Source organism: Canis aureus, chromosome 12 (genome assembly GCF_053574225.1).
Source record: "Canis aureus isolate CA01 chromosome 12, VMU_Caureus_v.1.0, whole genome shotgun sequence".
In the NCBI taxonomy this organism is placed as follows: Eukaryota; Metazoa; Chordata; class Mammalia; order Carnivora; family Canidae; genus Canis; species Canis aureus.
Window position 1 is genome coordinate 60,674,444 of NC_135622.1, and position 72,089 is coordinate 60,746,532.

Below are 72,089 nucleotides of genomic sequence, written 5' to 3' on the forward strand. Positions count from 1 at the left end.
TCTCAATATTTTTGTAAGCCTAAAACTACTCTAAAAATATCTTTATAAAATAATGATGATAGTAGTCAATGAATATGAGAAAGAAGTAAATATGCAAATATTAAAGAAGAAATTATTAAAAAATACGTAATATTAAGTTCTCTCATTTGAGAAGTGAGGGGAGAGATCAGATCTGTAGAAATTGCTAATTCTGTGGTTCCGTCCAATAGTCTCCCATGTGTCTAGAATGAAATATGGTGGCATAGAGATTATTTACTAAAAATATTAACATAACTACACTTAACACGACAGAATGTTTTCATTTTTATTATTTTCTAAAAGATTTTATTTATCTATTTGAAAGACAGAGAGTGAGAAGGAGAGGGAAAGAGAATCTGAAGCAGACTCCGCACTGAGCACAGAGCCTGATGAGGGGCTTGATCCCACAACTGGGAGATCATGACCTGAGCCAAAACCAAGAGTTGGGCACTTAATGACTGAGCCATTAGGCACCTCCAGAATGCTTTTATTGGATTATTATGTGAAGGAGGAGGAAAAATGCTTAAGAATTGATCACTGTATCAAAAAAAGTAATATGCACAAAAAATGGAGAAAAATAAATTCGATTATCACCAGTTCCTTTCAATTATGAAATGCTTAGTATTTTGCCACCTATATTACTTTAGATGTCAACTCTTTAATACTGTATTTGTTTCTTCAACTACAACAACAATAGTGTTGGGTACCAATACAGACAGGTCTGAATCTGAGTCCAACTAGTTCAACATTACCTGTTTAATTTAATTCAATCATCTTTCACTGTTGTTACGCTCTGTTCTAGCTAGAACTCAAAGATAAGACATGTTATGCTCCTTGAACACAAGGAGCTTCTGCTGTTACAGGGAAAGCCAGACATGAAAACAATTTAAGCAAAGTACAAGGCTGTTTGGAAAAAACCTATTACACAGAGACACCAACTCTATAATGTAGAGGCAGTGAGGAAGGAGCTAGTAATTCAGAGAAATGGAGAGTCATGGAAAGTATTGGGAAGGGGCACATATTCTGGGATATTGATATAGAAATATTTTGGATGCATGGGCAACCATAAAAGGGCATGCCACATAGAGAGTCTGTAATTTATCTGAGAGGTGGATGGTACAATTCAAGAATTTTCTAGAGGAGTGTGCTCTCCTATAGTTTAGAGGACTACTCTAACATGAGTATAGGGAGAGAGAGAAAAGAATTTGGGTGAAATAAGCTAGTTGGACTTCCTCCTACAGTAAACAAGAGAAAAATATATATGCTCTCCAGAGGCATGTTCAGGCAGAAAATCAGAACATCTGAGGTAATTCTCTCTCTCGTCCCTCTCTTCTTTCTCCTCTCTCAAGAGTTGTGTTGCCTACATTTTGGATAAAGACTACTTATAAAGTATTGGCTTTACTAGGGAGGCCAATGAGCTGGTGATGTCAGTTTTGAAGGCCAAGTGGCGAGGTGTCAGTACTGTTAAAGCACATGAAATTAATTTCTCTTCTAACCCTCTTTCCAGTGATTTATCACACCATTGGTCCTTCTGTTGGCAATTGCAAAAGTGTCATTTTTACACAACCCCGTAGGACACTGGGCTCTATGCTTTAGAGGGCCACATCATTTCAGGGTACAGCTTGTCATTTTGAGCTCAGCCACTTTCTTACTTCATTTTCCTTTGGGAAATTGGGCTTTGTCCACATGGGAAATGAAACTGCCTCCCTCAGAGGGTGAAGATATGCCAGAGGAAAGTACTTCTGGCTATTGCATCCCAAATTCGTACGACATGCTCAAACTGCTACTCCCCAAATGTGTTAGGGAGTGACCCGAAAAGAACTATCCCTCTGAAGAGGTTAGGGTTTATATATTTGTTGAGAATTTGAGGCTTAAAAAAAAAAGATTTATTTATTTTAGAAAGCAGGGGGAGGGTGGTGGGAGTTGCAGAGGGAGAGAATCCTCAGCAGATTCTCCACTGAGCACTGATCTGGAGCTCCATCTCATGACCTAGAGAACATGACCTGAACCAGAACCAAGAGTAGGATGTTCAACTGACCGAACCACCCAGGCATCCCAGAAAATATGAGACTTTTTAATTTGCAATGAGTAAATGTAAAGTCTTTTAGGTCTCAGAAAAGCTGGTTTTAAAAGAAAAATGAGGGGATCCCTGGGTGGCTCAATGGTTTAGTGCCTGCCTTCTGCCCAGGGCGCGATCCTGGAGTCTCGGGATCGAGTTTTGCATCGGGCTCCCTGCAGGGAGCCTGCTTCTCCCTCTGCCTGTGTCTCTGCCTCTCTTGCTCTGTCTCTCATGAATAAATAAATAAAATCTTTTAAAAAATTGAAAAAATTAAAGAAAAATGAGACAAAGCCGCTTTACATTTACCAAGTGTGAGCAGAATCTCAGGAAGTCCTCAGAAGAAAGAAGCCACAGATAGAGGTAATGCAGAAACACTCAAAGTCCTGGCACATTCTCCACCCCCTCCTTTTCCAGCTTCAGCTCCTGCCACTCAGACCTTGGTATTTCGTGTTCCCATGGTTCCAACCTCTTGTCATCCCAAAGCACAGAGGCTACTTCCAGCTCCCATGGCTCTGGCCCTCGCTGTACCCTAAAAGTGCTTTTCCTACTAGTCCTGAGGCCATGCCATCTTTTCAGACCCATATCAGACAGAAAGTATACAGTCCTGGAAGCTTTCCCTGGCCTCCTGGAGCGAGTGAATGCTCTTCTTTTGTAGCATTTATCACATAGTATGGCACTTCATTGGCTGAAGTATCTGCTTATGACATGATGATCTTACAGAGTAGGGTAGTGAATCTTGTCCCTTAGCAAAGAGACTGGCATTTCTGGCACTTATTAGCTTCTCAGTAAAGTTTAATGAGTAAATTAATACAGCCAAAGAATATTCAATCCCGAGCATCCCATTTATTGGTTCTACGAATTTGTAAATACTCAGAGAATTTTTTTTTAAAGATTTTATTTACTTATTCATGAGAGACACAGAGGCAGAAACAGAAGCAGGCTCCCTGTGGGAAGCCTGATGCGGGACTCAATCCCAAGACCGCAGGACCATGACCTGAGCCAAAGGCAGATGCTCAACTACTGAGCCTCCCAGGTGCCCTACTCAGAGCATTCTTGAAACCCACTGTCTTCAGAGAGAACAGAAATACCTTCATATATTATTATTTTGAATATTAAGTTAATTGTTCTTCTTAAGAATACTTTCTAAATTTTGCTTATGATTGTGCAATAACATTTTTAATGTTCTTCTTTCTCAGCTGGATTTAATCTTTATAAAAAACTGATAGAGCCTAATGATTTTCATTTTAAGCAGATTTCCACACAAAATACATGAGAACATTACAATAGGGCTGAAGGTCAGTTTGTACCCTTGGAAATATTAATCATATATTCTTCATGAAGAAGCATTTTCTTAGAGTGGTAAATGGTTCTTGAAAGCAGAAAGATCAAGGAAGTGTCAGGGTCAACCAGAATTAGGTGGCTTTGCCCCATGTCAGTAGATGAATCCTGAGGTCTGCTAGTCTTCTAAAAACTGGGAGCTCTGTTCCTGCATTTAAAAACCTGCACTTTTTGGGATCCCTGGGTGGCGCAGCGGTTTGGCGCCTGCCTTTGGCCCAGGGCGTGATCCTGGAGACCCGGGATCGAATCCCACATCAGGCTCCCAGTGCATGGAGCCTGCTTCTCTCTCTGCCTCTCTCTCTCTCTCTCTCTCTCTGTGACTATCATAAATAAATAAAAATTAAAAAAAAATAAAAACCTGCACTTTTTGAAAACAATCAATGGAGGAAAAGAAACAAAATGATCAAAAAGGATTCTGGAAATAGCCAGAATGTCATACAAAAGCACATAATTCTTTTGCAATCATATTCTGAGGCAACAGAGTAAACGATTTAGAGCCTCTTACCTCTCCGAAAGGTCTTATGATAAAGTGAATTTCCTATTCGTATAGAGGCAACAATTCAAATAGTTTGGGAGATACGTGTACCTTACAATAATTTAAGTAATCATGTCACAAAGAGAAATCTGAAAAATATCTCTGAGCTAAATTCAGTGAGAGAGTTCTCAAGGGTAAGGAGGTATGCTTTATTTGCTGAATGTTGATAATATAGACTTACAGTAGATAATGAAAGGGTTTTATTTAGAACAGTGTAGAGTTGATATCACACATTTATCAAGGGAAATACACTTGAAAATTATTCCTATGTTTACCTCAAACTATTTATTAGATTAAAAAATAGTCATTACTAAAAGCTTCAGATACATAGAATTTTTCAACGTGAAATTTCCCAATATAAGAAAATATATGTATTAGGTTTCTAATTACCACCTCAGAGCACTATTTGACCAATCTAAAAAGACAATCTCTACTCTACAGAGACTCTAGCAATTGAGTATTTGGATGCTGGAAGCAGAAGAGAATTCCAGTATGAAAAATGAAGCATGGAAAATGTACTGTCTCTTGAGCCTCAGAGCTAGAGTCTATGATCGGGTGTGAGTCTCAGATCTAAATTGCCATGACAACCTCATTTCTTATGCATTATCTTGAAGTAACTGGGATTCAAACTTAATGGGATTTATAGGTTGAAAGCATCACCTCACATTAACCCAGAAATAAATTGCTAGGTAGTGTGGAAAGAACTTTGCTGTTCAATATTGAATGCTTATGGTGTCTAAGGCCCTCCATATGTACAGGTATGGCAGTCTCCCCTCTGCCCCAGAAGCCTGTGTTTCACCCGAAAGGGTGTCTCAGAATAAACTCAGTTTTTGCCATGGGTCAAGTTGGCATGGGACATGCATATGTGTATGCCCAACAATGGCTACCATTTACTAACCACTTCTGAGCACTTTACAGACTTTCTCTTTGCCTTCCTTGCAACCTTCCAAGAACTTGCAGTTGATATTATTGAGTCCCAGAATTTAAGCAACTTACCAATACCACACAGGCTCAAAGCTAACTCTTGTGAGCTTTATTACATCATGTTACCTCATCTGCATGGTAGGACATCCGCCTCTGTGGATATGCAAAGTGACTCCAGGTTTGCTGCATGTCCAAAATCTCTCTGCTGTATTCCTTTTCAATGAAACATTTGGGCTGTGTATGGCTGCTCTTATTGGGCTCTTTTTCCTTGACTTTTTGAAAACTAACCAAAGCTTTGAGAGTCTCTGGGTTTCACCTTCCTCAGATCCATCTTGTTACATTTTGTTCTGTACCTAAGCTCCAGGCTTCGCTCCCATTTCCTAACCCAAATCACCTTCTGGTACACCAGGGCACGGTGCTGTTGACTTCTCCAGGGGTTTGGAGATGCTTGGCAGGAATGGAAGAGGCCCCTTCTCACTGCCCCATTTCAAGCATGGATGCAGACCATCTTGCACAACAGAGCTGAGAAGCTACAATGGTGAACAAAGCAGTACTTAGTAGCTGGTGTAATAGAATTTTTAGAAAGCCCTGAAAATCTGTTGACCATGTTGTTTCATTGGAGATCCCCAATGACTGGCTTCCTCCTTGACCAGCTGGCCTTTTGCTTGGATTCCTTGCTCCTTGGAATAAAGCTCCCACCCCTAGCTTTGCTTCTTTCTCAATTCCAGGTCCCTATACTCCTCTTTTAGATCTACCAGGGAAGAAAGAAAAATTGTTTAAGACCAAAGTAAAATCTCTGTAGTGATGTGTCTCCCTGCTTCTGCCCCTCGGGAGAAAGTGCTCTGCAAGATAATTACTCAGGGTGATCCCTCTCTCTCTCCTCTTTTTTTAATTTCCTTCTACAAATGGCTCAGTTACTTAAGATCTTTATATAACCAAAGACCATTAAAGTATTTTTCCAAATGAAAGAGCAGTCCTCCCACTAATGTAAATTATGTTGTCACTCCTCAAATGCAGACAGTGAAGTTTAAAAAATAGGGAGGTTTAATATAATGTTCTCACAGTTTTATAACATATATATCTACCTATGAAAAGCGTGTTAACACCTCACAGCATAGGCTCAAGAAAACCATCACCAGCTTAAGGGAAGGTTTTGAAAAAGTTGCAGTTATATCTACCACATGTAGCAAATGATGTGGGTCCCAGTCTGGCTATCCCTGGTACCCTGTAACTGGTCTACCGAAACAAAGCTATAGTCCCAATTTATGTGCAAGGCATCTGACATTTACTGGGGCAAATGCAGCTTCTAGAACCAGGTTCTCCTGACTCTAGTCTAGCTGTACGAAGTTCGCAGCTGGGATCAAGGAAATTCCAGACATCAAAGAAGATGGGTGTGCTGGCAATCTTGATGGTCTTCTGCTTCCCAATGTGTCAGTGGGTAGGTAGGTCCATACTGAACCATGCAGGGACCCCGAGTGTTGGAGGTAAACAATCAGTACCGTAGAGATCTTCAAACTGTTTATAAGATTATTATCCTAGGAGCAGCCTAGCATAAGCGGTTCCTGGTGGAGGATCAAGACCTAGGTCCTGCTGAAGAGGCCGTGAGCAGCTCCAAAGGAGAAGAAACTGGGCTGTTTCTCACTTTAGGAAAGTCAATGAACATGGTATAGTGGTGAGGGCAGGGGTGAGAATTGAGACTGAGAGAGCCAAGGTCATGACCAGAAAGCTGCAAGAAACAGACAAACTCAGCATTTCTGAGGCTATGAATGAAACCTTATTTTGGTGTAAAGATAGGGGGAATAGGGAAGACGAAATCGACTACACACCAGGGACATAAACCTGATGAAGATTCAAGACCCACCACTCTGATTTTCTGCAGCCATGTAGGGAGGAAGATTTCCTAGGGCCTTGATCTGGTGCTTAGCATCCTGACCCACTTCTCAGGGCTCCTTTAGAAAGCTCTCTCAATGGGTCTTTTCTGCCTTGCTTATGAACTGCTAATTGTTGGCAAGCATCTCATTCAAACTCCATGAGGGTGCATTCGATTTGTGCTTGGATCACTGTAGGCATCATTGGACCATAGGTGGTTGCCAGTTCTCTGGATTGATGGCCTCTGGGTCACACACCTAACCTGTTGTCATGGCTATGGCTCTGCTGGAGGGTCAGGTGATGGAGAGCATTGTGTGTCTGCAGCCTTTCCAAAGGGGGCCGTGCACGTGGCCAATCTGAGATGGCTTTCCAGGAAAGAGCAACCTAACAGTTCTGTGCCTGGCTTGCCTTGTCAGGCCCATGCAACAAGCAAGGTGAGCTCAAAGAACAGACGTCCATTTGTCAGGCAGGCTCAAAGCAGGAAAGACAAACTCATGGAAAGGGTTAGTGGGGTCATTCAGAAGCAGGTTTCAGCACACCCTAGAGGATGGGGATTCACTGTCCTGGGCATGCCTGAATGTACCAAGCCACATGGGGCCCCGAACATGGAGCATTTTTACCACTCCATGCCCTGTATATTATCTTTTTCCTCTTTAGTAATGTGTGTGGATGGATGGGAGCCAGATATCAACCTGCCTCGGTCCTTATTTATGATAGAAATGAACTTGTGCTCTGGATGTGCCCAGACCCTGCTGGCATCTTTGAGCACTGCCAGCTGGCTTCACCACAATGCTCAATCCAGAGTCTAGAATGACATTGGCAAATGTGGGAGGGAAGGGAGCTGCTACCAATTTGTGTGCATATGAAAATCATTATCTTAGAACAAGCTTTCACTGGGCTGCATGCTCTGGAAACAATCATTTGCTAAAGGAAATGTCACAAATACCCTGCCTGCAATTCCCTTGCATTCTGAAGCATTTCAAGAGACAGTGGGGTTGATGCCTGAGAACCAGAGGAAGAGGCCTTCACCATTTGAGTCAAGCATTTGATACTTTCAAAATGTGGCTATTGAACCAGGTAAGCTGAGTGCCACGGTCCCTATGATAAACATCCACTGAGGTCCTACCTGTGTTAGCAGATTGTTTTTACAAGGCTCACCTGGATAGCTTTTGGTATTTGGATTAAGGACATGTTTGGCGTATCCTCTCTCAGTCCTTCACACAAGCAAATAAGCACAGTCCCTATAAAGTATATGCCACATTGTTTTATCCATTCAGATTCAATGGAATATTATTCAGCCAAGAAAAAGAAAGGACTCTTGCTATTTGAGACAACATAGATGAAACTGGAGGATATTATACTAAATGAAATGATCCAAAGACAAATATTATATGGGTATCACATAGTTGTGGAATTAAAAAAAATAAACTCATAGAAACAGGGTAGAGTGATGGCTACTAGGGGATGTGGGTGGTGTGGGAAATGAGCAGAAGTTAGTCAAAGGGAACAAACTTTCAGGAACACATAAGGTCTGAGGATTTAAAATAGTTAATGATACTGTGTTATACACTGGAAATATGCTAAGAGAGTAGATCTTAAGCGTTTTTATCCTGCAAAAATAAGGTAGCTATGTGAGGTGATGGATGTGTTAATTAGCTTGATGGTGATAATCCTTTCACAATATATACATATATCAAAGAATCGTGTCATACCCTTTAAATATATACAATGCTATTTGTCAGTTATACCTCAATAAAGCGAAGGGGGGAAGAAAAGGAAGAGGCATAGCCTGAGAGCTAAATCATATTTAGTTTGCCTATGTTGAAAAATTTATTTAACAAACATGAATTTTTAATTCCCTGTTTTATAATGAAGAAGAAGAACTAATATTTTTGACTTATTGGTGTCCTGCTGTGGCTCTTGACCTTCACATAAGCCTTCTCTTCTAATCTACTTGAGATCTACGTAAGCTCTGTTTTACAGATGGGGGCACAGAGAGTGAGACCCCTCTACTCTTGAACAGTGGAGTCACATCGGATCTATTTTGTTCATTCTACTAGTGAGCAACATTTCCCTGTAAAGAGGGTAGAGTAGTCTGGAAGCAGCAATTTCTGAAGGAGGTATTAGCAAAATAGTCTCTAGATGACTTAACAAAGCAGCTTTATTTCTTACACATGCTGAGGAACTCCTCATTGATCACATTATCCACTGCGCCCACCATCTGTCTTCCTTTGGTAAAGGAGCCTGCAACGGCACCTGGCTGCTAGACTCTCAGCCACCTCCCCGGCTTCTCGCATCGCCAGGGCTGTGTGACTGAGTGACCAGTGACATGAGAGTCATGGTGGTGTGGGAAACCTCTGAATTGGCTCTTAGAGGACATAGGTGTGTCTCCACATCACCCTGGCCATCCTCGCCGGTCGGAAGTCAATGCCGATATACGGAGTGAGAGCAGATATCTGGGGAAGAGAGTTGGAAGCAGTCTGGTAAGGATCACGATGGGAAGGGGGAAGCATACACTTCTCTGGGTGCCAACGTCACCGCCATCCTGGCCTCTCAGTATCTGCGGAGACTCTGAGTGTGGGAGAGGTGAACTTCGACCCACTTCAGTGGAGGTATCCAGGCCTCTTTGCTCTGGTGACCTAACTCAGGGGTCATCGGATAACCGTCTGTGGGCCTAATCTGGCTCATGCCGTCCGTGTAAGTAAGCAGAATTTCGCCAGAGCACAGCCAGGCTCATTGGTTCACGGGAGCTACTCTACTGTCACAAGGGCACAGCTGAGAAGCCAAGAGCGGGACTGTAGGGCCGCAAAGCCTAAAATAGATACGATCTTTGTTCACGGAAAAGCTTGTGTCTCTCTGTCCAGCACAAAAACCTAAAGGTAGTATTGATAGTGGCCTGAAATGAGTGGAAGGCGTCCTCGTTCGGGATGTCTGTGGACCTGAGTTCTAGGCTTAACCCTACTTCCACGTAGGTGGACACCTTGGGCACATCTGTTCATCTCTCTGAGGAGGTTCCCACTTGCACAGAATGAGAGCACTGATGGACTGTTCTCTGCCACGCACACGGTCCCCCGATGCAACCTGACTCACTCATCTCATGATGCTGGTGCCAGCGCCAGGGGCCCTGCATCCTCCCACGTGGGCCGGTATGGCCGGCGCCCTCCCTGCCTCCTGCTTCCCCTTCATTACTAGCTCTTAGGGTGATGTCTACAGATGTACTGATACACCTTGAATGCCCAGTTCCATGGATTCCATGGAGCAGGACCAAAGGTAATTTTCTTTTCTTTTCTTTTTCTTTCTTTTGTTTTGTTTTTGTTTTTGTTTTAAAGCTAACAACCCTTTAGAGGATGCTGCTGGCATTTAAGCAGTAGTTTATTCTGGCTCGCCATTTATCAGCAGGTGCCAGACACAGTACAAACTACCGATTCACTGAACAAAACAGATGATCATTAAGCACCTTAAGCACCGTGCAGATACTCTCTGAAGTTTTGTACCAGGGAGGTTTACTGTCTTTAGGGGGTGATGTTGAAGATCATAGCCAGCAATTATATTTAAGAAAATCAGTAAAAAAAAAAAAAAAAAAAAAAAAAAAAAAATATATATATATATATATATATATATATATATATATATATATATGCTCATACAATCCCTCTTAGAGCAAGGGTGCTTGACTCAGAAATAATGTTCAGGCACAGTTTCTACTAGATCATTGAGGAGATTTGAACAGCCAGTCCATATAGTAATGGACTATGGAAATTTGCCATTTTAAGAAGAAGAAAAAAAAGAAATCAGAAAATTCAATTGCTCTTTATTTTTCTTCTCTGAGGTTCAGCACACGAGGTCAGGGAAACCTGAGCAGCCACAGAACTGATGCCTTATGGCCCGAATGGTGGTGCCCTCCTCACTTGGCATCTGCAGCCCTGCTGGGCATAGGCTCTCACGGGCTTTGATCACACGCATCTTACCGGTGGCTGGGGAGATATGACTTCGACCAAAAGCCTGTCTCCCAGCCCGTGAGAAGTTTCTGCTGGAGGATCTGAGAGTTCTCTTGAGCTGAAAAGGGGAAATAAACACTTGACACTCTCCATCAGTCATCGACTAGTCAGGAAGACAGAACCGATGCTCGTTATTTCCATGGACAGAATTTATTTTTTTTTAGATTTTATTTATTTATTTGAGAGAGAGAGAGAGATAGTGAGAGAGAGCATGAGCAAGGGGTAAAGGGAGAAGCAGGCTCCCCACTGAGGAGGGAGCCCCACATGGGGCTCAATCCCAGGACCCTGAGATCATGACCTGAGCCAAAGCAGATGCTTAACTGACTGAGCCACATAGGAATCATCACGGACAGAATTTTAATAGAAGGCACTGGTTGACCAGATATGGGAAGACCAAAAGACACAAGGAGCCCCTTCGGCAGCCCTGGGGTACTGAGGACACACTGCTGAAGCCCTCCGAAGAGCCTCTGGCCAGCACTGAAGTGCATTCAGGCTGCCTCCTAATGTGCTGGGAAGAGTGAGAAGTGAAACCAACTCTTACTGCTGGGAAAAAGAACCATTGCTGAGGGCATGTGAAGTGAGTCCCTCCTCTTCCTCCCACCTTCGTCTCCTGCCCCTGTTTGCAGAGCCTCCAGGGAGCAGCTGGCAAAGCAACCAGGACGTTTCCAAGGCTGTACCTGGCATCAAGGTATAGGGTGGGTTTGGACCCTAGAGATAAGAGCTTAAGAGCTAATACATGCCCTTTTGAGGCCCCTTGAAATGTCCCTGGCAGTTACTGTCAGCATTAGGTCATGCTTTGTTTGTTCTGTATCACAACACTCCCGAGTGGATACAGATTCTAAGGGTGAGTTACCAAGAAGCAATGACATTACAATCCAGGGCAGGGGTGTCACCAGCCCTATATCCGAGGTTCAATCATGTTCCAAGACACAGACTTTTCATACTTGCTGTGTGCTGGGCACTTGCTAGGTACTAGAGAGAAAGTGGATGGCATAGGACACAGATCTTTTCCTTAAGAGTTTTTCATTCCAATGAAGAGAGAGGCAGAGGGAAGGAATGAAGTAGGCTCAGTTGTCGCGACTTCTTGTACCTACAAGACCAAGGAAGACTGGGATCCTTTCCCTCTTCCTGCTCTTTCCATCCAGGAGGTGTTGATGGGGAGAGTTGCCTAAGTTCCCTAAGGCTTACTGTTCTCATCTGTAAAAATGGAAATATTAACAGTGTCTCCTTCCATATTGTATGGATGAGATAAGATAATCCAAGGAAAGGAGTTAGTATAACACTGGACACTGTGAGCACCCAATCAATTATGGGTTGTTTGCACCCCTTCACTCCCCTCTATTCTGAGGTCATTCATGCCAAAGCCCATCAGACTTCCTAGGAGTTCCCCCTCCCTCTCCTCCATGTCTACTTGGTCATCAAGTGCATAACTTTTCACCTAAACTTCCTTGGCTTCTTCTTTGTTCCAATGGCAATGTCTCAATGACATCTTCATCATCATCAGTGGCGATTGGGACCATCCGAGCCCCATCCTTCCCCATCCAGGCTTTTTTCTGCCACCACACCTATGCTGACAATCGAAACATGAACGCTTCCTCACCATACTCTGAGACATCAGGATAGATGAAATGTCACACTTTGTTATTCAGTAAACTTGTCCACAATCTGGTCACTGCCTACTTTTCTGGATAGAAAACCTGTTACTTTTGTCCACACACCCAGTAAATACATGACATCCTTTGACCCTGATGGCACCAGGTCTTATTTGACAACTCAGTGTGCAAAGCCTTCTGTGGACCCTCACAAGGCAGAGTTAGTGCCTTCCTCTCTATTATTTTAGGCCTCGTGAAACATTTTCTGAGTTCTAAATAGAAAAGAGAGTCTCTGTATCTGTCACCATTTGGACTGTGAATTTCTTAGGAGTGGAGAAAAGGCTTATTTGCTCTTCTTCAGTGTCTACCATGTGCTTGGAACCCATTAGATGCTCCATGAACGCTGAATGGAAAAATGAGTAAATAAACTCTATCTCAAATATAATTAAAATTCATTCAGCACCAGCAGAGCAACACACTTAGCCAGCATGTAACTTTATGCTGAGACACACATTGACCACAGTCCTTGTTTCATGCTTCTCTTATAGAAATACCTTTACAGTCACCTGCCTTTCAGAAACTATGCCATGTATGTAAGCATTTCAAACCGATACTGATTTTATTCCTGTATTCTTGATCATTGAACAATAGACTACATGTGTCCACAGCACAGCTGGCAGGATCTCCAGCCTCTGTTGTAGGTGTCCTATTATGAAGGACTCATGGTCCTTGGCTCACCCTCTTCAAGGACTTCCACCTGCCCGAAACCAAACCACAGATTCATAATCTCTTCTATCTCTGACCTCTTTTAAGATTCTGGTCTTACCTCTTTGAAAAGCTGAAAAGAAAAATAGGTGGAATGAAGGATGAAATTCTAGAGATGACAAATAGCCTGTCCATGAAAATTTCATTGCCAGGAAAAATGTCCAAAGTGCTGCCCTCCGTCCTTCCCGGAGGACAGAGAAGGTAACCAGGTAGCATATGATAGGTACTGTTTTGACAAGTGATAGAAAAGATCAGGTTTTCTAACAACAATTCTGCAGAGCAGATTCTCATGTATCCTCTAAAAAGTGTTACAAGGGAATATTCTTTGGTGAAGCCTCAATAGCCTCAAGTTCACTTTCAGTGACGTGGTAGTGAAAATGCAGTCTAATCTTTAAAACTGCCCCAGGGATTCGGCAACTAAAGAACAATGGTGACTATATTCCAAGAGCTCTGTGGTGCAGGGGGCAGACCTTGGTGGTCACCATGATTAATGTGTCTAGCATGCTTCTGGGAACTCATTGGATCCTCTGTAATCCTTTTAATTTGATAAAGGCTTTTATTGAATCCCTTCCTAAAGTTGCAATGAGCTCCTCAGTTCACGGGTTGTCATCTTGTCATCTAAATGACGTCCACAGACACTCAGACTCTGGTGACTTTTCATTATAACTCACTAAAATCACCTGTTGGAGCCCAGCCATTTGTAGTGTGTTTCTAACACTGAGCCAATGCTCTCTCCAAGCACAGAGCTTCCTATTACTAAGAGCTTTTAGTTAAGGGATCAGGATGGCAGAAAGCTCCGGAGACCTTTTGGAGTCCACTGTTCACATTATCCATCATTCTCAGAAAGATGATTGTCACTGACAGGTGCATCAGAGGAATGAGAATTATACCTCGTCAATGTCACTTGTCTGGACCAGTCATCAGATGTAGCCGCTTGTTTTGAAGGATAATTACAATCGAGCATTTAGCTTGTATAGACAAGTAAATGGCGCTGCTGCAAAAACGATTATCCACTTTTGAGGACATTAGTAGTCAAAGACAAATACAGCAAATCCTCTTTCATCTGGCAGTCACTCATGTGGCTGTCTTAACTGTCTGGAACACTCAGGAGAACCTTGAGACAAGCTGAATTACCTTGTGAGGACATGAGCTATCTGAATCCACGTTAGTGCTTATAAACCTTACCCATAAAGGAATCTATCAGGCCAATGCTTTACCTATTTACCCTTACATTAAATGCTAGATTCTAACTAAGTTGTTCATTACGTTCTCAGTTTAGCTATCATAAGAAGAGATGGAGGGTAGAAGCAAGTGCGTTAGCAAAACTAGGATAGATAGTCTATAATGTGATTTTTAAGAGAGAAGATGCAAACTCTCCTAAGCATATGGCAAAAGGTTGCAAAGATGCGCGTCCATTTAAAGGGAAAGTGGTTGTGCACATCTTAGAGAGCTTTGGAACAATGCTGTGTTATTGTATAGTTCAACATACAGAATTACCTTCATCAATCGTGAGAAGGCTGAAACTGTGAGCAATGATAGTCTAATTTACAGAAGGAGCATATCCATGTTACAAAGTTTTCCGCAGACAATGTTTGAATTGTGAGAATAAATTTGGCCATTTAAAGAGACATCTGTTATTTGTAAATTTATATTTCAGAGTATTTCTGTATTTGAAAATACTGAATAAATGAGGCAGTCTACTAATAAGGTATATGAATTAATTCTCTTGACCCACGTATCTTGACCCGTCGATGATGTCATTTGTGAAATTCTAATCTTTTGTAGGAAGATATAGAAGTAACTGTACCTAGGCCCAACCTTTGAAATATAATTAAGGATTGATTCTGCAGTATTTTTGGATACCTTGGATTTGTGAAAAAAAATCACATACAATATTTCTATATTGTTCTAGAACTGCAGAATCTCGCACCCAATTTCTCATGAAGTAGCAGATAAAAACAGAAGAATGAGTTTGTAGAGAAGGGGCATAAGTGCTGTTGAGCACGTTAGGTGGGGGCAGAGGGTAAGGGGTTGAGGGCGTGCACCTTGGGCTCAGACTACCTCCTGCAGAGCCCTGGCTTTCCCACTCACTAGGCGAGGCCTGAGCAGCTTGCCTATGTGCCCTTCACCTGAGTCTCCACATCTATAAACTCAGGTAGTGCTAATAGTACGTCCTTTCTTGGGCTAGTGTGAATATAAATGAACCAGTATGTGTATAGCACTCACCCTGGGGCTGACACATAGTGATAACACTCAATAACCCTTAGGTCTTGGGATGCCTGGGTGGCTCAGGGGGTTACATCTCTGACTTCAGCTCAGGTCATGATCTCAGGGTCGTGAGATGGAGCCCTGTGTCAGGCGCCATGCTCAGCAGGGGAGTCTGCTTGATGACTCTCTCCCTCTATCCATCCCCTCACTCATACTTATCTTTCTCATAAATAAATAAATAAATAAATAAATAAATAAATAAATAAATAAATAATACATACATAATACATACATACAATCTTTTTAAAAAAATAAATAGCCATTAGTTCTTGAATTCTTAAAATAACCCACTTAGGTAGGTATGGTTCCCTAGTTGACAGATGAAGGCACGGACACTCAAAGAAATTCAAGAAATTCCCTAGGGTCACAATATTAGGGTTGGATCTTTATAAAGAGAGGTTAAAAGGAGTCTGCATTATACACATTTCTATATAACTATATTTCTATACAATTAATCTGGAGGACAGTTATCACATCTCTGCAAAAGCTTATTTTAAGGATTTGTCTTACCCCAAGAGAAAGAGAGGGCCTAAAATCAAAGAACATGTAGAGAAGGTATACATGGTATATTTTCATGAATGTTATCCAGAATCCATACAGAGGCTTGAACCATTTCTTATCCTCTGTCTACTAACCAGACTTTCATATCTTTGCAGTTACATATAGCGAGACTCACTGAGAAACCACCTGATATTTATTTTTGAAGTCACAGTGTATTGACTTAACTAAATGTGTTTTAAAAGCCCCCAAATGATGACATTGCTTGTCAATCCACACTGTTAGCAGACAGCTGTTAGGTCTAATCTCTTCTTGGATCTGACTGCTTTCTGGACCCGGGGTTACAAATTCAACTGATTTCAGGGCAGAACTGGTAAGCTGGTAACCTAAATATGGTTCAGTAGCAAGGTGTAATAGGGATGGGTGGGGCCTGTTGCTAAGTACAGAGCCCTGCCCTGTGCAGGTCAAACCCCTACTGGTTTGGGCAGACTTGACCTTCAGGTGGTCACTTTTTAACCCAAGTCTAGGGAGCAACCTATAATCCCCCCTTGCCTATTATGGGATGCCTCTTCTGCTCCCAGCCCTGAAGAAGAAAAAAGAAAAGTGGGTGTTGCCTCGCCCTTCTTCCACTTAGCAAAGGATTCAGGCCCAGCAATCATTTATTTACATCTCCAAGGCACGAGGCCCTGAATTTGATCCAGAGAGGATTGCAAAGCTGAATTCAACAACAGCAACAGAAACAGGACAGCAAAACTGTCTCTATCCTGGAACAGGTTGGTTCTGCTTTCAGATGGGCCTCCAGGGCCCTGGGCAGCACGTGTTGAGTCTTGTCACACTGGCAAACAGAGGTGAGCAAATTCATGCAGGATGTACATGCGTTTTGAAGCAAGAGCACTTAGTATCTGGAGTGACCCTACTTTAGGCTCTGAGAGCTGGAGAGGGTTGCTGTAACTCAGGGATGTGGGATGCTTGAGAGGAGGTCGGAGCTGAGATTTCTGTTGCATGGAGAGTCACAACATGCTTCCTAAGTGTCTTCTCCTCCTGGCTCACTTCAGTGCCAAGTCCTCCTCATCATCGTAGGAGCCAGCTCAGTCCTCACTCATAACATGGAGGTTGCTCACCCCAAGCACTGGATTTTAGACTTGTGTGGGGGATTGTGTTGTGATGTTCTGGGCCAACCCCTGCCCCTGCTGGGGCATGTCAGTACCTGCAGGGCCCATCCACACCCATAAGTAGTGCGGTGAAGGTCAGAGCTCCATTTCCAATCTCAGAGTTCTTTTCCTTTTGCAGTCTTCCTTATCTGAATTACTCACTGTGTTTCTGTACGTGCTGCATTTTGCTATGTAAATGTTTTAATTAAAAAATTATTTTTCATAAGTAAACTGTAAGCTCACTGGGTAGTTAGGCTTCTGCTGTGCCTCTTCACCCAAGTACTTGCTTAATGGGTGCTCCCAAGTCAGTGTTGGAACTGGAGGTGATTTTGAATCCTCAGTGACCCGAGAGCAGTAATTCAAGGAAAAGTGACCTCCAAATCAATATGTGCACATGAAATATTAAGATTATTTCAATGTCCTTATCTGTAAATTAAAATGAAATAATGACCCAGAGGATATTAGGAGGCTTAAATATGGTGATATATGTAAATATACTCTGTAAATTATAGCTCATTGATGAGCGTAAGTAGGTATGATAAGGTGATGATATTTTAAAATGAATGACAGTTTTGAGCATCTCTTGGGTTCTTTATTATCTAACGTGGAGACGAGTATGCTAGGGCCACACAGCAGATAATATTATAAAAGTCTTTAAAAACAAAAGGAAGACCTCTTCTCTGAATTAATAATCTTCTAACAAAAATTTAGTAGGAGAAAACTATAAAGATCAATGTCTTATGGTGCTTCTGTGACATCCATTGCTCTATGCCACCTAAACTGTGCACTCTCACAGATGTACCTGCATTTGCATTGACACATCAAACATTCTGCTTTATGGGGCCAAATACATCATCTGACCTTGGATTTTATGACTCAAGACAATAAAATTCTATCATGGTAAATTTTTACTTTTAAAGTATCATAAATATTAGAAATCATAAGACTGGAAAAATTTGGTTGTAAATGAAATGCTTCTTTCTTTCTTGTCTCTCTAAATTAAAAAAAGTCATTAATGGCCTAATATTAGAGACATGGTAATATGTTATTAGCTTTATTCTTTTATCTGTAAAAAAATTGTGAAACAATTTTTCATCCCAGGTGAAGTGAAAGAGACTTCAAATTAGTGAAGATGGTGCTGATAATGAAGGCTCATCAGAGGCAACCTGTCATGCTTTCAACACCAGCAAAGCCTGGGTGCAAGAGGACTTTGAAGGAGCTGGCTCATACACACATAGGCGTTAGAGCCAGAAGTCTGTCCCCTGCCAGCATATGCACCCAACGTGATGCTTGACCACAAGTGTGGATACTAATGGGCAACACACTGAACCTCATTTTCAAATTTGTGGAAGGAAGTATTCACTGGCTCCCCAATTCAAGTGAGAACAAAGCCTTCTCTTCTTTAACATAAATAGTATAAGACAGAAATAGCTATTGGTTTCAAAACAGGGATGTTTGGGTGTAATGTAGTTATTGTAGCATGGGAACATGGAGTCGCCATGTTAAAGATTGTCTTGGTTGCTTTTATTGGCATCAAGATGGAGAAAAAAGGACTAAGCTTCCTAAAATCCCCTACCTGTAGGAATCCTCTGGTCATTTGCCACTCTGCAGATTCTGATTCGTAGACCTGGGTGGGTCTGGCTTTCTAACAAGCTCCCAGTTGATGCAGGAGCTGCTGGCCTGAGGTCCATTTTGGGAGAAGCAAGGACCGAAGCCTTGCTTTCCAGGATTTAGACTTGTCTTGTTTACATTTAGTGAGTGTGGCCCATGTCTCACACACCCCAGTCTTCCCTAGGACGGGTACTCTTCAGGATAACATATACCTGGTGTCATCCTTGTATTTAATGATTATGAAAGCGTGAATTATCCTTAAAGTAATTATGCTAATGCATTTAAATGGTATGCTTCTATGGTTAGGGAACTCTAATTTGGTATTTCCCATGCTTTGTTGATCATCAGAATCACCTGGGAGCCTTAAAAATCTGATGGGAATCCTCCCCAGCAAAGGAGGGTGGTAGGAGGGAAGGAGAAACTTTTTAATTAAGCCCTGCAGGTGGTTCCGATGTCTACACTCTAGAAGTTTATAAATATTTGCAGTAGGTAATTGATGAAACAAAATCATTTTTTTTTCACTTTCAGTATATGTGAAAGTACAACAAACTGCATCTTCAATGTAAGAACCTTGGGAATGTTGTTTTGTCATAAATTATGAGAGATCCAGTCAAAATACAGAAGGTATAAATATATCAGTGACGGCACCAAAATCCCAGTTTAAAAAAAATGCCCCGGGGATCCCTGGGTGGCTCAGTGGTTGAGCATCTGCCTTTGGCCCAGGGCGTGATCCTGGAGACCTGGGATCGAATCCCACGTCGGGCTCCCGGTGCATGGAGGCTGCTTCTCCCTCTGCCTGTGTCTCTGCCTCTCTCTCTCTCTCTCTCTGTGACTATCATAAATAAATAAAATTAAAAAAAAAATGCCCCATTAAAGTTGACTTATGGCCTGGAAAGGGGCAGGGGGAGTTGGAATGGCAGAGAAAATCATCCCACCCATGTTCCTCCATGTATGAGAGTCCATGCATCTCTGCCTCACTGAAGAGGCTCTTTTGGCCTCCAGACCTCAGGTCAAGGTGGCCGCCATCTTCCCAAGGGAGGAAATAAATCTCCACAGAGAATTATTATGATGTTTTTTCCCACAGAGAATTAACCAACAGCCAATCTACCAAATAGGCACAGTCTATAAACAGAAACTTTGTGCAATTCTCAGTTATGATGAGGTTCAGGAAAATGAAATCAACTGGCAAATTTATTTCTGGCTCCTACATTAATATTCTTAATAAATGCTCATGATTCCTTATTTCTCTCTTTTTGCAGCCCAGGACAGGGAAACAACACTGTTTTAGATTCAGTCCTATTACTTCTGAAGCGTGTGGACTGGTTCAGCCAGACATTTTAATTCATTTAAAGTCTCAGGGTCTTTACAGTTGGTTTTTCTGTGAAAATCAGGTTGCTGGAATTTGAAAACTGAGAAATGACAGATTATCATGATTTCCAGTTTCCTGGGGCCGCTGGCCTTCGGACTCTTGTCTTCACACTTGCACTTCGTGCTTCAGCCGGTGGTTCCTTCTCTATACATGGCTCACCTTCTTTCACCTGCACACAGGGTGGAATTCACACTGATTTGGAGGATTTTTTTTTTTTTTTTACACCTGACTCTTGCTATTCTGTTATTCCCAGCGACTCCTCCCCACCGCTCCCTCCTCTGCCCAAATGAATTTTTCTTGCTCCTGCTTCTGACACATACTGCCTATATTTTGGCCACTTCCTCATGCCTTATTTTTACATCTATTTTGCCTCATCCTCATAGTTATGAGCAACTTGACATCAGGAAGGAGATTTTAGTTACCCTCACAGTCCCTGGTACCGGTGGACACTCAGTGCAAGCCCATCAGTTTGAATCAATCTTCAAATCTGTCCAGAGAGCCTGTTAGTTAGGGTGGGAAGTGGGTGGGGGCGTGGGGGGGTGCTGCTTTCCATTCTCCCTGTTACACACACGGCATGAGTTTTCAGCCAGATGTTGAAAATCATCCTAATCTCATTTGTAAAAGATGTGTGTAAACTTCAAAATTAAAAAAAATAATAATAATAAATTAAGAAATGACAGTGCTACTTTTTGAAACGTCAGGTTTTATTTAGTTTAGAATTCGTGCTTCTCCATTGTAAATGGATCTCAGACATGAACGTAAGGTAAACTCTTTACGAAAAGGAATGATCGAATTCAATGATGCTTTGGGGGCTTAACACACTCTTACCTTTGCTGTTTTAAATTTTAGTCCTTTAAGAATAACTTTTCATGCCTAGGAGAAAGCATCTTGCAGTATTTGCGGTATTCTTTTGAGGCACAATGTGCTAATTCTCTGGGCTAATTTTTCAAAAAACAAAACTTCAAGCTTCCAGAGGATGTGTTAATATGTTGAAAGAATCTCAGAAGGGAATTTTGAAGGTTTGTTTATACTTAAAATGCAGACTTCAGAAAAAACACTCATTTATTGGCCTATTTAATAAGCAGCATTGTCCTGGCATTATTTTTTTTTCATTTATTTTTTGTTTTGTTAACAGTCCATTTGAGGTTTGGTATTGTTTTTGTGGAGTGTTTCTAATGTGAGTATAGCATGACGCTTCTACGGAAGAAAGAAGTCTGTGAATTCACAGCCAGGAAGCTCAGATGGTTGTAGCCCAAACCATGTAGGATCCACACAATCCAGGCACCTGTCTCTCACTGCGGAATAGTGGGATTTGAAATTTAGGAACACAATAAAAAGATTAGATAAGAGAAGCTGAACTCACCTTACAGAATAACAAGCTCCAGGCACCTGTTGTATATTCCGATTTGGTGGTTTTGGGTACAAAAGAGGGTAACTTCTCTCAGCCTCGCATTAAATGACTCCATCTGGAATCTGCAAACATAGAGCCCACCTTTCTTCTGACTTCCCTCCTCCTTGGGAAAAGGAAAAGTTCTCATTCAATGCAGAAATTCAGGCATGGGTACTAATGCCCCAAAGAGAAAATTGAAAGCCAAGAAGACAGCTGAGAACCCTGCAATCTGATCCTCCCGCCAGAGGCTTGGCTTCAGTCTCACTCTCCACTTCAGGCAAGCTGAGCAGCAGGTGTCCCATCCTGTCCTGCAGGAAGGGCGACAGCAGCCCAGGGCCACACCACCTGGGACTCAGGTGGGCAGGAAGCTGTGCCTGGGGCAGGCTGGGAGATGGAGTCCAGTGCCCATCCTTCTGCTCTTGTTTTCTTGGGGAGGAGCATGTCCCTCCTACAGTCAGTCTCAACCCCCACTGGGCTGCTCTTGGATCTTACCCCCAGAAGCCCATTGTCTTCGGCTTTGCCGCCCTGGACAGCAGCGTGAAGAAGGGCTGGCTGTGGGCCTTGTCACTGGCCCTGTGCCGTGTCTGGAACCAGCTCCCCCACCCAATCTGGTGACCCCAGGGGCCCACGCAGGCTCAGCCTAGGGTGAGTTCACCCCCGGTGTCCTTCATTGTTTGCTGACTTTATTTGAGCAAGTTTATGTGAAATGCTCTAATAATTCCTGAATTTAGAGGAAAGGATTAGGATCTCTAGCTTCTTCATCTCAGGAAATTCTTTGCCCTTCTTGCAATTTTTAAACGTTATCCCCAGAAGCTCTCTGGCATTTGATTAAAGAGAGAGAGAGAACGAGAGAGAGAGAGAGAGAGAGAGAGAGAGAGAATACTGGAAGATAGGTGGAACTAGTAGCTTCCTATAGAGTCCAATCCTGGGACTTTTTAGCAGGAGAGAATGATCCACCTGCCTCAGGGGGGTGGGCGTGAAGATGGGTGTTCCGCTTTAAAAAATTCTGCTTCATGGATGTATTTTGTGTCTATTGGTATAGATGAAAACACACACATGCATAGTAGAAAGCAATTAGAAGGAAGTTTACTTAACCTTATAAAAAAAATGACAACAAACAAAATCCCCTTTGGGTTTAAGTTCACCAGGCACCTTTAGTTAGAATAATTACGCATGAATACGTTTCAGCATTACACGTATATCCAGCAACACCCTGTAGATTCTGTACATAGAAATTCCTGACAAAATGCCAGCCCACAAGATGCGTCTCTGCTTAGTCGTTATCCTCTGGTGAGCAACTTTCTCTCCCAGCTCAGCTTAACCACTTGTCTGCTTCCACAAATACCTGCTCTTCGTTTGGGACTCGGGGGTCTTCCTATGAGAAGGGGTAAATTTCGTGCCTTCCCATCGGGGCTTGAAAGGGACTTCCTAACTGAGGAGTGACTAAAAATTAGATTTCTAGGTTAGCAGGAAACCCCAAACTCTCTACTTAGTACTGCTGCCTGTTCTCCCTGAATATGCAATTCATGGCATTTCTGCTCCACTGTTTTGTGCGCAGTGACTTGGGCTCCACGAGGACCAAATATCACGTTATGCTAAACTGAAGCCGAAGCCAGACCGAAGTGTAAATATATAGTGACCTTTAGAAGGAGATAGTAAAAAAAGTAATAAAAAAAGAAATATCATGGTTTTAAAATAAACTACATATATGTGTACACATGTATTTTTATTTTTTTAAAGAGTATTTGTAAGGAAGCGACCTCACCCGGCCAGGAAATTTTGGACAGGCTGTCTCTCAAGTTCCTTGTGGCATGGTGGTTCTTCAAAAAGAAAATCTCCAGATCTTGTTTTAGTCTCATAGTAGGTTTTTTCGGTTTTCATTGACCATAGGCATGTGCCTTTTGCTAATCATTAGTTTCATTTTTCTTGAGTAAATTTAAGCCTTTTTCACGTCCAGTTTTTTGTAGATATGAACTGACCTGACTTCGGTACAGCCTCCAGAGCGCCCAGGTGGATGGAAGGGAAGTCCTGGGTGACAGCTGCTGGTAGAGACCAGGGTGGCTTTCTGTCTGCCTTCCAGCTTATGACTCCCTCCCCTCAGTATCCCAACCCCCAACTTCAAAGACAATGGCTTAGAATAACTAGTCAACAGGACAAACTCCACATCCCATGGAAACAAACCAACCTTCACCGGGACTCAGCAGTTCTGGGCGCTCACAATCTGCTAACTGGGTTTTGCTGCAGGGGTCATGTGAATTATTTCTAGTGTTTTTAACTGACCAAGCTTTGTTTTATGGACTAGCATGTGGTCTATACTGGACGGGACTCCCCGTGCACTCAGGGGGAGTCTGTACTCTGCTGACATTCGGTGGAATCATTTACAGACGTCTGCTGGGTGGAACTAAATTAGAGGGTTGATGAAGCTTTTTATGACCTTGTGGATCTTCTCTCCTATTGTTCTATCCATTAGTGAAAGTGAGAAGCTGACGTCTCCAGCTGTTTTCTTTGAATTGTCTATTTATCCCTTCATTTCTGTCCATTTGTTCTCTATGCATTTTGGTGCTCTGATGTTAGATGGTATGATTATAACTGTCATATACCTCTGATGTATTGGCCCTTCTATCATTATACAATATTCACCTTTATTTCTAAAAACAATTTTTTGGTTTGTTTTAAAAATGCTGTCTGATAATAGTATAACTAGTCTAGCTTTTTCATGGTTTCTGTCTGCCTGATGTATCTTTCTTGATCCTTTTGCTTCCAACCTGTTGGTATCTTTGAATTGAACGTGTGTCTTTCATAGACAGTGTATGTATGGATCTTGCTTTCTTAAAAATTGTATCTGCAGATTTCTGCCTTGGCTTGGCCTGTCTAATCTGTTCATATTTAATGTTATTATTGACATAGCTGTATTTATGTCTGAAAGATTACGTTCGGTTTTCCACACATCATGACTTGTTTCTCTTTCTCCTCTACTTTTTTTTTTTTTTTTTGCATCAAGAGCATATTTTAAAATGCGGCAGTTTAATTTCTGTAATTTTTTTCACTGTATGTTTGAGTCTTTTCCCTAGGTTCTTACCGCAGACAAATTAACTTTTCAGACACACCTTCAGATATATATGACACCAATTCCAAGAACTCTAGAAACATCGCACCTGTATGCTTCTATTCTACTTCCCCTCTTGGAGTGACGTCCTTTGTTATAAATGTGTCCCATCTAAAGATATTACAAACTCAATACTACATTGCTCTAAGTTTTACTCTATGCAGTCTTTTTTTTTTTTTTTTAATAAACTGAGAAAGGAAAAGAGAGTGGGTGTACACTTGCGGCTTTTGTTATATTAACCTCATGATTTTTTTCCTGGATCCCTTCCTTTGTTCTGTGGATCCGACTTACCAACTGAGATCATTTCTTTAATCCAGTAGAATTCTATTCCCATCCATATCCTTTGTGTCATTATTGGAAAATATATTTCTGTGTTTTAGGCCAAACAGTACGTTATATTCTATGTTTTATATAACTGCTTTTTATATCAGTAAGAGAAGAAGGCAGAAGCAATATGCATTTATGCTTTTTTAAAATAATCATATCATTACCTTTTTAAGTACTCTTTGTTCTATCAGGTGGGTTCAAATTAATGTCTGGGATCCTTTTTTTTTTTTTCTGCCTGAAGAACTGCTATTATTATTTCTTTTGGAAGAAGCTCTGTTAGGGACAAATTTCCTGTTTTTGGTGATCTCAGAGTGTCTTTATTGCACCTCCATTTTTATAAGGTAGTTTTACTGGATATGGAATTCTTGATTGATATGTTTATTGTTGAACACTTGGAAGGTGTTGCCCTACTGCATTCTAGCCTCCACTGCCTCTGATAAATCGGCTGTTATCTTATTTGGGTTCACTTGTAAGTGATAAGTCATTTTTTCTTTGGTCATTTGAACATTTCTCCTTGTTTTTGGCTTTCAGAATTTTTACTCTGATTTGCCTTGTGGGTCTCATTGCATTTATTCTACTTGGAGCTTGTGTAGCTTGCTGTGTGGTTAGTGAATGTTTTCAGTAAATTTGGAAAGTTTTCTGTCATTATTTCTTTGAATATTTTTCTGCTCCTTCACTCCTCCGCTTCTGGGAAATACATTGCATGTTTGGTGCATTTAATTTCCCACATTTTTCTGAGGATGCTTGTTTTTCTTCATTCTTTTTTCATTCTGTTATTTGGACTGCATGATATCAAATGATCCTTTTTTCAGTTTTTCTAATGCTTTCTCCTGCCAGCTCAAATCCTCTACTCTTAGAGGGCTCAACAGAGCCCTCTAAGATTTTATTTTTTTAATATAGTTTCTGTATTATTCAATTCCAGAATTCTCATTTGGTTCTTTCAAAAAATAATTTGATACTCTTTATGATGTGGTGTTGTCTTTCTACCTACCATTACATCTTTAGTTTAGTGTTATTGTAGTTTTTTGAACATATTTATGATGGCTACTTTAAAATCTTTCTTAAATCATATATTTGGCCATCCTCACAGGTGGTTTGTTTTTCTTAATTTTCAATTTTCTGGTGCATAGGAAATATTTTTCTTTTTCTCTTTCATATCTTATGAGTTGTGTTGGAAACTGGATGTTTGAGACAGTATCTTATACCAACTCTGGGTACTGGTCCTCTCTTCCAGAGCTTATTATTGTTATTTGTCTTTTTGTCTTGCTTATTCTTTTAATCATTAGCTGTATTATTTTAAGGAAATTTATTTCCCTCCTATAGTGTGAAGAATCTGATAGTGGTCCTCAGGAGTATGGGTTTGGGTATGCCCACAGTCACCCTAGGAGGACAGTGGTGTGGGCAGGGCTCTCTTTGACTATCTCATTTCCTGGCCATACCAAGCTACTAAGCTTCACTAATCTCTGGCTGAATGCTCTGTTGTTTTCAACAAAGTCCTGAGGCATATGCTCCACAAAACAACTCAGTTAGATGTGGACTCCTTTTAAGGGATAGTTACCAAAGTCCCAAGGAGTAATCCTCTGAGCTGTCTCTTATCCTGTTCTTTCCACAAGACTAGCCATCCTATGGGGTTTAGCTTCTATGTGATGTATCTATTGGTCTCCCCTTAATGGTCTTTCATTACCATCTCCATTGTTTTTGGGAGCACTCACACTAGAATTTTCCACACTCTCTCAGTTCTTTTGGGAAAAGATTTAGAGTTCTTTGTTCTATGGCTGTGTGCCCCATCTTCCTCAAGATGAGGTCTCTAAGCCTGGGCTCTGGAGCTGTGTGTGTGGAAGGCAGTGGCAAGATTCTCTTTCAGTGATCCACTCTGGAAGCTGAGCACTTGGTGTAGATAGATCTTCTTGGCTTGCTTCCATCATCATGTCATCACTCTGTGAGCCAGGGTAAGCCTGATCAGGCCTCCAGGGTTCTCAGTGGCACCACACCTGAGGAGGAGTGTAAGTCCAACATTGGGGGCTGGAAGGAAAAATAGAGTTGGTATCTCTTAGCTTCACTTGCTTGGAAGGTAGTCTCAGCAGTCAGTGGTGGAGGCAGGATGAGAAATGCTTGTGTCCTGCCCCTCTTGGGATAACAGCCCTGTGTTCTTGGTTGCAATGGTCTGAGGGAAGTTTTTAATCCCACTGAGCTGTGCAGGTGGAGGGATGGGGCAGGGTATTGATTCACAGACTCCTGCTGTTCTTCCTAAGTTTTAGTACATTTTTCTAACAAATATTTCTTCATTTGATATATGCCTTTAGAACCATTGCCAGACATTGTTATTATTGTTAATAAATAATTTTCACCAGTTTCCTTGGAGAGGGGACCAATGACCTCCTCCACTGTTGTTCTCAAAGTAGAGTGCTCTAAAAACTTTTACGATTATTTTTCTTGCTTAGGAGTTACCCAGTTTTTGGAATATGTTAAACTAACTGTACTTCAGTTTCCACATTTGTTATACAAATTAAAATAAGATCACACATGAGAAATCATAAACTATAAAATAAGATGCACATTAGTCCAATTTTACTCCTTATAGGCAATAGCAAACTAAGTATTATTTTCCAAGCTAATGCAATCATTGGACTTGTTATTACCCTAGAAAAAAAATCTAGGATTGGAGACCTCTCAGCAGGGTCAGAGACAGTTGGTGGCATCTGCCTGGCAGTAGTATTTGGCTTCTCTGTCTTGGTGCTGCCTGACTCTGTTTGCAAGTTAGACTTTACTCAATTCTGTCCATATTTCATCTTGTTCAGTCAAAGGAAACGAAAAGAGGTAGGACACTTCTACCTGGGGTTTGCTATGATGCAATGAGAAATTACTCAAATCAGGGGGCTGAAAGCTATTAGCTGAAGGGATGAGGGAATGTGACAAAAGCAGGGAAGGAATGTATTTTGTTTTGCAGTATCAGCAGTTCCCACCAAAGAGACACCCAGCTAGATGTTTCACCTAATAGCCCCTCATTAAGTGTTTGGTCTGATAGCTCCTTATTTGAGCCAGTTTGAGTAGGTTTGGAGCCAAGGACCTGTGCAGAAGTACCCCCGAGTTGTCCAAAAGTTACCTTTAGCTCATTACAGTGCTAAGATCTCCCACTATGGACAAGGTTTCCCTCTATTTTTTGAACCTGTGATGCATGCACTATCATGTTGACATGGTGGGAATGCAGGCCTAAGTCATAGAATATGTATGAGTTCCTTAATGTATATGTGAGCTCCCTGCCCTCTAATATATGAATAAAATCTTCCTGTACTAACCCCACAGGGAGATCATGCTTTGAGAGCAATCTCCCTTACTTGTTGCAAGTAATAAAAATTATTTGCTCAAACCAAAAGGACTTGGGCTGATCTATTGGCCAACTCACCACAAGTGGCAAGCCCTTTGCATTTGGTGACCCTGGGACCTACTCTGAATGGAAATTGGGGTGGAGAAATGGGAAAATGTGTGAGGTTGACAGAACATTAATTGTTTTGTTCCAGTTTCTTTCCTTAATCTGAAAACTGCTTTTACACTTCCTACTATTTGAACATCTATTATTTTCCAGGAGCTCTGCTAACTTTAGGAGGGAGTAACGATGTCTTTAAGATTTGATTCTTGCTTTCCTACCATTAGCAACTAGATGGGAAGGCAGACAGCACACAACAGAGTTTTGGACAGAGGAAAAGAAGAAGCACCAGAGTTTAGGAAATCACAGCTTAGCTGGGGCCCCCACAAACTGTGGTTGGAGACCAGTTGGCGATTGCAAGGTGGATTGAGGTAGGCTGTGTAGGACTTCAGTAATTACACTAAAGAGTCTGAATTTTTTCCCTGGAAAATAGGTTGTCATCACAGGTTTTTAAGCAATTGAGGAGCATCATGTCCTCCTTATATCCCAGATAAAATGTGTGGATGATGGAACAACAGGGGAATGTGAGGAGTTGAGGGATCACAAATAAGAATATTTTTCCCCAATTCTTTGTCATTAATTACTTGATGGCTCCTTGCACCTCTTTGGGGCATAATTTCCCAAACTTTAATAAGAAAGTATTAAAGCAGATAATTCTCAATGTCATTTCCATTAACAAAAAAATCTGTAATAGTTCTATTACTTTTTTTGGCCTCTCAGAATCTCTCATTGATGTGTTATAATAGCCCTCTGCATTGTAACATTGATGTTAAACATATTCATCCCAGCTGTTAGATTTTTAGAATACCGTGTTCACTGATACTGCCAAACACAGTTTCTTATGTCTAAGAGGTATTTGATATACTCAGGATGTTGGCATTATATGGTAAATATTTAAATGTAATCCTTTTTTTTTTAAGTTGCTCTGTCATATGTTAGCCATTATCATAATTCATTAAGCCCCATGGAGGGGCTAGATATGCCAGTAGCAAGACAATAGTTGGGATTTACAATCTGTTGGAATTGCAGATTAGAGGCAGATCAGGGAATGGAAATGAGGATCTGGATCACACGAATGTGGCATCTGAGACCATGATTGAGAACTGAGCATAGAGGCTTATCAGAGGCTGGCAGCACTGTTGTCCTACAAATACTGACGTCTTTAAGGAAAGGGATCAGTAATCATGAAGAAACCAGAAATGGTTTTCCAAGCAAAGGTTTGTTACGAGATTGGCAGTTTGAGAAGAGCGAGGGATTTTAAAACAGACAAAATGAATAGCAACCTTAATCACAACAAGATGTATAGCTTGGGGAGGTCACTTAACATGCTGAGCTTGGTGCCCTCGAATGCAAATGGGCATGACATATTATCAAGTAATTATGAAAGTGAATGTTGTGAATAAAGAATGGTTACCAAAGATAAATTTATGATTATTTTAATACCTGTGGTGAATCTATGTTTCAGACTTTATAGGATAATCTTCATTTCCAATACTCTATAATCCTCCTAACCTAATTCATACTTGTCATGCAATAAATCTCAATTTTCTGTTTGAACAATATGGCATGTGTGATAGGTTAATAAAGTGTTGGACGTAGAGTGAATGAAATGGATGGAAGCACAAAGTCAGGATAAAGACCTTGAATAATGGCCTTTAGAAAATCAAATAACATTAAAATCAGGATGCAAAATTGGGGCACATTGTTAAAAATACCCAATGATAAGGGAAAAGGTAAAGAGTATTGGACAAGTCTCTCTAATATGGTAAATTGTTTCATACACACACACATACACACACTTTGCATTCATAAAAAGAAATAAATCAGATGAAATAAGAAATACAAAGTCAGAACATGCAAATCAAAATGTCTAGAACATTGCAAGAGTCCCATGAGGATGTGAGGCTTATCTTCTCTCTGCTCCAGGTCTTCTACAGCTAGGATAATTTCAGTGTCAGTTGAATGATCCATCCAACAGCATGGCCTCTTAGGGGACAGTATGAATCACATTTTCTTATCCCTTTTTATGCCTTATTTAAAAATTATTATTAAAAAGTGGACATCGTCAATGATATATTTGAGCAATGCTGGATACTGATTCCTGTTCTCCTGACTCCCTACCCTACCAGGCTGGATGTTGTTTGCTTGTGTATTTGTCTAGTGACCTCTGTAGACTATTTCAGTGAAGTCTATTTCCCATATAGTGTAAAGTGTCCAGTGTCACTCTACTTTGGGTTCTGCGTTGGGACATGCATTTGATGACAGTGGTTTCTGCAGGACTTTCTTTAACCGTGTCTTTTCCAATTCTTTCTGTTAAGCTGTCTGCCACTTTGGGTATCACACCCAGTTCTTTGGTGCCACTAATTGCTGACTGGTTACTGTTTTTAACAATATCCTTGGGCCTAAATGTCTCTGCATTCTAATCTGATTAAAACTGAACTGAACATCTCTGAAGAGCTATTTTTGAGGCTGGTACTTGGAGTTTGTTCACAAGAGTGCTGTCTCCTTGTCTTCTTCTCCCTGGTAAACTAGCTGACCTATGGTTTAGCTTTTTTCTCTTGTGGGGTTATGAACATCTTATTGCTTACAACCAATATCTTCATTATTTTTGAGAAAGTCTTTAGGCTTGAATCTCTTCACACACTGAATAGAGACAATTTCTTTGGAGAGAACTTTGAATCTTATTATGTTTGTCTGCTTTGCCTCTAAGCAAAATCTCTAAGTAACTACTGCAGAGTTGGGGACTGGAACAGTGGCCTGCTTCTCTCTTGGAATGACACCCGAACTTTATGAGCAGGTGTCTGGATGGAGGCAGTAGTCTCTGATCTTACTGACTTCCCTCTCAGATGTGGGACCTTTACAGGCCTGAAGCAATGGCATTTGAGATCACATCTTTTTGCACCTGGGGTAGAGCCCCTGTCCAAAGGGGTAAGGTGGAGAAAGGGAGTCCCCAACCTCCTTGTTCCATTCACGTGGAATTCAGTCATAATAACATGGAGTTGAGTGGGGGTGGAGGGAATAGAAATGCTGATCATGAGTCCCTCCTAGGGACATACTGTATCCTTTGATTGGGAGCCATGGAAAAGAGGGCATCCCATACTCACCCACAGTGGAACTTCCATCATGTCACACTGCTGGCCTGGGGGAAGGCCATACTTTTTGCAAGCAGAATTATTTTGTTTTGCTTTTCAATCAATTATGTATATCTTTTCCTTTATTTGGAGTATATAATTCATTTATATTAATTGCAACTTCTGATATGGTTGAATTTAAATCTAACACCTTGCTATTTGCTTTCTATTTGTTTCATTTCTATTCTTTCTATGTTCCTCTTCTGTAATTTTATTTTGGATTCATCAGGTTTTAAATTATTATTAATCAATGTGTCTCTTCTATTAGCTTTATTATAATAACTTGTTAATATAATTATTTCAATGAGTGTTGTCTAAATTACAAAATGCATCCAGTTTACCTTACCTTGGTGTTATATTCCTATTACTCTCAAACACTTTTCTTTTGCATGTGCTATAAGTTCCATAAACCTCAGTTATCATTGTTGCTTAAAATAATGGATAATCTTTTATAGTTATCTTATATAGTTATAGTTATGTTTACTTATATAGTTCTTATATATATATATATAACCTATATATCTTATATAGTTATAGTTAGGTTTAATCTCTCTAGACTTGTATATTGTTTTTTACATTACATGGTCCCATATGTAATCATTTTTATTAATCCTAAAAACTTCCTTCAAAATTTATTTTTGCTTAGGTTTGCTGGCATCAAATATTTCAGCTTTTGTTTGTCTGAAACTTTAAAGTTTTTATATTGAAATATTTGTAGATTCACATGCAGTTTTAAGACATAACATAGAGAGATCCATGAACATTTCATCAATTTCCCTAAATGGTGTGTCTAACAAAATGTAAGTGTAATATCACATCAGGATGTTGATGTTGATATGGTCAAGATATGAAAGATTTACAGCATCACAATGAGAAAGTGCTTATTTTGCCTTTAATTTTGAAATTAATCTGGCTTATTGTAGAATTCTGGGTTGACACCATCCCCACTCCTTCTCTCCTCACTTAAAATATCTCATTCCAATGTCTCCATACTTTCATAATTTCTTTTATAAAATTATCTCTAATTGTTTATGTCTTCTTTTTTTTAAAGATTTTATTTATTTATTCATGATAGACATAGAGAGAGAGAGAGAGGCATAGACACAGGCAGAGGGAGAAGCAGGCTCTATGCCGGGAGCCCGACGCCGGACTGGATGCCTGGACTCGAGGACCGCACCCTGGGCCAAAGGCAGGTGCCAAACTGCTGAGCTACCCAGAGATCCCCTTTATGTCTTCTTTTTGTGGATGTTTTAAAGATTTTATTTTTGTGCAGATCTTTGGTCTTAGCACTTTGGCTGTGATGACATCTATCATCTATCTATCTATCTATCTATCTATCTACCTATCTATCTAATCTATCTATCATCTATCTATCATCTATCATCACCTAGCTAATCTACTGATATGTAAATATATCTCCAGATGTATGTTGATGTCTTTCAAAGGAATTAGAAAATACTTGGTCATAAATTTTGCAAATACTGGTTGCTTTTGTCCCATTTTCTCTCTCTTTTCATTCTAGAACTCTATTTTTATATACATTAGTCACTTCAGCTCTGTCTCACATATTGTGATTTTTTTCTGTTTTCCTATTTCTTTTCCCTGTATACTTTAGTGTAAACATTCTCTATTGATCTGTCTTCAAGTTTACTAATGTCATATTCATCCCTATGCAATCCATTGTTAAATCTAACATGCTCTTAATTTCAGAAATCACATTTTGTAGATCTAGAATGTTAATTGAATTATTTTTCATAGTTTCATACTCTCTATTAAAATATTACATCCTTCAATATTTTTGTCCATATTTTCCTCTATTATGTTTAAGATTTTTTTCTAAAGTGCTTGTATGCTAATTCCAATTATGGGATCATACCTTTGTACATGTCTATTGATATAATCTTTTATCAGCCACTTTTCCTTTTTTCTTAATATGGCTGTTATTTTTCATTATATATTGGACATTAGCATGAGGTGTTGTAGAGTCTGAACTATGTTATTTTGTTCTAAAAGTATATAAAGTTTTTTAATGGCTGGCAATTAACTGTGGCAGAATACTTTGACCTAACTACTTTGGGGTGATCTTCATTTGGGTCTGTCTTAGAGTAGGTATATCTGAATGAATCCCTTTATCTTAGAACACGTTCTTAATCTTGGCATGTGGTGATTATTGCCTGGATGTTGCCTTTTTTCTAGTGACAATTAAATATCTCTGTTGTTTGGAAAGGCTGAGGTTTGTCTGGGTCACACTCCCAATTCTCTCCAAAGAGAAGATTTTATGATCTTAAAATCCCTCTTCAGTACTCAACATCCCAAGAGCTGCTCCCATGTAGGCCTTCTGGAATCTTGGTCTGCATAAATGAGGTGTAGAAGATATCCAAAGACTAGAGGGGTATTTTATGTGGACCTTTTTTAGGATATTGCCTTGTGACTTTTTTCTCTCTTTTATTCTAACCCCTAAATCTCATACATTATTACTTACAAACTTGAATCTCTGTTTCCATTGTCAGATTGCTGCTCTCTGTTTGAACTCTCTTTTCCTACAGAATTGTTTTGGAAATTGCTCCATGGAGAAAAAAGATACAAAATGGGGCTTGTCTCACTTAATTCCCCTCTCTCAAGAACTATAGCCCAATATTAGTAACTATCCAATGGTTACAAACAGTTGTTTGATACAGCTTGTTTAAATATTTTTTACTGTTTATAGTGGGCACAAATCTGATACCAGCTACTTTGTCAAACCTCTATGGCTGGTGTTTAAAGCCATAGGATTGTAGCAAATTCCTAACAGAGTTAGGTGGAACAGAATAAAAGAATATTTAGGACCAAGCCTTGGGGTATTGCCATTTTAAAGGGTTCCAAAATAAGAGAAGGACTCATCAAAGATACTAAGAAGGAATGTCATGGGGATGCCAGGAAAACAAAGACAGTGAGATGTTCTGAGAAGCAAGTGAGGAAAACATATCAGGGGGAGGATGTGATCCACTATTTCAAATGTTGCTTTTAGGTCAATAAAATGTGAGAATTAAGAATGAACCATTTGATTAAGCAACTGAACTCACATCATTAAAAAATAGCCTTTGGTTTCCAGATTATAAGCAGTAGATTCCAATCCTTTTTTTCAATGAGACTATTTTTTATTTCTTGTCCAATTTCTAGTTCAAAGTGTAAGAAATAGCTATGTGTTTAAAGGTGTCCATAGATGATTAAATAAATGGCTTTGAGATGCAGGGTAATAAGAAGCAAATGGAGAATTCAGTTCCCTATTCTCTATTTTTGGAAATTACCAAGGACATTTTTTCTCTCCCCTTTTCTTAGCATTTATATGGAGCCTGAAAGTAGAGCTGCAGTGAGCATGTGTGATCTATTTTTAGGAGACAGGATCCATGAACACTGTTTTTGTTTTACCTTGTTGGGTTCACTGATTTTTCTTCAGCATCTAGAACAGTGGTTGGTCCATAAAAACATTCAATAATGTTAATCAAAATTTAGTATTATAGGGGCTCTTGGGTGGCTCAGTCAGTTAAGGGTCTGACTCTTGGTTTTGACTCAGGTCATGATCTCATGGATTGTGGTACTGCACCCCATGTGAGGCTCTGTGCTCAGTGGGGAGAGTCTGCTTGAAGATTCTTTCCCTCTGCTCCTCCCCTCATAAAATAAATAAGTAAATCTTTGGAAAAAATCTGTTATTATGGTCTGGTTCTATTACTATTCAGCTGTTTTCCAGGTAAATCAGTTACACTGTTGGATCCACCAAATGATTCAGTAGTGATCTATCTTTATCGTTCTCTCAAGACCGCAAGTCATATAATTCTTGAGACTCAAATAGGAATTAGATCTTTACCACAAAGAGAGTAGGAAAGCATAAGTGGAAAAAGAAATGGGAATCATGTTTTCTGTCAATACTGTGAGCCATTTATCTTCTTCTCTTCCAAAAGTTGAATCATTCTAAATGAGACAATTGCTTATTGCTAACTCTGCTAAACTAGTGAACAAAAATATCCGCCATAATTATGTTCATAGTTCCATCTTTGGCATTCAAGTTAATCTGAAAAACACTCCTTTTCCTGAAAGATTATGTAACCAGGACTTAGATTCAACAATGGCTCTCTGTCAGGCTTTGTTCCATTTAATTTTTGGTTAAGAGTGTTACTTGACACCTGTGAACATCTTGTTTTGCCCTGTGTCTTCAAGAGGGAGGCTTTACAGAGTCTAACATTTGTCCGATGAAGTTGTTATCAGAGAAAATTATTTTTGAGTCCTGTTCATAACTCCATAGCTCAGTTCTCAAGTGTTATTGTTAATATTCTGCTTTCTATTTCCACAGACAAGAATTTAAGCAATCTGTCTTCAAACTGAGAAAATCACCTATGAATATAACCAATATGGCAAAAAATCAACAACAATTTCTTTGTTCATTTATTTAGCAATGATTTATTGAGTCTTTGCTGCACAAAAGTCCATGTGCTAGTAACTGGGGATCCAAGTGGTGAGCAAAATCTAGATTTGACCAGTATTCTAATGAGGCTTAGAGTCCAGTGAGAAAAAATGGGCATTAATAAAAATATTACATCAGAAATAAATCTTTTGGGAAGTATAGAGAATCTTCTATTGAGTTTTCACAGAAGATTTTAAGTTCCATCTGTATCTCCTGTAATACTGTAGGATGATTTCAAATTACCACTTTTTGTGGCTGGTTGCTATCTCTTGGTTGCTAAATTGCAGAATATATTAAATTGCATATGGTAATATATGTAATGTGTATACAAATGCCTGGCATTTAGTAGGTGAGCAGCAGACGTCAGTTTTATTCCTAGGCTTGTTTACTTTGCCGCAAGGGAAAAAGAAGTCTGATGTGCTGTCTGAGATACTGCATATCTCTGGCTGTCTCTAAAATTCTGGTTTATGTCCAGCTTTTAAACTTAGACTATGCTAGCTCTGTATGAAAAAGGCCACTGTGTAGTTTATGTTACTCCTAGAGTTGGAAGTGCCCAATTGCTCCATTTTAATGAACTGAGACAAAGATCTTCTTTTCTCATGATTAAAAAAGAGTCCTTGTAACAATGATTCTCAAACTAGAATTATTCCTGAAGGCCAGTACACATAGTGTGTATGGATTCAGGAAGTCTTTACAACAACTTACAATTCTATATTGATATTATATATCGAAATATATATATAGTTCCACTTATATAGCTTTTTGTTCTGGATCAACAAGGTAACCTGCATTTGTAACCATGATCATATTGATGCCAATGGACCATCTCAATTACACAGCTTTAACTTTTAATGCATTTTTCCACCCAGGATTTATTGCCTTGTGTCTTTCCCATCTCCCTCTTGAAACTCTTTTCCTCTTTTCCTGTGCTTTGCTAACTATATAAAGTTGGATATATTAACAGAAGAGTTAATTACTGCAAGAGATAGATTTTTTCTCTGAAATCTAGATTTATTTATTTTTTTGTGTGAGAATATTTACTGCTTTTTTTGAGATTATTGCAGGTATATGTGTATGCATGTATTCTTGAGCACACATTTAATGTGTGGGTGTTATTAAAAATGCTTGTTTATTGGAGGAGTGTGGCTGTCTTGCTTTTATTTTACACTGTGCTGAAAAAAAACATGACTTGGGGACAAAACTATGGAATCTATGTAAATACTGAACAGCCTAGTCTTTGAGCTATAAACTAGTGAGATTGTACAGCAAGCAGTATGTTGGTACATTTTCTCTTAAATATATTGGTTGATTTTCCCACTCTGGCTTATCAAGGGTGGATGTTAATCTTGAAGCTACTCTTGCACAGAGGATAGGATGAGGATAGGAGAGGAAATGCAGGATGAGAGGAAGAACTTCCTCTTTTGGGCTGCTGGATGGTTAGGTAGGACTCTACGCCATGGAGATGTGTGAAGATATTCCTAAGAATGGGGGATCATCTTTGTTCAGTTGTTTGGCTAGAACCTAGAAGCCAATGAAAAGGCGACATCATAGGCTTAGGCTATAGGAGGAGGCACAACTACTGCCATGATTAATATATCCCTTCACTCCAGAAAGTTATGTTATGTCTTCAGTGGCCAAACTCCTTTCTACCTTTACTCTGGCAATCATTGATCTGCTTTTGTTACTATATATTAATTTTGGTTTTCTTGGAATTTCACATATTTGAAGTCATACAAGATGAACTATTATGTATATATTTTTCTTTTGCTTAGTGTGATGTTTCTGATATTTAACCATGTTGTTGTGGACATATTAGTAATGTACACCTTTTTATTACTAAGTAGCATTTTATTATATGAATAGACAGCAGTTCATCTATCTGTTCAACCATTGGAGAATGAGTTATTTCTAATTTTTTGTAATATGAATAAAGCTGGTATGATTATTCATATATAAGTCCTGTGTGGATGTGTTTTTATTTTTCTTCGGGTTGTTAGATCATAAAGGAAGTATTTATGAAATTTTATATGAAATTGTCGAACTATTTTCCAAAGTGGTTCTACCGTTTTGCAATCCTATCAGCAGTGTAAAAAAATCCCAGTTGCTCTACACCCTTACAATTTCATGGCATTTTCAACTTCTACTTTCTTTTTATAAAGTTAATTTCAGTCATTCTAGTGGTTACATGGGGATATTTAAAATTTGCATTTCCCTGGAACATTTCCAACAGTTAGTCAGGTCATGATCATTTCAGGATGAAGAAAGGGTTACTGCCATGCTTTACAATCATAGGATGATGAAACACGTGATGTGTGGAATACATAACATAATGATTTTTCTCTGAAAAGGTCATGTCAGAAACAATATGCTGTGGAACAGAGCCTTCACTGTTCATGCCTTTCCCAACTGTTTTCCTTACCCTCATATGCAGAGTTGAAAAGGAACTGGACCACTTCTGTCAAGGGACAGTGATTGTGTATATTGTAAGGCCACTCTCCCTAGCCATGGGATTTTGGCACCAGAATTAGAGACGTTGCTATTCCTTGTGGTTGTTCCTGTCACTCTAGAGTCGTACTGTGAGATTTTTTTGTGACTGTGGTTTCTAGGGGGCTGAAATGGTAGAGATGCAAGGTGTATAATAGTTGCACTCCTCATTAAGCAATGACTTAATAGCACAGAGAGTTGAATGCATTTCCAGCTTCTTCAAAAGAGTATATATATTTCTTGCCAGCATGTTGGGGAGAAGATTCTCAGGGAATTATTAAACATTGCACCCAGTGCTTGGATGTTTATTACTGTTATTTTGTAGGACATTAGTTTAAACAAAAAACAGATTTTGTCACCTCACTGTGGCTTTTTTTTTTTTTAATTTTTATTTATTTATGATAGTCACACAGAGAGAGAGAGAGAGGGGCAGAGACACAGGCAGAGGGAGAAGCAGGCTCCATGCCGGGAGCCCGACGTGGGATTCGATCCCGGGTCTCCAGGATCACGCCCTGGGCCAAAGGCAGGCGCCAAACCGCTGCGCCACCCAGGGATCCCTCACTGTGGCTTTAGTTGGAGTAAATATGTGTCCACTCTGGGCTCATCAAATCTTTTTTTTTTTCCTTTCTTTTTTTTAAGTTCAAAGTTGTAGGAACTAAATTCTTAGAAATCTATGTTTGTTATAGCATTGCAAGTCTGATTTGGTTTAATGTACTCTAAAAAATATGTTGAAAATAAGAATCCTTAATAACGATTACTCCAATGGGATTTTACATGCAGTTTAGATAGGACTCAGATTTTGCTGTACCTGTTACTCTAATCTATATTCATGTGATCAGAAGCTTACCCCTCAATAGGTTTATATAATCACCAGCTGTGGGGTATTGAGAGATGGTTCCATGTGAGCGGCATCACTTGCAGGCAGACTCTTCCCTATCCTAATGAAATCTCGCTGTGGAGAAATGAGCTGGCTATCTCTGAAATAGGATCCCCATTCTGCTGCACTGTGCTCACATTTCTGCAGCTGGCTCGGTCAAGGCTAGCAACCTGGGGAACTAGGTAACAGTAGACAGAGATTAGAATGGGGAGGAGGTGGCGGGGTACTGAATGAATAGATAGAGGTATGAAAAGGCATCTGAGCTATCCACCTTGTTTGGAATAAATCCTTTGGCCTAAAGATACTTGGGGCAACAGGCAGGATGGTCCAGACCAGAATGGCAACAAGAACCAGGAAACCAGGCAGATTTACAGGATAGGGTCAAGAGATTCAAGGCTCTGTTCCCCTCCATTCCCACTTCACAAGGCCCAGGTCCTACACAGCCTTAGAGCCCTAGACCCTGCTCTGCAAAGGAAATGGGTAAGCTATGGTGCCAGAGACTTCAGATATCACACAGCCCATCACTTCTTAGCTTTGGGATTTAACTTCTTGAAGCTTGCCTTCTTTATTTTTTATTTATTTATTTTTTATTTTTTATTTTTTTTTTTTGCTTGCTTGCCTTCTTTATTAAAAACAGATTATAATCACCAGTTGTCATGAGGATGAAAAAAGAATAAATGTAAAATTGCTTCTTTTTAAACTATGGAACAATAACCAGATATGAGTTATTGTAGAGAGATACAGGTTAAATGCATATTCACAGATATCACATCCACCTACTTATCTTACAAAGAGAGGGGAATTCTAGAAATAAAATCTTTTGCCCAACATGCTTCTTCCATGAAGCAGTGCTCCCCACATGTCTTTTGACCTGTTCCTTGTGATTCTGGGTCCTCTTAGTAACTCAATTTTTGTAGCTAAGTAATTTACCCACTCCCACACACTTTTATGTATCACTGATTTACTGGTGATGCCAAACTCTTCCTCCCACCCTGTCCTCCCTCTCTCTCTTCCTAGTTGTTAGCAGACAATTTGGCAGGCATGGGTGATGGAGGACTAGGGTCAGGAAGTCACACCCACCAAGGGTATGAACTGCCTGGGTCATCCTGTTTCTGCGGCCCCTCCTGGGGCCCACGAGGGTTATCCCTATAACTCTAGGGGCTCTGATTTTTAGAGTCTCTACCTGTGTTGCTCTTGTGGGCACTATGAGTTGGCACCCACACTTTTGAACAGGGATTCTCAAATTAAGGAGTTTTGACCTTCTGGAACCTGTAGATGCACACTTGAGAAACACCAGCTTTCATGGGAGTTAAAATGTATATCTTTTCATTTTAGTGATAACTCTAATGAAAGTTTTGCAAGTAAAAAAGATAAAAGTTCCTTCTTGTGATGGTAATTTCTCATGGGGAGACACTTGCCTGTAATAGGGCTTGGTTTCATACAACCATGAATTTAAAGGCAACATATGGACTCCTGGGGTTAAGGAATATATTTTCTGAGGTCTGAGGTAAATCCTCCCTTTTAAAAGAAATATTTCCTTTATTCAAAGAAATCACTGTGACACATCTGGGATAATCCACTTAAGAATTTAGGAATAACAAAAAATATCTTGACTTATTATTATAATAATAATATATATTTTTTTATTTTACAGTGTGGTCCAAGTCTCTCTTCCCCAGAGCATCAATCACAAATTTTAACTCACCCTTGTGAAATCTCAGAACACCTTCTCTTCCTCTAAGGGCTTCAAATTCCTTTGTAAACTGTAAAGCGCCTCATAACTATTTGCCACAGGCATAGCAAACCAGCTATTGCAGTCATGAACCTACATTGAAAGTTGGAATTCTTATTTAATTGCAGTGGGGTAAATCTTGTTTTTTTTTTTTTAAGATTTTATTTATTTACTTGTGAGAGACATGGAGAGAGAGAGAGAGAGAGAGAGAGAGAGAGAAATGCAGGATGGGGCAGAGGAAGAAGCAGGCTCCATGCAGGGAGCCCGATGTGGGACTTGATCCCAGGTCTCCAGGATCAGGCCCTGGGCTGAAGGCGGTGCTAAACCACTGAGCCAACCGGGCTGCCCGTAAGTCTTAATTCATCAGATAGGCTATGGAAGAAATGCTCTGTGATGGTATTTTCTTTATATCTGGTTTAATCAGACTGATCGTCATGATGATAAGATGAGGCGGACAGGGAACAGACATCATTGGCTGATAATATAACTGAGCTTCCAATACTACAAAGATCTTGAGTCTATACAAAGCAAATCATTTTTGAAGGCCCCTCTAGACCACACTTACCAGGCATCACTAAGATATTTCTGTCCAAGAGGCCCTGATTCCTGAGGCTAGAAGCTCTCACAAGTCTATAGCAACTGAATCTTTGCTGTGACCTGGATCCCGTGGCCTGCTTTGACTTGTCTGACGGCACTGAGCACCATTTTCTTAGTTCTTAGGGTGAGGGAACTGCCCAAGAGCCCTCCTTACCACTGTGGAACTCATGGATGGGCAATGCTTCTGAGGCAACACTGTACCTCTTGCCTATTCCCCTACGCTTTTAGCCCCTAATGGAAGTCCTCTCCCACTTCTCTTTCTGAGAAACCATGTATAATCCCTTCAATAAGTGTAAGTATGGGGATCCCTGGGTGGCACAGCGGTTTAGCGCCTGCCTTTGGCCCAGGGCGCGATCCTGGAGACCCGGGATCGAATCCCACGTCAGGCTTCCAGTGCATGGAGCCTGCTTCTCCCTCTGCCTGTGTCTCTGCCTCTCTCTCTCTCTCTCTCTCTGTGACTATCATAAATAAATAAAAAAAATAAGTGTAAGTATGGTGATGCCAAAGCTTTCAAATTTAAAGTGATCAATTAAAATATTTACTTTGAATAAATTTCATTCAAACTCTAAGCCTTAATACTGCTATATTGAATTTTAAGGATGATTTGGGTTCTTCCATTTTCTTTGCATTGCACAAGAGCATGGTATACATCAATTGTTGGAAGGCCCTCTAATCTGTGATCTGTTGTGGTCAATGTTGACATCTTGGCTATCCCATCTCCTTGCAACTGGGTAGTTTGACTCTGTGGCTCTGTAGCTCTGTCTATTGCTGGTGGTCTGGGAAATGGCTATAGCTACCTTCTTAGTTGCACCATCCATCCCATCACTGGATAGAAGCCTCATCCCTTCTTTGAGTTCTGAAGGCAAAGCCAGCCATGAGGGCCTCTAACTCACAGGATCCCATGTCTGTACCCTTTCTGGGATCTGGGAATTATTGTCTCTCTCTTTCGAGAGAGATCTCTGTCTCAAGAGATCTCTTCCTCTTTCCTTTGCCCCAGGATAATTTGAGGCAAAAGGATACAAAGGCTGGCTATCTGCTTGGAATGGAGTAGAAAAGAAAAGTAAAAAGAAATGGTAATTAGCATTCAGGGAGATTCTCCTGCTAGAAAATGCTAAGCAGAGTGCTAGGAAGGTCAAAGATTTGTCTTCCTGCTAAGAATGTGGGGGATGAAGGTTTTAAACAGATTACAGCAAATGCAGATGGAATAGTCCAGTAACCAATCTTGGACTCAGTCTTTCAATCATTTAACAAAACTGTATTGAACATCTATCTACTATGTACCAGAGACTTGGGTTAATGGGATATGAAACACGATGTAATGGGGAGACCAATAAGTAGACTATCATGTTGTCGTATGATAAATGGTCTACATAGCAGGAGGAGCATGAACTCTGGGTTAGGCTAGCCTGGGTGAAAACCTTGGCTGGGCCACTTTCTAGGTGTTTGACCTTGGGACACTGCTCCCCTGATCAGCATTATACACTCCTAGCTCATAGGAGCCTTCATATATGTGAGCTCTCACTCTCTCCATCCATTATTAAAGGGATTGAAATGTTTCTCTCATTTGGTGGCGTAGTTTCCCCTTCCTAGAAATGTATGGATACTCTTTATATTCAGAGTTTTATCACTGCTACCTCATTATCCTTGTTTAACAGATCTTAGGAATTTTATTTCCGAATGCTCTTTCTGTAAAGCTGGTTCCAGATGCCACTGAAGCTCATGTGTTCCTTCTTAGAGAGGAGAAAGAAGATCCGATTACTGCGTTGTATATTTTATATGTTGGTTAGGCACTGGAAAGGCAGTCCCAGGGCTCAGAGGCGTGTGAGGGCAGAGAGAAAAGTTCCGGTGAGTGTGCACTCTTCCTGTATTCCCTATCCCATCTGGCTTACTATTTTAAATTGGTCTTTTTAAAGTTATTAATGCCCCCCCCCCCACTCAACTGTAAGCCAGTTAAATCAAGGATTTTGTGTTATGCCTTTCTGTGTCCTCACCATCTTATATGACACCTCTCGGCATCTTATAGATATTAAAAGATGTTTGCTGACATTAAAAATGGACCAAATATAATGAAATCTGTATTTCTAATAGTAATAATTTAGTGTTTATATATATTTAGAACAGATCTGTTATCACTTAGTCTTTCTCCTTTAGCCAAATCCATTAAAATCTGTTCTGTTCTCCTACTGATTTGGTTTGGGTGATTTTCTGCTTCATCTACTTCATATAATCCCTTTTGAGCAACTCCTGACAAAGCACTCACTGTGAAAATGTCTTAAAATATACTTGGGTTACAATTAGGAATTCCAGTTGCCTGCTGTAATGTTATTCCAATTCTTTGCCCAGTGGGGTGCTCTTGACCAACCATGTGTTTTGGCATCCAAGGAAGATAGTTCCGGCTGGGCCTAGGCCTGGGCCATTATTCTAGCTCTGATGGCTGAGCAGTGGGTCGACTCTTCTGGGGACCCCCAGCATCAGGTGCCATTGACCTTCCTAGCTTTCTGTCACACAGCTCCCCACATGCACCTTGCATTGTACCCATCTGGACCATGAGTATCTTACTGTCACTTTGTCTTCTTCATGCATCTAGAGTCTGGTCACTTCTCAAGGTCTTAGACTCTGGTTCACAAGCTGCCATCCTTATGGAAACTTCTCTAATTTCTAAGCTAGAATTTTTCTCTCTATCCTTTGAATATCCCACACCAGTTTCTACCTCCATTGATCTGTTTCTAAGTGAAATTACATGTCTCAGTTTCCCTAATGGGAATATAAACTGTATCTGAAAGATATAGTTTGTCCCGTGTCTTCTCCTTTTCCTTCTGTTCTCTGGTCTTGTGCATGAAAGATGCTTAGTAAGTGGTTTTGTAAGAATTAAGAATAATAAGTATCTTGGCTCCCTGTGGAGATACAGTAGAAAGAATCTGCACTGGGCCCAGACCTCCAGGAATTGAACATCAGACCTACCATTTATAAAGAATCTTGGGCACATACACTTCAACACTTCTTTTCTTCTTTTTAGTTGAATGACAGTAAAACATGCAGGAAACTAGCAAGGTTTTTCCATGACTCAGGCTCAGGGAAACACCCCCCACCCCCACCCCCCCACCCCCACCCCGCTCTCCTTTCTTTGGAGGACTGGGTCCACTCTCTGCTTTTCTTTCCAGATCACAGTCATGGCATCATTGACTTTTACGACTTGTTAAATTGTCTCTATCCTAATAAGATACAGTGTCTTTTCTGCTTTTCTTGCATCCCTGGTACCTAGCAGGCATTCAGTATATATATTGAATTGGTCTACTGGATGAACAGAAACTCTAACATCCTGTTCATTTTTGCCAGTGATGCTTGCTGCTCACCAAAGCCTGCCAGAAAATGCTGGAAGCTCTTTTCCTATTTTATTTTTCTCTCCCTGCAAAATGGAGTCCACAGATCTCCTCTTCTTTTTAGATATCAGATCTCTAAGTCAGTATTTTCCAAAGGTGTCCTCATAGAAGAACACAATAACACTAGCTTTATCATAGGAACTAGGAAAGTAAAAAATAAAAAAATAAAAAAAATAAAAAAAAGATAAGCAAAGATAACTTATTTGACTAAGAAACTTTCTTTTTTCCTAAGTAATATCTATTGATATAAAAGTCAGTTTGGAAAACATTTTTTCTACATATTGATCATTTCCTACTGCATGCTCAATTGAATAGCTTTCTTGAAGAACTCCCTAAAATACAATCATTTTTAATATGAAAATTCTGGAAATGGGGAAGATCCTTAGTAACTTTCTTCCTGGATGGCTGGAGAGTCCTCCTGTAATAACAAAACAACAGCAAAATCAGTAATTGGGTATTTCAATCCCTCAACTTCCATTGTAAGACTACTTTTTAGTACCTCTTTAGTTTTGCATAGGTTAAAGTACCCAGAGAGGTTTTGAAGCCTTGTAATGGACCTAATGGCTTTTTTCAAAGATATTCTTTAAGATATATTCAAATCCTGCAAGAAATAATAAATGAGGGAATAATGAGGAGCATTTATTTCTCAGTGTTTAACTGTAATGCTGCCTCTCTGCACTCACAATTTATGACGAGTAGGGATTTTTTTTTTTTTTTTTTTTTTTGTGAGTGGAATGCATTATGTTAGGAAAAAAAAAATTAATGGCCATCTGTAAATGTGGGGATGGCTGGCAAATCTGTTATGCATGTTGTAATAAAAATGGTTTATTGGGCTATCCTGGTCAGACACAGGAGCCAAACGCTGCAGACTCTCCCAGAGAACATGCTTGGACTTCATACTGTTTTCACTTACATTGGAGTCTCTCTGAAGCATTGCTCTTCTGGTTCATCCTGAAGGGTTTCTATAAAATGGGTTTGTTGGACAAGTAGTTTCTGCCTTGAGCCTCTGGTCCCTACTCTGGGAATGAAAAAGGTTGAATTAGATAAACTCTGAGATCCCAGGCACACACTGATTTCTAGAATTTGAAATCTCTTCTCATGGGTAAAGTTGAAACAAATCTAATTAGCCTGTATTCTTTTTTTTAATAAAATAATTTTTTATTGGTGTTCAATTTACCAACATACAGAATAACACCCAGTGCTCATCCCGTCAAGTGTCCCCCTCAGTGCCGTCACCCACTCACCCCCACCCCCCACCCTCCTCCCCTTCCACCACCCCTAGTTCATTTCCCAGAGTTAGGAGTCTTTATGTTCTGTCCCCCTTTCTGATATTTCCCACACATTTCTTCTCCCTTCCCTTATATTCACTTTCACTATTATTTAGCCTGTATTCAACTCTACTTCAACACTGTGTGAGATCAAATGAGGATGTGCCCACCATCTTTCAAAAATTATTGTGTTGGGAAGTGAGGCAAGGCTCAGAGAATAAGGACACATGTCCAAAGGCATAGGGACTAGCTCAAAGGGGATGCCACTGCCACATCTGGCACAATTTGAGTACCAAAAAGTCAACCAGCAATGACAGCACCAGCTTATATACCCACTGAATAATGGGACAGTTGAGAAGTCCATGCTAGTAGAGATAAGTCAATCAGGAGCATGACATGATTACTGTCTCAGTCCTGGTGACTTCAATTGTGATCTCTTGGTTAGGATGACGTATTCCAGAATTCTCACTGCAAAGTTCCTATTATTTTTCTTATAAAATACTACCATATGGTGGTGAGGTACTACACTAGGTTAGCATCATGTATTACTATCTTACTAATATATGCTCTATTACTATTACTACATTACTAACATATGAAGTTATTCTATTACTATTACTCTATTAGTAATACATACTATATTGCTACATTAACATCATATATTACTATCTTACTAACGTACACTCTATTACTACATTACTAACATACTCTATTACTATTACATTGTTAACATATATGGCATTACTCTATTATTACCATTATATCACCAATACATACTATATTACTACATTGTGGTGAGATTGTTTCTCATCAAATCTTCTCTACTAAGCATCCACCAGTGATTCTTTCCAGAATCAGTTATTGCTATGGTGGTTGCCTCATGGTGCTTCTCTCATTTCATCATTTCTTCTACATTTGTGATAACAGAATCCGCAGGGTGCCCCTCACCTATTTAATATTAATTTGTTTATTTCTATCAGTATGGACTCATAATGGGTGGATAACTGATGTTTCCTCAGGACCAGCAACCTGAGAATACAAATCGGGCGCCATAGGGTGATGGAGTGGAAATTTCCTCCAGGGCCACCACCTGCACAAGTGTAGAAAGCCATGTTTCCTTCAATGTGAAGGAGTTTCCAGAAGGCTTCGTAGGAGCCCAGCTCTCCACTGAGCAAGTAGAGTGGGAGGTTCCATCTCACTCCCAATCATCTCCCATTTGAAATGTGGAATGAGTCCAGGCTCTTGCTTTTTAAATGGCTTGTTTTTGGCTCCAGTACATGCCCTCCATCTCCTTAGGGTGGATGTCCTTGATCTTCCACATGAGCACAAGATAAGCCTTTCCACACTCTTGCTTTCCTACTGGGGTTTTATTATGTAGAGGTTCTACTTTTATGCCCTGGCATCGGATACAGGAGCAAGGGTGCAGTTAGAGGACACTGTGCATGGTCTACACCTCTCACTCAACTTTGGAGGCACAGCCTTTTGATCTGGCATGTTCACTGAAACTCTCATTTCCCAGGGTCTTCCACTTACATATTTCTGGAAAACATACCCCAGATGCACCCAATACTAGAGTTTGTCTGACTCTGCATTCTGGTTTTCTAAGAAGGTAACGTACAGCTTGTTCCTGTTGCCGTATTAATGTTACAACGCTCCCTTTCACTCACAAAAATGTCTGTGTTTTGATGATCTATTTATTGTTTGGTCAACCTATCCAGAGAAGACAAAACTTCAGTTCAGTCTTACACTACTGAATATTTTGGTTCTCTCATAGCTCCAGACTAGCTGTATAGGAGGATTAAGATTGAAGAACATACAGAGGGTTGGTATGTGTGTGAAGGTAGAAAGGTGAAGGAGAAAACTTTAAGAAAGGTGTTCATAGTTAGATTTTTTTCCTAAACTTTTTAAAAAATTTTACTTTTTAAGTAATCTCTACACCCAATGTGGAGCTCAAACTTACAACTTGAGATCAAGAGTCACATGTACTACCGACTGAGCCAGCCAGACACTCCCATGGAAAGATTTTTCTATGATCGGACAAGCACTTGTGATTTTAGAAAAAATGGACATGGTGAGGGATTTGGGATAGAGAGATATATCCAGCATAAACATCGGTACTGCCCCTCCCATGACCAGGGTACTGGGCAGGCCACAAAACCTCCTCACATGTGGCCATGATTTGGGGAGAGCTTGGGGGGATGTGAAAGCACATTCAGAGAAATCTAATTTAATGCAGATGGAGATAGGTGCCGGGGTCTAGGAGCAAAGCCAGTCTTGTGGGAGCACAGAGGAAGGAGCCACTGAAAGAATCAGAGGGCTGACAGCTTACAGGCCCGGAGCACAGGAAGTTGCTGAGCTTGTTTCACGGTGGGGTGCAAGTGGGAGATGGTTTGGTATGGCTGCCTCCAACCAGAGCAAGCGAGGCCACAGAAGTCAGGCCAATGACTCTGTGGAATCAAGGCCAAAGTCAGGCTCTGCAGGGACATGTGTATAAAATGTCCAGCACCATTTGTCACTGCAAGATCGAGAAGTGCATTGTGCAAAAATAGACATGTTTTCTTGGGCTTCTCAATAAGCACCCCTTTTCTTATTCACCTTTGCTTATGAGCTGGGTTTTGATTATGAACAGGCATGCTATTACTGATGGCGGTTGGCCACCTGGGATGAATTAGCCAGAGGTGGTCGGCTCTGCCCACAGGATCCCTCCTGTGATGGCTGGAGGTTGGGACAGGGAAGAGTTTGACTTGGGTATTTCTCTCATCTCAGAATAACAGAAAGTCACAGTTCAAGTTTACCCCAGGCAAAGGAAAGCATAATCTCTTCCAGCTGTGGGGCCCCCTGACCTATTCCCAAGCCCATTCCCCTCTCCATTCTTCACTCTTAGGCAAGGAGCTCTGACACACAAATCAGCTTCAGACTCTGGTCTCAATTTGATGACTTACTCTATGACCTTAGAAGATTCATTTACAAGAAGGGAAACTAATAGTTTTGAACACACACAATGGATCAGCCCATCAGCCAGGCTTTCAAATTCATGATGCTCCCACAGGTATGTATTAATCACCACTACATACCAAGTGCTGAGCTAGGTTTTGGGTGCACAGGGATCAGTAAAACAGAAGTGGGGTCCTGAATACTCATTAATGCCCTGGGAATGGTCATGTTTATCTCCTTCTGCCAATTAAGGAGACTGAAGCACAAATAGGTTAAGTATTTTGTCCTAAGTTATACACAGGAGTATGGTAGGCCAGGAATTTATAGACTGATTTCTCTGTTTTAAAGTCTCAATTTGTCCTCACTTGTAAAAATATGATGATTAGACTAGGTTGCCTCTAAGAGACTGTGTATCTCTAAAATTCTGCCGCATTTTGTTAATTCTATGCAACAGCTTTAGGTAGAAGCTAAGCCAGTGATTATCTTTAAAAAAAAAAGATTTTATATTTTTAAGTAATCTCTATTCCCAACATGGGGTTCAAACCCATAACCCAGAGATCAAGAGCCACATGCTCCACTGGCTGAGCCAGCCAGGCACCCCTTACTATCCTTTTAATTCCCAGATTCTAAGAAGCTATTGGGTTGTACACCTGCCCTGTTCTCTTTCAGTGATATGATGTATCATTAACAGACCAAACAATGGGAGTATAACAATACTAATGAAATTAATTTTATTTTAAAACATTTTATTTATTTGAGAGAGACAGCTTGAGCACAAATGGGGGAGAAGGGAGGACAAAGGGAGAGGGAGAAGTAGACTCCTCACTGAGCAGGGAGTTTGATATGGGGCTTGATCCCAGGATCCTGAGATCAAGACCCAAACCAGAGGCAGATGCCTCACCGACTGAGCCACCCAGGCCACCCCAGCATGTGATTAATCTTTATGTTGAGGGAAGATCTTACCCCTGTAACACAAAGAAATGGAAACCATTGTGCTTTTCTTAAAGGCTGGTCTTTAGGGATTTGGTAAAAGAATTGGAAGGATGAGAATCACAGACTCTCAATATGTAACTGAAATGGAAATCATTTTGTCATGGTAAAACTGAAATGCTCGTGAGAACAACTAGGGAAAATTCAGCTAACTGGGGGAAGTGTGTTTAGCACATTTTTGCAGATGCCAACATATCAACATATCAGCATGGGGATTTGGCAGGGTTTAATAACACAGGGATCTCTGATGGCTCTCCAGCAAAATCCATGAGGATCCAGATTGGACTTGTTTGACTGGAATAGAGTTGAAACTTCTGTCTTTAGAAGGGACATGCATTATTCTGTGCAGTGTAGTTTTTGTGCATCCCTCTGGGCATATGTCCTGCTGCCTTGCCCCTGCCCTGACCCTGGAGTTCATCCAGGAGTACCAGCCCCACCCCTAACCCATATAGCAGGAGACATCCTGAGGTTGTCATGGGAGAGAAGCATGGAGGCGAAAGAACCCTGGTGGCTGTAGCCCAGGGTCACTTGGGCTCTCATTGACTTGTGATATTGGTCATTCAGTAAACCTCTGAACTTTGGTGCCCATCTGAGAAACTGAGTGATACACTTACAGGGTATTCCTGAGCATTAGAAATGAGGAAGAATGGGAAAGCTCCCAACCTATGACTAGTACATAGTAACCACTCCTTAAATGACAGCTGCCATTTTCCATTTGCATCTGTTTATATCCACATTCCTTGAGTGCACAGCATGCATAGTTACCATGCCTGGTTCAGGGCGACAAGAGACGGAAGTGTTCTTTGATTTTCAGGAAGCAAGACTGTTGGCGGTTCATCTCCTCCCTCAACAGAACAGAAGGGGTTGGCTGCAGGATCCCTCGATCCTTTCTATGTATGCTCTCAGTTCTGTGCCCTCTGAGGGAAGGGCTGCTTCTCTCTATAATGAAGAGGCATCTTGCTTCACACCCTCTTCCTTGTCTGGACAGCATATGCATAATTAGCTCATTTTCTTCCGAGGCTCTTTGTTGGAGAGAGTTGGTAGATTTGCTAATTCAGTTGCTTATGTATAACTCGTCATACAGTCAATTACAGAAGTCTTTGAACGGCATTACTGAAAACGTGTTTAGCTTAATCAGTTCTGACAGTAGCGGAGACGGGGCCGAGATCAGTATACCACACAAAGGGATGTCATTAACGGCTGGTCTCAGGGCATGGATCTGTCCCTCTGTGCGTTATCAGGGTGACTGTAGTGATAAATATCACCTCTCTATAAACTTTTCTGATCACCTCTACCAGTAAGTTAAAAATAATTGTTTTGTTGAGATTTTTAGCAGCCCAAGGAACTTCCTCTAACCTGTAACCACAGTGACAACCACCACCACCACCAAAAAATACAATTGGAGAGTAGAGGACAACAAGAGTAAGGCTCGTGAAGTCATATCATTTGGTTCAAATACTAGTCTCACTACCTGCTAGCCCTGTGACTTGGGCAACTGCCTTATCCTTCTGTGCCTCAGTTTCCTCATCTGTAAAATATCATCAGTGAAAGAATAATAGAAAATATTACTGGTGTGGGGGAGAATCCAATGAGGGCTAGCACCTGGCACATGGCAAGCCTTGATAAAGGTGAGGGATGGTTTCCATTTCCCTGCCCAGGCTCAAAGATCACTGCTCTGTCCACATCAGTGGTAACATTAAAGCCCATGAGGGTTGAGAGCTCATTTCATTCCAGGATTTACTCTAAGTGCTTCATGCAGAGTAACTCATTTTGATCTTCAGGAAGTTTTGAGAAATAAAACAGAATTTCTATTTCATAGAAGAGGAATCTAAGTTCCAGAAGAAACTGGATGTGGACCTCTGTTCATCTGACTACAAAGTCTGTGCATGAGATTGTAGCTCTGAGAATAACTTAGCTCCTAAACTGCCAGCTGCTCATCCCGTTCTAGCCCAGTGACCTAATAACCCAGAAACCTAGCTGTTCTGAAAGTTTGGGTATCAGAGATGAGGACAAAAGAAAAAAAAAACTACTTTTAAATCTTTTACAACATTGAGACTAAAGCAGACTTTCATAATTCTGTGTGGTTTTCTTTTTTTAAGATTTTATTTTTAAAATTTTTTTTTATTTTTAAAGATGTTAGTTATTCATTCATGAGAGACACACACAGAGAGAGACAGAGAGACAGAGACAGAGGCAGAGACAGAGAGGCAGAGGGAGAAGCAGGCTCCATGCACAGAGCCTGACGTGGGACTTGATCCTGGGTCTCCAGGATCATGCCCTGGGCTGAAGGTGGCACTAAACCTCTGAGCCACCAGGCTGCCCTGGTTTTCTGACACATATATAAAATGCTGGATGCATGTATGCTGCTAAATGAACACATGTGATCCCGGGTGTGTAGGTGTGACAGATGACTTATTGCCCCTTTTTCAGAGCCTGATTTCCTTCAGTCATTCTCTTTTTTCCTTTTTCCTCTTCTTTCTTTTTAAAGATTTTATTTATTTATTTGAGAGAGAGAGAGAGAGAGAGAGAACATGTGCAACCCTGGAGGAGGGGCAAAGAGAGAAGCAGACGCCTCGCTGAGTAGAGAGCCTACTTGGGGCTTGATCTCAGGACCCTAAGATCATGACCTGAGCTTAGGGCAAACGCTTTACTGATGGAGCCTTCCAGGCGCCCCTCTTCTTCCTCTTCTTTTAATTCAGTGTCGATGTTTATCCATCCCTCTCTCAGGTGTGCTCATATCATTCAGTCCTCAGGGCTTGATAAGGACGCAGAATGTTCTAGAACCTCACTTCTCAAAGTATCCTCCACAGGCTTGCAGTATAAGTATCTCCTCGTTGCTTATTAAACATATGTAATCTTGGACTGATTCAGTTTTACTGAGTCAGAATCTGCATCTTCACAAGATCCCCAGGAGGCATGTGCAAGTCAGCAAGGTGCTGAACTAGGAGCATGGGTGTTGGCTCTTGAAGGAACTGGACTGAAATCCGGTGTCCTCATTTACCATCTGTATTACCTTGGGAAAATTGCATAACCTTTCTAAACTTGTTTTCTAATCTATAAAATGAACTTAATGTCCTTCAGGATTGTTGTTAGAATTGGTCACAGTAAAGGGAAGTATCCTTCTTCCTCTATACCTGGTACAGTAGGAAACATTTGACATCTCTATTCTTTCTCACCTCATCTTCACAATAAAACTACTAAGTAGGAGCTGGGTATATCTCTGGATGCAAATGAAGAAACTCAATTTAAGAATGAGAAGAACCGGGGATCCCTGGGTGGCTCAGCGGTTTAGCGCCAGCCTTTGACCCAGGGTGTGGTCCTGGAGTCTGGGGGGATCGAGTCCCACATTGGGCTCCCTGCATGGAGCCTGCCTCTCCCTCTGCCTGTGTCTCTGCCTCTCTCTCTCTGTGTGTCTCTCATGAATAAATAAATAAATCTTAAAAAAAAAAAAAGAATGAGAAGAACCATGCTCAGGTCACAAGTCAATAGGTGGTAAAGCCAGCACTTGTCAGAGCTTTGGTTCCCCAGTGGGAGGATTATAATTACTTCAGCCGGAATGGAAAGCCACATGGATATTCACTCGTCATTTCTTTAATTCTTGTGTGTCTTGCCAGCACCATTCAAGTTACATCACATTCCTTAGTTCATTTAACTGGTGCTGTGCAATGTACTGAATGTCATGACTTCAATGCCTATAAAGCAATATTCTTTCTAATGAGCAAAGCATGCTTCCCCAAAGCCTGCTGGGCTGTGAGCAGCATGACGCTGCTAGGGATAAGAATGAGCTGAACACCTAAAGGTGGCCTTTGAGGATGTGGTTCTCCCCTGGATGTAATTATTCCTTTTCCCCAGCTCCCTGAGTCCTCTGAGATCTGAACCTTCCATACATAGGGCTTGGGGCTCTTCTCTTCCTCTTACAGGTGACTATCAGAGCCCTGGGTACAGCCTTCTCCCTGGCTGTGCTGTGTCTCACCCTATCAGGTCCACAGGACCCTGTTTGAGAAGCGTGTAGGTGAGGAAGCATCATGATCATCCTCCTGGCAACATCCAAGAGAGATCCCAGAAGATACAATGTTGGTTTTATTAACAATTTCATTAAAAATGAAATTGTGTGTTAATAGGGTTAGGGCACTTCAGGAAATATTACAACTCTTTAGGTCATCAGTCCTTGCTGATAAATCTCAATATAGAAATCTGATCCTATTTTACACATATACATACATGTATATGAGGAGCAATAAACAACATCATCACATACTCTCTTTTTTTGGCAACAAAGATGATCTGGACATATTTTCCAATAAGAATGTGCTGAGTGTGTTAAGAGTGTGAGAAAACCTTGAGTCCGCTTGAGACCATGGATGAGCAAGGGAGCTGATAGAAGAGGCTGTCGACAGATGAGACACTTGATGCGTCAAGCTCAGAACCCGACACTACCAGACTTTGGTGAAAGAACATAATAAAGTGATGTGTGGACCCACGCTTTAATCTCTCCAAGTGTTTCACCCAAGTGTTCTTGTCTCTGTGAGTTCTGCTCCATGATGTCTAAAAGCAGGTGGTGAGAAAGAACATCCCCTCCATGCTCTGTTGAGTGTACTTTTGAGAATGCAAGAGGCACAGGAGGAAGGGCCTGAGGATTGGGAGACAGATATAGTCATGAAATTGTGAGCTTGCTCTGCTCTCAGATCTCTTACTGAGTGCTAAGCGATGGCTGCTATGGAAAGTTGTGTGTCTGGCCTGAGGAGTTTCCCACGGACCCAGAGTACCTTGTTTTAATTCATGTGTGTTTGTCTGTGCTCCCCCAAAATGGTTCTGCACTTGAGATTTAATTCAATTTCAAACTTCAGAGGCAGAAAAGGAGGCCACCTAGAAAGAGCAAACAATACGTATGATATTCATGCATTTGGAGTTTTCAACAAAGATTTCCTTCATGGAGGCACTTGGGTAGGAGCTCTCAGTGAGACATCTGATACACAGGCATTTGAAGCGTTAGCTTAAGATCTAGCTTGTAATGAGCTCCTGTAAGGCCCTTGCATTGGGCTCATCAAGCTTTGGCTTTCTACTATAAGGGTTGTCCTTGAGGGACGCCTGGGTGGCTCAGCGGTTGAGCATCTGCCTTTGGCTCAGGGCATTATCACGGAGTCCCGGGATTGAGCCTACATTAGGCTTCCTGAAGGGAGCCTGCTTCTCCCTCTGCCTGTGTCTCTGCCTGTCTCTCTGTGTCTCTCATGAATAAATGAGTAAAATCTTTACCAAAAAAAAAAAAAAAAAAAAAAAGAAAGAAAGAAAGAGTTGTCCTTGAGCTCATCTTCCTGAGTAATCTAGGGAAGAGCAAAGCTAAATGTGTTGGGTGAGTTATGGCTCCTTCCTTCGGCAAGCATCTATGCAGCACTTTCCAGTGTGGTGGTCCTTTTCCTCCCCTATAATGATGGGAAGCACATAAAGCTAAATAGCCTTTTACATAGCTTCTTTTTGTTTTTTGTTTTTTGTCTTTTGAGGCAGGGAGCAGGACCAGAGGGAGAAGGAGAGAGAGAATCTTAAGCAGGCTCTACACCCAGCTTGGAGCCTGGCTGGGGGCTTCATCTCACTACCCTGAGATCATGACCTGAGCCGAAATGAAGATTTGGACACTCAACCCACTGAGCCACCCAGGCACCCCTGCATAGCTATTTGAAATCAGACTTGCAGGATTTGGTTTGATGTCTCTAGCGATTTTAGCCTGTACTATTGCCAAAAGACTCTCTTGTTACATTTAATTCTTTCTTAAATGTGCTCTTAATCATATTTTCCCAAATTAGCACGGAAATTAATTCCTGATACTTTAACATTTTTAATTTGGTGGAACAACACAGTCCCAGATTAATATAGGGAGTTAGACAACTACTCTGGTCTTTTTGGGACTGAAAGGAAACCAGAGGCCTCTGGGAGGTGTTCTCGCTTGGTTGCGCGTGTCTGGTCCACGTGAAGCCCTAGAACCTTTTGCTCAATTGACTCATTTTTTCTTTGTTGTTATGAAACTTTCACAAAACTTTCTTACTGAATATTTAAAACTGGCCACTCATATATCTCACTGCCTAACGTGTTATGGACACTTGGGTAACTTTCATATGTTGCTGAGAAAATCGGTCCTATGCCTACATAGAACCACGTGACCAGACAATTGAAAGAAATCCAGAGGTGATTGCACACAGCTGCCTCTTTTAATGTCAAAATCTTCCTCAGGTGTCTGAGAAATGCCCCCAAACAAGATAGAACTCTGTAACCTTTGTGTGAGGAAAAGGGATTCTTGTCTTTTTTAAATAATAACTTCTAATTGTATTAAAAAGAATATATGTTAATTACGGAAAGTTCGGAAACCACAGGTGAGCATGAGAAGCGTAATAGGAATGGTAACACTTATAGCCATTATGATGGTTGAGGAGAAACTCTGCAGGTGAGGGATTACATGGCAATGCCCCTTCACACACCCGCCCCACCTGCTTCCACACATGGAGCCCACCACATATACTGCTTCCTTATCTACATTTTCCCTGAAAATGTAATTTCCCAAATGTGGTGATTCCTCTACAGTGGCGGTTGGCTGGCATTCTCCATCAGGGACACTCCATTCAGAGTTTGCAAAGCTGAATGACAGGAACAGCAGGAGTGGGCTGATTTGGCCTTTGGGCCGTTGCCCCCTCTCTGCCACAGCACCTTGAACCACGTGTGCTGTGGTGCATGGCCCGTTATTTACATACGCAATTTCTTAATGTTAGACGTGTGGCTTGTCTCCATTTTATTTTTTACTCTTTCTCATCATAGCCACAAATAAAATCTCTGTGGTACAGTTGCGGGATGGAAGGGTGTTTCCATTTCCAGTGGCTTTGCTGTGTATTTCCAGTTTGCCAAACAGGTGACTCCCACCAGCTTCCCTCCCGGGGGTTAAAGCGAGATGCTCAGGAGGGGAAGGTATGGCACGTGGAGAATAAGGAGTTAATAGGTGTCTGATGGTGGCCGCGAAGAGGCTGGTAAAGGGGCAGAGAAGCAACCTGCCAACACAAAGGAGGAAGTAAAGCTTAATGTCATCATTCTGTTCCTTTGGCAAAGAAAGCAAAATTTCTGGAGAGGGCATGGGTCCTTGGCCAGATCCTGGTTTCTGGCGCATGTTGCTCCCCGACGGAGTCACAAACAAAATACCCAAATAACTGATGGGATCCCAACTCATCAGCTTCCTCAGGGGTCCACATTCTCAAAGCATGCAGTGCCCCCTCCCCGATGTGCTCATGATCGTAACCCCTCCCCAAGGTGTGACCAGCCCTGGTCACTGTGTGAGCTAGAGTGTGGGCCCTCATGCCCTTTCCTGCTGGAGACTTCCATCAGGGCCCTCCTGCGCCATCAGAATGGTTCTAATGAGATTGAACTACAAAATGGAAGGGCTCAGAGTCTCAGCCTTCCACCTCCCAGAAGGCTCCTTCCCTCGAATGGAGTTGCAGCCTCTCCTCAGCAGACCAGCTGTGCAGACAAAGGGGGTTCTGTTAGGAGAAGCCCTTCCCAAGTGCCACATGGCCTCATAACACTCCACCGCAGGGCAAGGCCTGTCTGCTCCACGTTTGCCCAACAAAAAACAACTTTCAAGACACTCTTGTTGTAATTATGAAGATATTATGAAGAAAAAAAAAATAAAGGGACTTTTTCAGGCAACCAGCTACGTAAGCTAGTAAGCGTTCAATTCACATTTGCGGAGTGACTTGTCCATTGAAAACATGTGTTAATACCCCATGCACTATGGCTGCATGCTGCCTATCCTCCCTGCTTTCCACATGTGAGCCGTGTCTCAGCCAGAACAAAGACAGGACCTGACCTACACAACACCTACTATGTTCCAGGTCCAGTGCTTGATGCTTCTACAGGCATCTCCCCACGCCACCTTTAGAACCGCCCTACATTAGTTCACTGGGGTTGCAGTAACAAAATAGCACAGACTGGAGGGGTTAAATAGCAGAAATGTGCTGTCTCAGAAATGTGTTCTGGAGGCCGAAGAAGGAGATGAAGGTTCATCCTTCTGAGACTGTGAGGTAGAATCCATTATAGCCCCTCTCAGCTGCACATGGTTTGCTAGCAGTCTCTGGGCTCCCTGGGGTCCTTGGCTTGTAGACATATCACCTTGACCTCGGCCTTCACATAACACTAACCCTAGCCCTGTGTGTGCTGAGTCCAAATTACTATGTTTTAAGGACACTGGTCATATTGAATTCAAGGTCCACCCTACTCTAGCATGACCATATCTTAACTAGTCACATCTACAGTAAGTCTGTTTCCAAATCAGGTCACCGTCTGAGGTTCTGGAGAACTTCAACATATGACTAGGATTTCTACATATAACTAGGATTTCAGATTTCAACATATGAATATTTGGCAGACATAATCCAACCTGTAACAAAGCCTATGTGGTACACTTTGCTATCTAAACCTTAAAAATGAAAATGATGAGACCTTGAGAAAATTGATAATTTTCCAAGGGCATCTGACTGGTAAATCTATCTCCAGATATAGACTCTGTCTCGTGAGTCTTGCTAGTTCTGAGAAGAGGGTGAGCAACTCCATGGTGTTGATTTTCTGAGTAAACTTTGAGGGTTCCTTGTGGACATGCAGCCACAGGAGCTTGAGGTGGGTGGGTTCTTATGGCCCCTCACCTGGCCTTCCCTCCTCATCTCTTATCTGTTTGGAAACACTTGATTCCTGCCTTTGTTACCAAAAAGAAGAGTTAAAGTCTGTATCACAAATGGCTGGTTTCAGGGGTTTGGTTTTCTGCAAAACTAAATCGTAGTGAAACCTCTTCTACATTTTCTTAGCAGGGAGGTAAGGGGCCCCCTTAGATGCTTTTTGTGGGCTGCATTTTTAAATGGATGCAGCTGGGTATTTTGATTAAATGCATATTGAAATCCACTTATAACTAGTGAACCAAGACAATGAAAGGGACTCAATGTGCCATTAAGACTGTTTTCTGAAATTGTTCAAGTTAAACAATTCAATAGGACATTGCTGTGCTCTGGTGTCTCCTAGAAACGAGGACTGGGCCCGTGAACAGTGATGGATGCCAGCCCATGGGAGACAGTGCTGTCCAATGTAGGAGGTCTGGCCAAAGGTGCTGTATCGTCTAGGATGAAAATATCTGCTGGATTTCAGTTCAATGCTTGACATGTACCAGGTGCCTAGCGAATTATAAATAGAATCACTGAAATGCTTTTGCACAAGCTGAAGCAGTTCTGTAGCTGGGCTTAAAGCTTCCCAATTTGCTCGGCAGCAGATATAAGGTTTTCTGTCCTCAAGTGTCTGCTTGTTTCTGTAGATTCTCAGAGCAACCCATGTGAATGTTGTCTTTCCTCTGGATCACGTCACTTGAATGCTGCAGCAGACATTCCTAGGTGGCACTAAAGGGTTCCCACATCCTCTAACGGATACTTTCTGTGAGCTGATATCAGGACCAGGCTGGAGGAGGGAAAGCAGCCAACATTCACTTAGTTGAAGAGCACATATTGGTATCTACTGTGAGCTGCGCGCCAGTTACAGGGATCAAAGGACACGCCGGTCTGATGGAGGCAGACAGACAGTAAGAACAATCCAGGATGATGGCTTCTCTGATGCCAACATCCAGGCACTGAACAAGCCCAGAGGAGGAGAGCATCAGGGAGGAGAACCTGGCAAAGGCAACCCCTGAATGGAGTTTGGAAGAAAAGTAAGAATTAAGCAGGAGAAGGATGGCCAGAGGGTATCAGAAGCAGAAAGAGTGAGGAGTGAGTGAAGTGCTGTGTTTAGAGAACCTCAGGGAGCTCGTACAGAGTCCATTGCTTCAGACAGCAACCACAAGGCATATAAGCCTTTTACAGTCCTGAAGGAGAAAGCCAGGCAGAAGGTCTTCGAGCTCAGCAATTTCATCACTTAAAATAAAGCTCATTCTTCTTGGGACGACTTTGGACCAGCAGAGTTGGGCAACATTGCCTGCAGACAAATGGAGATTTGAGCCATCCCTGTCTTCCCCCCGAGAGCCCTCTGCTAGAACTCTGAGAGTGCAGTGTAGGTGCCCAGGAAGATTTGAAGAACAAGAAACTGTTCTCGAAGACTATTAAAAATTACACACACACACACATTTCTATAATTACCCAACACATTATTGACAAATGGTTGTTTTTGCCTTGCCTGAATGCAATCCAATCCAACGTGTTTACTATTTGTTATGTATAAAGCTGCACCAGAGCTAACCATTTTACTATGAAGATCCTTGCCTTAATCTTTTTTTTTTTTTTTTTTGGAGGGGGGCTGGGTAGCTCAGTTGGTTAAACAATGGATTCTTGATTTTGGCTCGGGTCATGATCTCAGGGTCATGGGATGGAGCTCTGCATTAGGCTCCTCCCCTCAGCACTGAGTCTGTTTGAGATTCCTTCCTTCTCCCTCTGCCCCTCCCCCCACTTACCTGCTCTCTCTCTAAAATAAATAATAAACATCTAATTAATTAGTTAATTAAGTTTTAAAGATATTTTTCTTCTTCTCTTCCTCCTCCTCTTTCTTCTTCCTGTTCTTCTCCTCCTTCTCCTTCTCCCTCTTTTTCTTGTTCTTGTTCACGTTGTTGTTGTTCTTTTGACCTCTCCTGATATGACAAACGGAAGTGTTCAGCCTTCCACTTGACACTCCTTTTGATGTTTGTTTTCCCTTAATCTTGTCATCCTGCCATGATAGAAAGATCTTCAATCATGGAGCTAAACAAAAACAAAAACAAAAACAAAACCTAATTAAAATCATCATTACTTTAGCTAGTATATATCTTTGATATAGGAATTCATAAATTGACTAAACATCTCTGAATTTTCTGGTCCTTCCTCACGTGATTACAGGGCTTCCATATTAATCCAATCCTTTTGAATTGATCATATTCTCCATTGCTCATTAGTGTAAACTTTCTAAATTTTTCTCAGTACTTTTTCTTACATAACATGTCAGAATTTGAATGGGAGAAGATCTTCCGGAAAACAGAATATGCCTCATGAGGACAGTGACAAACACTCATGATATGTCAAGGTTTCTTCTTCAAACTATTAGAATCTTGAATGTTTAAAACTATGAAAGCTTTTATTTATAAAGTAAATTAATGTATCAGGCATTCTGCTAAGCACTTCACAGACTTTATTTTTATTTAATGTATAGGTTTTGTCCAGTCATTAGCTTAATGGTTAAGGGCATAAACTCTGGAGTCATATTGTCTAGGTTTGAACTAATATAAGGAATTATATTTTATGTGATTTACACTGTTCTTAGTAGAAACATCAAGGTCTTACAGAGTTCTTCTTTGACTGCAGTCAACTCCTAAGGACTCTTGCAGGAACTTAATAGCAATATGACAACCTTATAAATAAAAGATTCATAAATGACTGAGACTGTATTGGCATAGGACATAGCTCACAGTAATCATTTAGCAGAAATATTGGAGGTTGACTGTAGTAGTATCAAAATAGTCTGTTGAGATTGGCTACAAAAAAACCCACTGGGCTTACCATTTTTTCTAAGCACATCTGCACAGTACATGTCTCTTAATATTCTGGGTAGTGATTTACAACAAATTGTGTCCCATGGCTCCTAGGATTACAACCTTCTTCCAACCTGTAAGCAAATCTCAGTGAGATGCATTCCAATGAGTTCATGAAAATTTTATGGTTAGGATAATGTAGCAGTGAGAGAGCCCACTTTGCCTGAAGAGCCCAGAATGAATCCCCAGGCTTTTTTATGATTCCCTGACACACAAGGAATCTCCTCGTGATGCAATGGGCCTTAATGATAAAAATGTATCTAATTTTTGCTCAATATTTATTAGAACGCTTAGTAAAAGAAAAAAATCGATGGACCCATGAAAACAAGCCTTAAGTCTGGGCTTGGCTTATCGTATGTGCTATGATGTCCAATGAGCTTCATAGCTTTGCTTGGCCTCAGTTTCCTGGCCTGTAAAGTAAGGGTGCAGGTAATACCTACCACAAAAGGTCATTGTGGTGGTTCAGATAGTATTTAAAAAAGAGCTTCCGTGATATCAAATTGCTATCAGAAGGTGTAGAGTTTTCCTTATCCCTCTGCTGATGTCTTCTTCTGCTTCACCTGTACTGTAGAACATGTTATGTGCTCACCCGCAGATTTACTTAGAAGGAAACCACATCCCCCTGTATGTGCTTTCTCTGCTCTGCATACTCAGTGGCAGGTCTCCCTTGGCTACTGCACAGGAAAGATCAGGATTCCTGCTTCCTTTAACCCCTTTGTGGGTTCATGCCCACTAGCTCACTCTGTGCTTCATTCTTGATGGCCAGCACCTCCTTCTCTTGGTTCTTGTCTCTGGGCTGTTGAAGCCAGTTTGCCTGTGCACATGGACTCTTGCAGTGAACTGTCTGAAAATTTACCTCCTGTGGTGGCAATCCATGACTAATGACCAACACATGCTGAGAAGAAAAAAAAATCCTCATCTCTCTTGTTCTTCATTCAGGACGATTTTGAGATGGAACCTGCACCATTTCCAACATTTCTTTGTGGAATTGAATGAAGGTTCCCCCTGCAGTGTTTTCCTTGATAGTTTCTTCTTGGGTTCCCCTCACTTCCCTTTTCTCCTTCTCTAAGCCCTAAAGGAAGGAACACTTCCTAATATATTGCTTCCACATAAATCCTGCCATCAGGCTCTGTGTCTAGAGAAAACTTCCTACAACCTCCAGTCTTTTAACTAACATGAAGGGATGGCTAAATCTATTGTTTAATATAGATATGGAATGGTTGTAAATTCTTCAGGTAAGAGGAACAGAAACTCCATTGAAGACAACATTGCTAGAAACTCCTCATTTATGTTTCTGGTTTAATCTTATCAAAGATCCTGAATAAGTAGATAAAATAATCACCACTTTAGAAGTGTGAAAGCATGGGGAACCTGCGATGCTTGCCCCAAGGCATACATCTTGGAAGAATCTTGACTCAAACGTTCCTTTAGAACTTAATGAAGCCAAGTTGGGGTGGTGGACAGACCTCCTAGGTGGCCCCCGAGGTCCATACAAGTTTTACTAAACCTAAGTGGTACAAGGACACATCATGGTCTTTTTAGTTCATTACAGCCCAAAGGAAATGTGGTATATGTGCACAATAGAACATTACTGAGCAGTAAAAAAAAAAAAAAAAAAAAAAAAAGAGAGAGAGAGAGAGATCTTGCTATTGCAGCAACCTAGATGGACCTTATGGGTATAATACCTGAACTGAAGTAGGTCAGTCAGAGAAAGACAAATGATTTCATTTATATGTAGAATCTAGAAAACAGAACAAATGAAAAAAAAAAAAAACAAAATAAAACAGAAACAGACTCACAGGTACGGAAAACAAACTGTTGGTTACCAGAGAGGGGAGGGATGGGTGGGCAAAACGGGTGGAGGGATTAAGAGGTACAAACTTCTAGTTATAAAATAAATGAGAAATGAGGATGTAATGTACAGCATAGGGAATGCAGTCAATGATATTGTATTAACTTTGTATGGTGGCAGATGGTAAATAGACTTATCATGGGGATGATTTTGTAACGTATGAAAATATTGAATCGCTATGATGTACACCTGGAACTGATAGGATATTGTATACTAATTGCACTTCAGTAAAAGAAAAAAAAAAGCACCTAAGACAGTGCCAGAACCATAGTGTGTGCTCAATAAATATTTACAGAATAAAATCTCAGGTGTCTTTAGTTTAAGAGGCATGCAGGTACCTAGGAGACAGATGTAAAGAATAGATTTCTATTAAGATACAGTCTCCAGAAAGTCTCCCCTTGAATTTTTCCGTGGTCTCCAGGCCTAATGGATTTGTCTTTATGGCCGCATAACAAATTACTACAAATATCTGTTAAAACAAGACACTTTTATATCTTATGGGTTCTGTTGGTCAGGTTGGGTAGGGGTACCTGGGTTCTCTAGTTCAGAGTCCAGCTAGGCTTCAATTCTAGAGTGCAGGTGCTGGGGTTCTAGGGTTTGCTTACAACTTCCTACTGTGCGGTCCACTTCATAGGCAGTTAGCAGCATGGCAGTTGACTTCTTCAAGGTCAGCAGGACTGACTCTGTTCCTCTACAAATACACTGCTTTTAGGATCTCTGCAAGAATCTCAGCTTCCATCACATGCTACCAGGCCTGCCCTCTGCTCTGCATTGCACCCTGGAAGCTTCCAGAAGCTACAATCTTTAGCAAATCCCATGCTGAGTATTCTCTACATGGTCTTACCATGAAACGCCATTAGTGCTGATTTGGATTATCGGGCCCCTCTCCTTGTGGAGGGGAGAGACGTACTGAAAAAAGCTCTTGGCTACTGGAATTAGACAAATCTGCTTTGTAACTTGGTTCTATCTATGTCATGCTGATTATGTGAACTTGGGGAAATCATCTTACCTCTCTGAGCCTAGAAATAAATATGCAGTTAAGTGTTTTTTCCAAAAAAGAAATGGAACAAGATCTATGCACATGGAGGTATTAGGATACAGTGATGTTCTAGGATTCCAGGCAGAAGTTTTGTGAACAATAAAGCTATTGAGGGATGCCTGGGTGGCTCAGCAGTTCAGTTGAGCGTCTGCCTTTGGCTCAGGAAGTGATCCTGGAGTCCTGGGATCAAGTTCTGCATCAGGCTTCCTGCATGGAGCCTGCTTCTCCCTCTGCCTGGTCTCTCCCTCCCTCCCTCCCTCCCTCCCTCCCTCCCTCCCCCCCCCTGTGTGTGTCTCATGAATAAATAGATAAGATAAAATATTTAAAAAAAACAAAAAAAACAGCAAAACTATTGAAATTGGGAATAATAGAACACTATAAGAAATAAGAAATCAAGGTTAGAAGGCAGGGTCCAGATCTTTCCGAATTTTGAATACCAGGATAAAGCACTTGGACCTTTTTTTAATTCAAAGTTTCCGGGATCCCTGGGTGGCGCAGCAGTTTAGCGCCTGCCTTTGGCCCGGGGCGCGATCCTGGAGACCCGGGATCGAATCCCACGTCAGGCTCCCGGTGCATGGAGCCTGCTTCTCCCTCTGCCTGTGTCTCTGCCTCTCTCTCTCTCTCACTGTGTGCCTATCATAAATAAATAAAAATTTTAAAAAATGTTTATAATTCAAAGTTTCCTAAAGTGTGTTTCTTGCAACACTAGGTCAAAGAAATACTCCTGGAATAGTGTAAGGAGGCTTATAGGGTCAGTTGGAGAATACTAGATTAACTAAACATACCTGATGCTTGGTATCCTGCATGGTTTCTTACCTTCCTAAAGTTCTTAATAGGTATTGTGATCTCAAGCTTCCCAAACATATTTGCTTACTGCCCTTTTTTTTTTTTTTTTTTTCCCAGAGAGTGTATTCCACAACTAGCAAGGTAGGATCAATTTTGTTTAACAGAAAGACTTCTAAGAACTTTGAGCTGGAACGTAACCTGTTAGGCAGAGATATGCTTTTCTGCAAAACCTGCCTTTCAGCTATCCCTCGGATTTTCCAGCTCAGAAAACCAGTTTGCTCTCTACCAGACGGACCATCCTTTGGATCCATGAAGATGTGTCTTGCTTCCTGCCTCAGCTTTTTCTGTCCATGCTAAATGTCTCCAGACCTACATGCTGCCTGTCATGTGTTTGCCTGTTTACATTCCTTTTTCCATCTGGTGGTCAGCAGTGAGTTAGAATCCTTGGTGCCTTTTGGCACGGACAGAGAAAAATGGGCCAATTGTTTTCCCCTTATATATAAAGTCGGGTGGGTAGACAGGACTGATTTTCCTTTTCTTGAGTCTTAATTATATAACGTATTTATGGAAAACTTTTCATATAACGTATTTATGGAAAACTGTTTTCATCAATGTCAGCTGTGAAATCTGGACCTATTTTCAAATATATATATATGCACACACACATACACACATACATATATTTTTACACACACACACACACACACACACACACACACTGATTTCTTTCCTTGGGAGATCAATGATCTGGAATATTTTATGCACAGGGACACTGTGGGGAGCCAGGGGGTTGGGGAGACGAAGGTAAGTGAATTTTGTGCTTTACACCAAAGCCAGGCTTTTTCTGGTTTTTACTAATGGAAGGTGATTATAGAACATTTTAATGTCAGAAAGCTTTGAGAGCCATTATGCTTCTCGGCAGATCTTAAAGCTTTCCTGCCTAATGACTAGTGCCTTAGTAAAGTGGGTGTGCATTCTCTCTCTCTCTCTCTCTCTCTCTCACTCACACACACACACACACACATACGCACACACAAAGAGTCCAAATGCAATAGTAAAAAGTTAATTCTGCTGTTATTTATCATGCCTACTATAGCACCCATGTTGCTGTCAGGGGGTGCCGTGTATGTGGTGCACCCTTTAACAGCACTTAGACACACCGACATAAAGTACAAAGATGATCCAATTACACTTTCTGCAACTGCATTTCATTCTGCTAATGCTTACAAATTAAGGGTGTCTGTCATTGCCTCCATGCGCCCGTGCAGAGAGCATTTCCAGTCTCATGAATTTTAGAGTGTGCTCCACAGAAACGCAGAGACCACTCCAAAGGTAAGGAGTTGACACACAGCTCATAACCCCTGTCTAGTCAGTATGAAAATCTCTTCTGTGCAGGGAATGCAGAGTGTAGTCACCTGTGGAATCATGGGGGTATCAGGAGTGTCATTTTACCAGAATAGAGGTAGTGAGGTATTTAAAGTAGAATTGCTTTTCTGGGTTGAAAAAACGTGCATGTGCTCACCTCATTTTAATCAGCGGTGTTTGGTGGTTGTCCTTAGCTTTTAAAAACTTTCAAAACCTAATTACCTGCTTTAATTGCTTCCATGAGATCTGTTTTAACAGGCGGTCTTCGGAGAGGCATGAATTCTGATGTTGAAGGTAGGAGTGGAAAGGGACTGATAGGTTGTTGTTTCCCCTTCCCTGTGCGCTCGGGACTCCTGAGTCACTTGGCTCATATGCCCACCTCGGGGTCCTCCTCACCTTGTATCTATAACTTGGTGCTACGGAGCCTTCATCTGCCAGCCACCTGCATTTGAAAGCTGCATTTGAAAGCTGTCAAATACCCTTCCTGTATCTGAAAACATCTATTCAGTCCTGTGCATTGTGCTTTTCTTCTTTGGGCTGGATATCAACAGCTCCTCTGTTCATTCTTCAAACGCAGCTCGGTTCTCAGGACTTTCATCTGTACTTGTCAGCCAGTCAAAAGCTCTACTGTACCCAACGGTCAATGGGGAGCAATGAAGAGGACACAGGCTCCTTCCTTCCCTCAGAACACCCCAAATTCCTTACTAGGCCTCACTGGGGTGTCAACCTTCCGGCCCACAATTCCTTCCATGGCTCATATGGACTATATATACAAGTAGCTGTAACCTTCCCTCCTGGTTGTATTTAAAGACACTCCCTAGCCAACCTATTCCAGCTCTGTCCTTATACAGCTGCATTTCTTTTTTTTTTTAATAATAAATTTATTTTTTATTGGTGTTCAATTTGCCAACATACAGAATAACACCCAGTGCTCATCCCATCAAGTGCACTCCCCCGGGGTCCGTCATCCAATCACCCCCAACCCCCACCTTCCTCCCCTTCCACCACCCCTAGTTCATTTCCCAGAGTTAGGAGTCTTCATGTTCTGTCTCCCTTTCTGATATTTCCTACCTATTTCTTCTCCCTTCCCTTCTATTCCCTTTCACTATTATTTATATTCCCCAAATGAATGAGACCATATAACGTTTGCATTTCTAAATCCATGTGCATACCTTTACATGGGCCAATATTTGAATGGAGATGTAAAGCAGTGTTTCCATATCACTGTGGGCAGGTGGTTTACCTTTCTGGGTCCCGGGTTTCACTTTTGTAAGATGAGAATATTGGACCAGATGACGACTGCCAATACCAGATACAGGCGCCACTTCTTCTCCTGTGCCAGGCGTTGCTCTCTGATCATAGATAACAGGCTGTCCTGGAGCGTTCAGCTTGGCCCTCAGAATCCTACTCAACACAAAGCTCAGAGAGAAGGGGCTGTCAAAGCCCATAACTCAGAGTTGATACTGACACGGGTTCTGGCATCCCTTGACTAGATGACTTCTAAGTTTTTTTTCCTAATTCTAACATTTCCTGTTCTGAAATATCTTTTGGCCTCGTGTAGATGCCAGAAGAGATCAATTATGCCTGTAGTTCTCTCTAACTCCTTTATTCTTAAGTATAACCGTCCCTAATCTGCTCTTCTTCCTGCAGTACCATGTCTTTATGCTTTATGCAAATTCCAGGATCAGTAAAAACCAAGGCTCAGTGTCCTTGCTAATGTCTTACTGAAGAAGGGCATGAAAGCCCACTCAGGACACCCCTATGGATAAAGCTTGAATTCTGTGGACTTCTTGGCTCAGGGTGAGGAAGAGAGAATAATGAGGAGGAAGAAAGAAAAACAAGAGGAGTGGGAGGAGCGAGACCGGGGCAGGAATCACCCACACCTGCAGTGCCTCCTTGCTCCCCAAGCAGCTTGATGTTGTTGTTATTTTTTGTTTTAATAAAAGCTCATGACAGTTTTTCTCTTTAGTGTTATATTCTTTTCATAACAGCTCAGCGAAAGCCACATAATGCTGGAGTCAGCTCTTCCTAAGAATTAGTCTTTTCAAACTGGCCATAGAGATTTGATAAAAGTCATGGGTTTTAATTGAATTTCTCCTAATGGTCTCCCAGGGATGGAAATGTGACTTTCGTGCACCCCGCTGGTGAGGCCGTATCGCTTCACACCAAACAGACCGTTCTTTATGTTCTAACTGGGTTTTGCACAACCCTGCTGTAGCGCTGCACAAACCCTGGCCTTGGCAAAGACGCCTTTGTTCCCCACACTGGACTGATTCTGTGCCCAGTCCCTGCGTCCAGGAAAGTCTTATCTAGCATCTTCCTCGATGAACAAGCCCTCCCCCCCCCCCACATCTTCCTACAAACCTCTTCTGCTGGTTATTTTATAGAAATACTTGGATACATTTCTATTAAAGTGACAGACTGGCTGCAGGGACAGGTGGTAGAGCTGCCTCGGAGGTGCAGGTAGTCCTGTCGGCCGTTTGGCGACCTTCCTTCCCAATCTGGTAGCCTGCCCTTGACCACGGTCCCTACGTACAGGCTGAAGCCCTTCCTTCCCCCAGAGGCTAGCCATGGCCACCTCTGCTGGCCTGTGCTCCCCCCTAATCCCCTCTCCGCACCCATTCTCTTGTCGTAAGTAATCACTGGCTCGTCAAGCTCGGCTTCTGTCCCTCTGGGCAGAGCTGGGAGTTGGCATGTTTGTGCAGCAGCTTTGAGCAGAGGGTGGAGGGGTGGTGCATGATAATGGGGCTCCAGTTCCCACTCTGTCTGTAGTCCTCAGCTCACAGGGGAGCATGGTACACAAGTGTGGGCAGGACAAGCCTGAAATGGGGAAGTGGGGTACGCACAGCAGCTGCACAAGCTCCTCACACAAACCACTCTTGCTCTCTGGGTCCTGGGTTTTTCTCTTGTTAAACAAAAACAAAAACAAAAACAAAAACAAAAACAAACAAAACACACCAAGGCGAACTAGATGATCTTCTAGGGAGGCACGATTCTGTTCTAGGGGTGGCCCTCGGAGAAAGGATGACTTATCAGTGCTGATCCATGCACAGCCCTCTCCTCTTGGGGCCTCCATCTTCACATGTGGCCTGTGATTGTGGCTTTCACTGCACCTGATGGGCCTCGTGCCCTTCCTTTCCTTTCCTCTGTACACACATGCGAGTGCACGCATACACACACATACACACACCCACTTTCCTGAGGCTGGATGAAAGGGAAGGGGAGCAGAGCCGCATATTCTCATTCTCCCTCTGTGCCCCCGAGTTGGCTCTGTGTGCCTGGTGGTCATAGTTCTCGTTCTCCTCAGTGTCTTTCTTCCTTTCCTTCCCTCGCTAGGCAGTGTCCATGAGATGGTGAGGACACAATGTGGGTGACCATTGAGGGATAAGCCATGAACCACATGGACAGTGAGCCCAATGAGGCATCACCTAAATAAGAATCATGGCCAGTTTACCGACCAGTAAACTGAGACCAGGACGTTTCAGGGACTTGTTCAGGTACACACATGCTGACTTATGACTAGTCTCCAAAGGCTACAGAGTTTGTGCAATACACCACATGGCCTGTACTGCTGCATTTCAAAGCCTCCAGAAAGATAAGCAATGCCCTACCTCCCAGACCTGGATCAGGCGGTTATGGGAGTTCAAGGTGCCCAACATGTGATTGTTTCAGAAACTACCTGAGTGCCCAGCACTCTGCCGTCCCTGAGCTGCTGCTTCCCAGCACAGATGCTCGGCGGTGTCAGAGCGACACGTTTATTTCCTCCTCGAGAGTGTGTACAGTCCCCACCTCCTGTGGGACGTTCTTACTCTGGCACACAGCGTGGGTTTATGGGGCTGGCAACAGCGCAATGTTGGTCACGTTCCCGGCATTGCCATTATGTGGGATGTGGGGCCAGCCAACAATTGGGTTTTATGATCAATTACTACCAGGATGAACTGCTAATAGACTTGTTATTAGAAACCAAAGGGAGATATCTCATGGTAGCCATTTCTCATCTTTCCCTTTTTCTTTTATTTGAACTCGACACAGGCCACCTGAGAGAGCTGGCTCAAGCCAGAGTGCAGGGGGGCATCTGCTGTGTGTCTTCCGCAGGTGAGAGGCACAGAGCTGCCCCCTGGGAGTCAGAGGCCAGCAAGGGCCCACCCAATGAAGCCGCACTGGAGGGCAACCTGTGTATATTGCGTCTCACCACCGCAGGCTGAACAGGGGTTTGGGGGCAGATGTGTTTGTTCAGCTTCTGTCTCTGATCCTTATGGAATCTGTGGTCCTGATGATGCTTCTACTTTCCCAAACTTTCAATTCTTACCTGTTTGTCATCACTACACTGTATATCTCCAAAGTTGTTGAAAAGATTAAACCAGAGGGTGTGTGTTGAAAGGTATGGCACAGAGCATAAGGCAGAGGCCAAAGAATTGAAAACCAAACTGTGTTGATCCCTGTGAAGCACGATGGGAGGATGTATCTGCACATCAACTGCAGTCCCTGTCACCAGGCATAGCAGAGCCAGCTGCCAGCAGCTGAGCAGCCAGTAAAGAGGAGGGGGAACTTGTCAGAAGTTGTGTTCGAGAAGCCTGATGATAGGAGTTGGGGTCTCAGGAAAGGAGGGCAGGCAAGGAACAGGAGCCTGGGGTAGAGTAACACTGGACACAATTGCCTCTGGTCATGACAGGTCATGAGGGCTTCATCATGGGATAGGCAGGCAATGCCCACGCAGCACATATAGGGAAAACTCTGTGCCAAAGACTCTCGATGCCTAAGCGAATGGCCTACCCTGGGGATTATGTGGATCCCAACCCCTTCTGCTGACTGTACAAATCGACAGTAATAACAAAGGCTGCCATCTTCAAGCTCTCAGTCCAGCCAGACTCTGTGCCAAGCACTCCACCTGAACTGAACAATCCAGGGAAACGTCTGTAGTGTTGCCTTATTTTATACATGAGAAAACTAAGGTTTGGAGAGGATAGACCATTCACTCAATCTTATAGGAATTGAGACGCAGGGGGGCAGACACTCAGTCATGCTGGTGATCATCCCGCGGCACTGACCCCCACCCGTATCTCACAGCGCCCTTGGGAAGTGCCGTCAGGTTTAGTTCCTGAGGAAATATGTTGGGATGTCCTCACCTTCACTCAGAATCTGGAACTAGTGTTTTTATGTCCCTCACTCTGTAGCGGCATTCTTTCCAGGGTTGCTAACTGTAGGGGCTGGTCAGACATATCAATGCCATGGACCTACCATAATTTTATAGTTCTCTCTATATTCCTGGTGTACTATTGGATCAGATGAGAATTCAATATTTTAAAAAATATACTGTATACTTTAGAGAAAATAAGCTTCACAATGAAATTGAGCTGAGAGTACTGAGATTTCCCCATACACCCCCTACATTGATTATGATTGATGAACCTACACTG

General features: G+C 41.5%; 1 long non-coding RNA gene across 1 annotated transcript; it reads left to right on the forward strand.

The window, feature by feature from the left end:
- The first annotated feature begins 16,353 nt into the window (after positions 1 to 16,353).
- LOC144324730 (uncharacterized) lies at positions 16,354 to 55,797 on the forward strand. The gene is made up of 3 exons (XR_013390159.1): positions 16,354 to 16,712; positions 18,117 to 18,394; positions 55,576 to 55,797. It is a non-coding gene; the product is annotated as an uncharacterized LOC144324730 (long non-coding RNA).
- Positions 55,798 to 72,089: the final 16,292 nt, after the last annotated feature.